Source organism: Amphiura filiformis, chromosome 4, assembly GCF_039555335.1.
Source record: "Amphiura filiformis chromosome 4, Afil_fr2py, whole genome shotgun sequence".
NCBI classification, from domain to species: domain Eukaryota; kingdom Metazoa; phylum Echinodermata; class Ophiuroidea; order Amphilepidida; family Amphiuridae; genus Amphiura; species Amphiura filiformis.
The window spans coordinates 28,091,458-28,163,546 of record NC_092631.1 but is presented as its reverse complement, the minus strand read 5'-3'; the positions used below and the strand labels follow the sequence as shown (position 1 = coordinate 28,163,546).

General features: G+C 37.2%; 1 protein-coding gene across 2 annotated transcripts; it reads left to right on the top strand.

Annotated features, from left to right (window-relative positions):
* The first annotated feature begins 28,950 nt into the window (after positions 1–28,950).
* LOC140150771 (CMP-N-acetylneuraminate-beta-galactosamide-alpha-2,3-sialyltransferase 1-like) lies at positions 28,951–69,557 on the top strand. 2 transcript variants are annotated; one of them, XM_072172873.1, is made up of 8 exons: positions 28,951–29,066; positions 32,885–33,585; positions 35,111–35,282; positions 43,270–43,423; positions 44,764–44,872; positions 53,136–53,242; positions 66,991–67,103; positions 68,174–69,557. In XM_072172873.1, exons 2-8 carry the CDS (start codon positions 33,100–33,102, stop codon positions 68,386–68,388), a joined length of 1,356 nt encoding a protein of 451 aa, XP_072028974.1. In that variant the 5' UTR covers positions 28,951–29,066; positions 32,885–33,099; the 3' UTR covers positions 68,389–69,557. The 2 variants fall into 2 exon arrangements, with proteins under 2 accessions (XP_072028974.1, XP_072028976.1); XM_072172875.1 differs by having other exon boundaries at positions 28,964–29,057.
* The last annotated feature ends 2,532 nt before the right edge of the window (positions 69,558–72,089 follow it).

The following is a 72,089-nucleotide window of genomic DNA, read 5'->3' as shown; positions in this document are numbered from 1 at the left end:
GCTTAGTTAAAACTGAGACTATCGGTGTACTAGTCTCAGGTTAAAATGATCAGAAGACCCCTTGACAGATAAAGTGTTACTAGTAGTAGATATTATGTAATCATAGTAATTTTTGACAAAAAAGAAGAACAAAATTAAAATTTTACCAAAATCATACATTATTCTTTTATCATCAATCTCCAAAATAGGAAAGATAAGTGGTCTATCGTAAAACCAAATTTATCGAACATAATCAAAACAATAAAATAATTATTTGGCCAAAACAACAACAACAAACAAACACTTGATTGTCCCTTCCCCTTTGAGGGATTCTGATTTTCGCCAGCTAAGAGCTGGCTATCTATTCAGAGATCGTCTTTGTTTGCTAAAGAGATTACGGGGTACTAGCATTGGTTTGAATTACTTAGCGGAACTGTTTATGGTGAAAATATAATGTAAGACCTGTTATTCGATTTGTAAGAAAAAGAAAGTATGTTTTGCCGTTTCAACGAATGAAAACGAGTGAGAATTTCAAAAGTTATGGTTTGAAGGAAATATAACATTAAAAGTTATATGCCAGGCCTATAATAGTTTCCACAGCATATCAACGAAAGAAAATGATAGTATCCTTGTTATCAGGCGTTCTTAGATTTACATTTGCAGACCTCCTGGAGATCAGCACAGCATGAGATGTGAGTGTATATTGATAACATGATTAAAACCTTTATGGACGTAAAAGTCAAAGTAAAACTATCCTATATCCTGTTGAGGTAAGTTTAAACTGGTCACACAACTTAAGAAAAAATTTGACTTACTCAAATTTATATCCTATATCCTGTATCGTTTTATGGATAAAAATGACTTAAAATGTCATTTTGAAATAATTGATATCTTAAACATCAGTTTTGTCTTTTCAACAGGAAAAATTCGATGTAATTTCAGGGCCTATTTTTGATATGGGTACAATTCATATACATGTAGGCCTATTGAACAATATCAGTCTTTGTACATTTTATAATGTGCTATGTATAAATTGCGAATTAATATATAAATTGATATAAAACTAATGTGCATGTATAAGGCAAGTAAGATGGCAGTTTTAGCCAATTTACTAAAAACTGCAGTGTATTTCTTTATATTAATAATGAGCTAAGGGTAGCCTAAAAGACAGAAAAGACAAGGCAGAAAAGACAGAAAGACAGAACAATTTGGAGTAATTAATTAAAGAGTTGACAGGAAGTTATAGGAGTTAATGTTTGGTTTTTCTGTGTGCATGTTCTTATCATTGATGCCGGACATTTATGGTTTGGTGCAGGCGGCGAATGGCATGATAGAGCCGGCAGCTTGTGAAACCGCCCGGTCGTATGGCATTTTCCAAATAGTCGGTCATTATTGAATTCCCATGGTTTTATCTTGTATTTATATTATTTATTAACATATAGGCCTATTTGTTTGTGAAATTTCAAGCGTTTTAAATTTTCAAAATAATCCCATTATTGGTGGGCTGTCATGGAACATGATGGATCATAAAAAGAGTGATCCTAAAATGCCTTCCACCCAAACTAATTACAAGACCTCTTCTGCATTGAAGCTGGCTTCCCCTTTTAGGGAATTTTTATCTTCTTCTTTTATTTCTTGCATAAAAGTGGAAAATTAAAGTTAACATATTGGCAATATAATTTGCTTCCTCCTCTTAATGATCAATTTTGCATTGTAGAAAAAAATAAAAATAAAAAAGTTCTCCTCTTTTTAAAGTTTTTTTCTGTCAGTGTAGTTTTTAGCTGTGGGCCTACTATGGAGTGCAGCCTGTATAGTGTAGAGGTGTATTTTACTGACTTGCTTTTAATACTGACTTTCTAACCTTTTATAATTTTATAATATATAGTTACCCCTTTGGCTCTAAAATCATAATTGCAAGACTCTGAATTTGTAAATAGACCCTACCGAATACTGGCCACTCGTCCTTTATATTTAAATAAAAGTCTCCCCTCCATAAAGTACCAAGGGGAAATTCACAAAATAATACCATAACACATGTGATATGCTGAGGAAGCCTGATTACCTTTTTAAAATAGCTGAGTGGGAGGGTTTTCAATGAAATATTTTTTCACGTCAGTGAAATGATGCCATTTGCCCCCACATCTCATATGCACAGTTTATCCCTTACATATCATGTGTCTTGAATAGCTATATAGCCCAACCCTGTGGTTAAGAGGCTAGGAAATAATTCCTAATATCTCATACCCTAGTTTGTATGCCTTTATCTAATCTTGCCCAACATGACAACTTACTATTTAGCCCTTAAACCCAGCAAAGAGTCTGCTCAGTGTAGGAATTTTTATCCTTTTTTTTATAAATATGTTTGCAATTGGCTTATAGCCATCACATGCTGACAATACACATAACTGATTGGTTAATCAAACTAGCAGGTCATGGTCAGGCCTAATCACAAAGTAAACATATCATCTGTATAGAAAATTATGCAGCAGGCGACTTACTTCAGAAAAAGTTCAATATAACTACATTGCATAAAACTAAGTCCATTATCTATAGTTAATTGGTCAAATGTTCATTGACTCTTGTAATAACCCATGTGTAGGCCTATAAACCTGTATAATATTGGTGTTCATAAAAGCAGGACTATGAGACAAATATCCCTGACCCTGACAAAAGCTATAGCAAGAGCAAATGGCTGGGTAAATTGTTTACTTCAGTGATAAGGCATCTTGCATACATGTACAATTTTCATTTTATTTTATTTATTTTATTTATTTATTAGACTCTTCGTAGTTTATAGCCAAATTTGTTTCCTGTAGGTGGCTTAATAAAAATTCCTTTAAAAAGGAATGGGCGCCCAATGTGAGCTTGGTCGTGATGTATTGAATTTCATGGTGTTTAAATTTGGTATTATTATCTCATGAAACCCGGTGACACCTCATTATAGAAATCAGACCTGTTGATAGGTTGTAAGAGGGGATAGCCTTTTCCAGGCACGAATTGGCCATATATAAAGAAAGTTTTGCTACTTTGCAACGCAATAAAAACCCTAAATGCAAAATGAGATCCTGTAGGTGGCTTCCGAGGTGGCTTAAAAACTATAAAAAAAACTTAAACAATTTAAAAAATATTGTTTTTCAGAGTCAAGACACATGTATATCATTATTAAGCCTCATATCACTTATTTATTGTCGAATAAGTGCAAATTCTTGTTTGTGTAAAAACTGAAGCATCATATGTGTAAAAGAATATTTGAATATTAACTGTACATCATATATAACGATTCGTGATACCCAATCATGCTTCAGTGGTTTAGGAAGCAGATAATTTTATTTCAATTTTATATATGCCAAAATATTTTCTGAATAATAAAAATTAACACGGAATTGATGGCGGAAATTTCATGTAAAATTTACGTAGGTCCCCACTAAAGATTACTGTTTCGTCTTTATGGGAATTTAATATTTTAATATCTGAAAGAACTTTGGGGACCTATGTGGACTACGAATCCAGGCTGACTAGGCTCCACGTTTTCTGTCTTTGCTTGTCACGTGGTATGTTGAAGTAATGAAGTAATTGAAGTTGTGATTATATGTTCAAATTTTCAAGATGGCTCCAACAAGTCAGTTCAGTTGGCCGAGCGGTAAACATGGTAAAGGCGCTGGTAATATGCCGATACGATACTGTATACATGATAGCGGTGCAGCGTGGGTTCGAGCCCCACCTCTGCCGAACTAAATTTCCTTTTTTTTTAAATTTCATATTATGAAATGCGCCTGGGAGAATTTATGTATGACGAAGAGTGGTGTGGGTCTATAGGTTCATCCCCTGCAATGGTGATCCCCAGCCCGACTTGGGTCTTCACTCTTCTTCATTCTAGCTTGTGCGAAGATTTTGTTTATAGGCCTATTTGTTTAAAACAGCATCACACTCACTCCCACAGCCCACACACAATAGTATAGACATATGATATCCCTATATCATTGATTAAATATTTTGAGCTCAAAATGTAGAAATATACACTTTGAGCTCATCTTATAATAATAGCTATACATGTAACAGGGCAAGGAAAGAAATAGGCAGGTAGGTGTCAATTATAAAAACCTTGAATATATTTACATAAACAAAGTCAAGTAAAACGCAAGTGTGGACAACTCAGCTTGGTCGTGTTTACTCAAGAAAACTCAAGAAACTTGCCAATTTTAGAAAAGAAGTTGCATTGCGTTCGAAACAATAGCATTTGTGAGTCAAGTGCAGTAAAAACATGCAAGTTTCCCAATCCAAAACTTGCAAGTTCTTAAACTTGCATTTTGATTTTTACTAGGGTTAGTGGGGTCAATTTGTGGTCTGAAAGTGCAGTCGTGAACTTATTTTCCTTTCAAATAATAATCCCTCACTCAGACATCAGTATGATACGAGTGGTTATTTGTTTTGTTTTATCGAAGAAATGAGCACATGACACAGACAAGGTATTATTAATTGCACCATTCGATCCATGCAACATGTTTACCTAGATTTGGAAGATGTGCACTTTATTATTACTTTATTCATGTCGTATTTTATTCATACATGTCGTATGTATACGGACGTTGAAACTTTAAAAAGTAACAGTCCCCAACGAATTTAGATATGAGCTCTTTAATGTCCACTCCCCAATCAGGGAATTCCCTTTTAACAAAGGAGCACTTACGTAGTACAAGGTACTGCAGCAATTAGGCACCATAGGCGCGACAAGCTCGCACTCGTACTACTTGCTGTGGCTTCATGTATTTATCATGTAGCCTATTATAAATATATCTATTTCATTCAAATACAGGTATGTATTTAATATAAAAACAACATTTGAGGCTTTAGGTATTTTAGTCTCAGCTCAAACCAAAGTAAGAAAGTTTGAATTCTTATGTACCGTAAACGTTCGCCTAATGGCGCACATGGGCTCCTTTGCCTTGGGGTAAATTTCATGTACACAGAGAGAGCTACCTCCTCTAAAATCACAACAAGAATTATGGGTATGCGCATGCCCTTATTTGCTGGTGGGATTTTTTGTAGGAGGGCACTTTAAGTTTGTGTCTAAAATACCAGTTATATCATAGGGGCCCATAGCGCCATTAGGCGAACGTTCTACGGTATATCCATTGACAATACAAAAATATTCGAGTTGTAAAGTACCGGTAGGGAAAAAAGATCTAGGCCTCAAGAAAGAAAGAACAGGAATAAATAAAGAATAATTAAGGACATAAAGAAAGAATTTTGCCCTAATGAATTTTTAGAAAGAGCTGAAGCAAGAAACTGAGTTTCACAATACAATCCTTTTATAGTTCGAAATGTGTGCTGCCGACAGAGTATGCGTCCCTTTGTGTGGTTCAGTTCATGGACTTAAAGACCTGATTTAACAAGAATGATAAAATTATGTTACGCCAATCAAACATTTTTTAGAACTATTATAGAAACTAGTAGGCCTACATACCACATATTGTTATTGAAACCCGTAAGGAGAACAGCAACCCTTCACAAAAGAGATGCTTAATTTTAGTGGTTACCTAGGATACCAACACCAGTGACATGCGCAAAGGGGACAGGGGGATGTGCCCTTCCCCCCTTTTTTGTCAAAAAGTTCGGGGAAATAATGCACCCAATCGGGGGAAACTGGGGAATTAGTTATTAAATTTTAAAACAGTCAGAGAATCGAGACCCCTGAACCAGACTTTGAAAACCTGCGTACGTTACTGCCAAACACACGCCTTGGTGGTGGGCCTATATTATACATGTAAAACATCATAGATGACTTGGAATAAATGCAGATAAAGCAAATATAATGAAACCTTTAGAACAATAAACACCTATACAAGCCTAAAATAACTCTAAAAACCTTAACATGGAATTCCAGACTTTTTGGTAGTCAATTGAAAAATTCCAACTTATTTGTGTAATTTTAGATACCCTCTATAGAGGGCGATGGAATTCCAGATTTTTGTTGTTAAGTCAATTGAAAATTCCAACTTTTTTTTTGATAATTTTTAAAACCCTCTATACCCTCCATGGAATTCCAGACTTTTTGCTAGTCAATTGAAAAATTCCAACTTTTTATTTGAGTATTTTAGAAACCCTCTATAGAGGGCGATGGAATTCAGATTTTTTTGGTAAGTCAATTGAAAATTCCAACTTTTTTTTTGACAATTTTTAAAAACCCTCTATACCCTCCATGGATTTCCAGATTTTACATGCACTAAACAGGGCCGGAAATCCAGGTTTTTTGGTCAAGTATGCTTTGGAATTCCAGACATTTTAGAAAAAAACAATTTTGCCCTCTATAGGGGGGGTGCATGTTTTATCTGGAATAGCCCATTACAAAGACTAGAATAAATACTTGATGACAGAGGCCAAGTCCCAACCCAAACTCACTCCATAAGTAAGCAATGTGCTGGTGGTATGATTTGAACCCAGAATCTCCTGGTCACTAGTCTGTACAATTAACATGATTAATGGTACGGTACTGTAGAACTAATCACAGTAATGCTAGACAAAAAGCATCGATCACTTTTCAATTAGTTTTGAGTGGAATTATCAATCTGTCTTGAGTTTTGCCATAGAGTAGCCCATGTCTCTCACTGGTGAACTATCAGTTCATTTGTAATACTTTTAGCTCCCTTATTTGTGAGTCTCACTATGATTGGCTACTTGGGCAACTGGTGTGTTGCAACTGGTTCGACCACGTATTGTTCGTGTATTACACAAAAAACAGTGGCGCAATATCATAAAGGCGCTGGAACTGACAATAGCGATATTAACACAGAATAGCAACACTGACTGCTAATATGCAATTATCAATGTGAGGCTTTGAAATTAGCGCAATTATGATAAGAATTTGTTGAAATTAGCTTAATTATCAACCATCTTTTGAAATTAAGCGCAATTATGAATTAAACGTTGCAATTATGAAACTTTCAAAATGCTCCATGAAAATAGCGCAATTATGATAATAACTTTTCCAAATTAGCGCAATTATCAACCCCATTTTGAAATTAGCGCAATTTTGAACTAAACATTGCAATTATGAATCTTTCACAATGCTCAATGAAAATAGCGCAATTATGACAATAACTGTGCGCAATTTTTGCGCTAAATTGCGCAATTTTCAGATTTTCACTTTACCTCTTCATTGAAGTGATAATTGCGCTATTTCGCTATTTTCAAAAAATTGCGCAATTTTGCGCTAAATTGCGCAATTGTCAAATTTCCACATTTTCACTTTACCTCTTCATTCAAGTGATAATTGCGCTATTCCGCTATTTTCAAAAAATTGCGCAATTTTGCGCTAAAGTGAAAATCTCAGATTTTCACTTTACCTCTTCATTGAAGTGATAATTGCGCAATTCCGCTATTTTCAACAAAATTGCGCAAATTAGCGCAAAATTGCGCAATTTTGTTGAAAATAGCGGAATAGCGCAATTATCACTTGAATGAAGAGGTAAAGTGAAAATCTGAAATTTGAAAATTGCGCAATTTAGCGCAAAATTGCGCAATTTTCAAATTTCCAGATTTTCACTTTACCTCTTCATTCAAGTGATAATTGCGCTATTCCGCTATTTTAAAAAAATTGCGCCATTAAATTGCGCAATTTTCAGATTTTCACTTTACCTCTTCTTTGAAGTGATAATTGCGCTATTCCGCTATTTTCAACAAAATTGCGCAATTTTGCGCTAAATTGCGCAATTTTCAAATTTCCAGATTTTCACTTTACCTCTTCATTCAAGTGATAATTGCGCTATTCGCTATTTTCAAAAATTGCGCAATTTTGCGCTAAATTGCGCTAATTTTCAGATTTTCACTTTACCTCTTCATTGAAGTGATAATTGCGCTATTCCGCTATTTTCAACAAAATTGCGCAATTTTTGCGCTAAATTGCATAATTTTCAAATTTCCAGATTTTCACTTTACCTCTTCATTCAAGTGATAATTGCTTATTCCGCTATTTTCAAAAATGGCGCAATTTTGCCCTACATTTTGCAATTTCCAGATTCTAATTTCCTTAATAACATACACCCAGCAGCCCAAACGTTTCGGGAACATGCTCCAAGTGGGACCAGAACGGAAGGGCCCCGCAGAGCAAGAAAGAAACTGTGAACTGCTAATTTTTTAATAACATGCACGCAGCAGCCCAAACGTTTCGAGAACATGCTCCAAGTGGGACCACAACGGAAGAGCCCATGAGAGGGCAAGTAAGGAAGTGTGAACTGTTAGGTCTGATGTGTTAGGTCTTTCTTAAGAAATTGATGTTTATGCAGTTTAAGTGCGAACTGTTATTGAGAAATTTTGAGAATTTAACTTTACCTCTTCATTCTACTGTTCAACGTTTACGCATACACGCAGCAGCCCAAACGTTTCGAGAACATACTCCCAGTGGGACCAGAACGGAAGAGCCCCAGGGTAAGAAAGAAACTGAACTGCTCATTTCTTTAATAACATACACGCAGCAGCGGAAACGTTTCGAGAACGTGCTCCAAGTGGGACCAAAACCGCAGGGCAAGTAAGAAAGTGTGAACTCTTAGGTCTGACGTGTTAGGTCTGATGGTTACGCATTTCCTTCACATCTGGGGATTTACGGCCAAAATGTGTTTCTATTTGCTCCAAGTGGGACCAGAACGGAAGGGCCCCGCAGAGCAAGAAATAAACTGTGAACTGCTAATTTTTTTCATAACATACACGCAGCAGCCCAAACGTTTCGAGAACATGCTCCAAGTGGGACCAGAACGGAAGAACCCCGCAGGGCAAGAAAGAAACTGTGAACTGCTAATTTTACATGCACGCAGCAGCCCAAACGCTTCGAGAACAAGCTACCAGTGGGAGCACAACCGAAGAGCCCGCGCAGGGCAAGAAAGGAAGTGTGAACTGGTAGGTCTGATGAGTTAGGACTTTCTTAAGAAATTGATGTTTATGCAGTTTAAGTGCGAACTGTTATTGAGAAATTTTGAGAATTTCACTTTACCTCTTCATTCTACTGTTCAACGTTTACGCATACACGCAGCAGCCCAAACGTTTCGAGAACATACTCCCAGTGGGACCAGAACGGAAGAGCCCCACAGGGTAAGAAAGAAACTGAACTGCTCTGTAGTGTCTTACACCCTCTGATATTCATGTATCAGGATGTCAACCTTATGTATCTAACTTAATCTAAGATAGTATGTCAACCCTGTGTGAAACGGCACTCAAGAATAAGAACATGTCTGAGTCACAACATCATATTTGTGTGTCTGATTAACTACATTATATTGGCGCGAGGATGGGATTCAAGATAACAAATATTAGCAATGGCAACTTTCAATATTCCAGCACCTGCACAGCTGGATATGACAGCAACTAACCTTGCCGTAAGTTGGCTAAAATTCAAACAACGCTATGAAAACTTTGCACTAGCCACTGGTTGTATCAGCCAGCCAGATGAAACACAAGTGGCTACACTTCTTTCAGTAATTGGACAGGAAGCAGTAGACACTTATAATACATTTGCATGGGCCAACGTCGGTGATGACAAGAAGATTGCCCCAGTATTAGCTACATTTGAAGCGTTCTGCTCACCGAAGAAGAACGTAGTGTACGAGCGTTACATATTCAACTCGCGAATGCGCAAGGAAGGTGAGTCCATCGACTCATTTGCCACAAATCTCAAACTGTTATCTGACACTTGTGAGTTTGGTGCACTGAAGGAATCCCTGATCATGGATAGAATCATCCTTGTTGGAGTTACGCGACACGCGTATGAAGCAACGTCTAATGAACATTGACAAATAAACACATGAAAAAGCCGTCAATCAGATTAGATCAGCAGAAACCGCTGCTGCACAGGTTAAACAGATAGATACGCCCAAACTGGAGCACGCCAAAGCAGTGCGACACAAAATCAAGCCCAAGCACAAGCCACAGTCAAACCCACAAACGCAACGACCCAAGTCAAAGCCACCCGCCAGTTGTTACTTGTGTGGAGGTCAGTACCCACACACTGGTGATTGCCCGCTAAAGGAAAAAATGCAACTTTTGCGGTAAGATGAATCATTACGCTAAAGTATGTAAACAAGCAAAGAAACAGCCAAACAATCGCGCTGCAGCTATTAGCACTAACAAGTCAGACTCTGAAGAAGACTACGCGTTTAGAATTACGTCTAATGAAGATAAACAACCTAGAGTAAACATACAAACGCAAGGATCAACACTGAATGTAATGATAGACACTGGTACAGGTAAAAACATCATGAGCACAGAAACATTCAAGAACTTGAAAATCAGACCACAGCTAGAAAAAAGTCATGATGACAGACCACTTTATGGTTATGGTGGCAAGGCACCACTAGATGTTGTTGGCAGTTTTACATCACAGACAGCATACAATGATGTGGAGATTGCGACAACTTGGTATGTCGTAAAAGGTGACAGAGGAACAGACTCTCTGTTAAGCTTCAGCAGTTCAAAGGAACTTGGTCTTGTTGCAATAACCTGCAGTATTGCTAGTAATCTTAGTGAAGATGTGTTGCATAAATATGATGATAGATTCACCGGTATTGGTCAACTGAAGGATGCAAAATGCACTTTGCACATCGATACCAGTATACAGCCAGTCGGCAAGAGTCAAGATCGACGCATACCGCTTCACTTAAGACAGAAAGTAGCCGCTGAGTTGCAACGACTCCAAGACCTTGACATTATTGAACCTGCTGAGGATCAACCAACACCGTGGATCTCCCCATTAACAATCGTCACAAAGCCCAAAAAGCCTGATGAGATACGATCTGTATTGATATGAGATCCGCTAACAAAGCGATACAGCGAGAGAGACATGTGACACCAACAATTGATGACATCGTCACACAAGTCAATGGCGCTGTTATGTTCTCAAAGCTTGACTTAAACTCAGGCTATCATCAAGTGGAGTTGGCACCTGAATCAAGATACATCACAACATTCTCCAGTCATGTTGGTTTGTTCCGCTACAAACGCTTGAACTTTGGAGTTAGTTCAGCTGCTGAACAATTTCAGAACTTAATACAATCATGCGTTAGGAGGACTCAACGGAGTCCTGAACATAAGCGACGACATTCTGGTGTTCGGACACACAGAAGAGGAGCATGCTGCTAATCTTGAAGCTTGCTTTGAACGTCTCCGCGCAAAGAACTTGACACTCAACCGAGGCAAATGTGAACTGTTCCAGCGACGAATTGAATTCTTCGGTCATGTGTTTACAGACACAGGAATACAGCCAGATCCAAAGAAAGTATCTGCAATAACCAACGCTGCTGCACCTCAGAGCAAAGAGGAAGTCCACAGTCTTCTCGGTATGGTGAACTACTGCGCACGGTTCATTCCAAACCTTGCCACGCTAACTGAGCCACTGCGCCAACTCATTAAAGACAACACTATCTGGACATGGACTGAAACGCACCAGAACGCACTGCAGCAAATCAAGGACAAGCTAACTGCAGCAGAAACAATGTCATACTTCGATCCACAAAAGTCAACAGAAGTTATTGTGGATGCAAGCCCTGTTGGACTTGGAGCCATTCTAGTCCAGCATAGCATGACAGATCAGTCATCGTATGTAGTAGCGTATGCAAGCAGATCGCTAACTCCCACAGAACAACGCTATTCGCAAATTGAACGCGAGGCACTTGCGGTAACTTGGGGCATTCGACACTTTCGTCTATTTCTCTATGGAAGCACGTTTCAAGTCATCACAGATCATAAACCATTGCTCACTTTGTTTAACAATCCAGCAGCAAAGCCACCGCTACGCATAGAGCACTGGTTGATGAAAATACAGGAATACAGCTACCAGCTACTGTACAAGCCAGGCAAGAACAATCCGGCTGATTTCCTATCAAGACACCCACTTCCAGAAAGTGCACATAAGACATCAGCAGAAGACTATGTCAATATGGTATCCCTCAATGCAGTTCCCAAGTCCATATCGCTAGAAGAGATACAGAATAACACTAAAGCAGATAAGCTACTGCAACTGTGCATGACTGCAGTTACGACTGGTAATTGGCATCACGCGCATACAAGTACCACCAGATCAGATCCAAGAGTTTGAAAGCATTCACAAACCGCGCTTAATGATCTGACCGCTGACACGGAACATGGCATACTCTTACGCGATCATCGCATTGTGCTACCACGCGAACTTCGTCAACGCACAATCAACATTGCACATGAAGGCCATCAAGGCATTGTAAAAACTAAACAACTTTTGCGTGAGAAAGTGTGGTGCCCCGGCATTGACAATATGGTTGAAACCACAGTAGAAAAGTGCCTTCCTGTCAAGTTACTACACCCTGCGAAAGCTGTACATGAACCGCTCAAAATGACTGAACTCCCTGACTCCCCATGGACACATGTCAGTATCGACTTCAAAGATCTTCCATCTGGAGATTACCTTCTCGTTGTCATCGATGACTACAGTAGATATCCAGAGGTAGACATTGTAAGTTCCACCAGCGCAAGATCAGTTATTCCAAAGCTAGACAGAATCTTTGCCACCTTCGGTAGTCCGCAAGTTGTTCGCAGACAGACAACGGTCCACCGTTTAACAGCGCGAGACTTCAGAAAGCATTCGCCGACTACATCGGATTCAAGCATCGTAAAATCACTCCCCTCTGGCCCCAAGCCAACGGTGAGGTTGAAAGAATGATGAGGAATCTCAAGAAACTGTACAGAACAGCGATAGAAGAGAACCGCCTTGGAAGCAAGCACTATACGCTTACCTTCAGAACTACCGTACTACGCCTCACAGTACAACAGGTGTTTCCCCGCAACCCTTCTCTTCCAACACAACTATCGCACACGCCTACCAGAGACTATAACTGTAAAACAATCTGCACTTGACAAAAGTGTCAGACAGAAAGATAAGAAAGAGAAACAACGCATGAAACGCAATGCAGAAAAACGCAAGACATTCAGAAAGACTAAATTCCAAATTGGAGATGTTGTCCTAGTCAAAGGCACAGGCATCATTCCCAATGCAGTCAGTCCATATCACAGTGAACCAGCTCAGATCACTATGATAAATGGCTGCATGATCACAGCAAGCAGAAATGGTGCAACAGTCACACGCAATGCATCATTCTTCAAACATCTTAAGCATCATAGCAATGACTCTGTGTCCCAATCAGACTTTGACCCTGATCCCTATGATGATCTCCCTGAAGACGACCAGCAACAGCCACCAGCAAATCCTCCAGCACCAGCGCAGGTACCAGCTCGACGAAACCCAATGAGAAATCGTCAGCGCCCAGCTCATCTGCAAGATTTTGTGCTTGGATAATTTGACTGAAAAAACTACAAATGTACATGTGTTTTTGTATGTCTATTTCACATGCATGTTTATGAAACCACACAAAAGCTATGTGGAATGTTTAGTGAAATCTTGGACACTTTTCCCACAACAATCACATGTATTTCTGTGAGCCAATTGATTTCATAACAAATTTTGAAAATTGTGTCACCAAATTTTAAGTGAACATTTGTGCAAAGAAATGCACCTGCTATTTAATTACTGTGTGACAAGTTGGACACATGTAAAATCACATTGAACATGTGAAAACCATACAATTTTCTTGTATTGATCAGTCACACTTCAACTACATGTAAATTTTCAGTACCACCTGGACTACACAATGTACATGTAAACCACAATGTACTCTGTATGTTAAACTCCCTACATGTTCATGTGTGTAATCAAAGTGCACAATGGCCACAGCTTGTAATTTTAAAGACTGAAAGTTAAAAAGACTTTAACTTGTTAAATTGTTAAACTATGTAACAACATTGTAAATGTGTTAAAGTGTTTGACTTTATGAAACTGTTGAACAGTTTTCCCAGTTTAAGAAAGAAAAGACTTTCATGTTGTTGTATGAACACTCAAAATACTCAGTGTTTTTTGAACAAAAAACAAAACAAAGGTGAACAGTAAAGATGCAGTGAGTTTACACAACACTTAAAAAAAGGTTGAAAGAGAGACTATTGACAAAGAACAATGGCAAACTGAACATTTATCTTATTGAGTTAATTGAAACTGGAAAACCACCAGCATTTAATTTCTTCTGATCAAGGTTGAAATATGCCAACCTGTATTTGAGTTGAACCTAATTTGCAAACTTTGAAAGCCACAAGTTTGGATATCACATTTTGCATCAGATCATATTAAAGGGTAAATGATCTCTCTAAAAAGATGGGAGAGATGTAGTGTCTTACACCCTCTGATATTCATGTATCAGGATGTCAACCTTATGTATCTAACTTAATCTAAGATAGTATGTCAACCCTGTGTGAAACGGCACTCAAGAATAAGAACATGTCTGAGTCACAACATCATATTTGTGTGTCTGATTAACTACATTATATGCTCATTTCTTTAATAACATACACGCAGCAGCGGAAACGTTTCGAGAACGTGCTCCAAGTGGGACCAAACGGAAGAGCCCGCAGAGGGCAAGTAAGAAAGTGTGAACTCTTAGGTCTGACGTGTTAGGTCTGATGGTTACGCATTTCCTTCACATCTGGGGATTTACGGCCAAAATGTGTTTCTATTTTTCTTAATAACATACATGCAGCAGCCGAACGGGTTTTTCCATCTATTGCATTTACCCACTTGTCACGGTTCTGAAAGGGGACATTGCAAAATCCCTAATGCTTTGTACAGGGCCTTTCAGTTGAAAGTCAATTTTTCAAAACAAAAAATACCACTCATTTGCCTTGTCTTTGGTAATTATTCCGTTTAATCCATGACTTGGAGCATGTTCCGTTTCGGTCCCACTTGCAGCATGTTCTCGAAACTTTTGGGCTGCTGCGTGTATGTTATTGCAAAATTAGTTCACTGGGAAATCAAGTCAATTTCCCTGGTCATAAATACAACTTTTGCATGTTTTGTATCCAAATACCTTTCTTTTATGTCATGTTTTGTGATTTCTCCCATTGAGTGCAATAACAATGGTAAGTGTCCTCTTCGTGTGCGAGGTCGCAAGATGGAACAGCCGAATATCGGCAGCATTAGTGCATTTGCCATTTTCATGAATGATGATGTACGTCTATAAGTATCATAATAATCATCATCATGGACAGGTAACAAGCGGCACTGTGCAGTACCGCTCTGCTATTCAAATGCGTGGTGCATCGGTTACGTGTATTTTAAATGTCAACCTGCCGAAAAGAATCATCGTATAGATCGATCCCTGTACTAAAGTCTAAGACAGAGTAGCACCCACCTTAATATTAACATTTGCGACACTCGATATTCCACTCTCTTTATCCTAATTATATTGAAATAACACACACTTGCGATATCGTTTAACAGTCATGACAGTCTACCTTCAGACAGATCATCACACTTTTCATGCAAATGGATGCGACTATACAAATCGCGACATGTTTGTCTTCTATGGAAGGGGCCATTAATTCTTATTCCTTTTTAATTAGGAGCACCATCTGATTAACGCCAATGCAGCAGTGGTCGGACGCGATAATCTACTATAAACATAGCGCCCCCACTCTACAAAATGGTGACAGTCCCGTTTAATCACATGATTCATCACATGATCGTAAACAAACAATCATGATAATCGGAACCTTTCACATTACGGCTTATCCGAAAAAAAGACTACAACATAAACTATAAAACACGACAAAACACACATGTCATGTCCAGCATCGTCTGTTATTATTAAATAAACATAGCGCCCCACTCTACAAAATGGTGACAGTCCCGTTTAATCACATGATTCATCACATGATCGTAAACAAACAATCATGATAATCGGAACCTTTCACATGCAGCTCCACGATGAGTAAACAAACAAAAACATACAAGAATGTAACGGAAGCCTAATGTATTCAAAGCAGGTAACTTCGTTTGTTTTCATTGACATTGCAGTTAATAACACACATTCCTTACTGTTACCCTTACAAGTGTCTATCACGCGAATCAAAAGATAGCCTGTCTTAATATAGCGAAATAGCGCTATTATCACTTGAGTGGTGATGTAAAGTGAAAATTGCAAAATTGCGCAATTTTGTTTAATGGCCATTTTTGAAAATAGCGAAATAGCGCTATTATCACTTGAGTGGTGGGGTAAAGTGAAAATTGCATAATTGCGCAATTTTGTCTAAAGGCCATTTTGAAAATAGCGAAATAGCGCTATTATCACTTGAGTGGTGGGGTAAAGTGAAAATTGCATAATTGCGCAATTTTGTCTAAAGGCCATTTTGAAAATAGCGAAATAGCGCTATTATCACTTGAGTGGTGGGGTAAAGTGAAAATTGCAAAATTGCAATTTTGTCTAAAGGCCATTTTTGAAAATAGCGAAATAGCGCTATTATCACTTGAGTGGTGGGGTAAAGTGAAAATTGCAAAATTGCGCAACTTTGTCTAAAGGCCATTTTTGAAAATAGCGAAATAGCGCTATTATCACTTGAGTGGTGGGATAAAGTGAAAATTGCATAATTGCTAATTTTGTCTAAAGGCCATTTTGAAAATAGCTTAAATAGCGCTATTATCACTTGAGTGGTGGGGTAAAGTGAAAATTGCAAAATTGCAATTTTGTCTAAAGGCCATTTTTGAAAATAGCTAAATAGCGCTATTATCACTTGAGTGGTGGGGTAAAGTGAAAATTGCAAAATTGCATAACTTTGTCTAAAGGCCATTTTGAAAATAGCGAAATAGCGCTATTATCACTTGAGTGGTGGGGTAAAGTGAAAATTGCAAAATTGCGCAATTTTGTCTAAAGGCCATTTTGAAAATAGCAAAATAGCGCTATTATCACTTGAGTGGTGGGGTAAAGTGAAAATTGCAAAATTGCGCAACTTTGTCTAAAGGCCATTTTTGAAAATAGCGAAATAGCGCTATTATCACTTGAGTGGTGGGGTAAAGTGAAAATTGCAAAATTGCGCTAATTTTGTCTAAAGGCCATTTTGAAAATAGCGAAATAGCGCTATTATCACTTGAGTGGTGGGGTAAAGTGAAAATTGCATAATTGCTAATTTTGCCTAAAGGCCATTTTTGAAAATAGCTTAAATAGCGCTATTATCACTTGAGTGGTGGGTAAAGTGAAAATTGCATAATTGCTAATTTTGTCTAAAGGCCATTTTGAAAATAGCGAAATAGCGCTATTATCACTTGAGTGGTGGGTAAAGTGAAAATTGCATAATTGCGCAATTTTGTCTAAGAGCCATTTTCACCAAACTGATTTTCTTCTAAGTCTAAAAAATACACTGATAATAGCGAAATTAGCACTTTTTGATAATAGCAGTGCTATTATCGCAATTATGTGTAGAAACGAATGACAAAATAGCGCAATTGCGTCTAGTATAAAAAAGAGCGCTAATATCGCTATTATCAGTTATAGCGCCTTTCTCCGCAATATTGAACCAGCACTTTTGTTTCACGATTGCCGAAGTTTGAACCCAATCATAGCTCTAGTAACCAGTCACATTTCTCAATTGTTGATATAGATATATGCAACAACCTACTCTGAACAGAATACATAATTCAGAACAGTAAACATCAATTCGACATCTGATGATTTAGATGATAAGATATAGCTTCCTTTATCCGTTCAATTTCAAAGTCTATAGCCAATCACTTTCAAAGTCTTTCAGTTTGTTACATAGTTGGAGGACTTGTGGATGAACGGCTGTCTTCTTGCCTTTCTTTTTACTTCTCTTGGACCCTTGACTAGGGTTGATGCCAAGGAAGCACCTGAAATCAAATTCATACATTCATATCAGTTCATTCAATATCAGTGACAATACATTGTAATTTGTAGTTTTTATTATTGAATAATATTCTATGTAAAAGATTTTCATAGACATTGAATGCTGTTAACATAAGTCACAAACATCTAGTCATTGTGTTCTCGTGCAATGTGGGACGTTAGCCCTTTGTAAGTATAACATGTCCTTATACATGTGGGAACACAACAAGGAAATCTTGAATTTCTGTCATGGATGTGACTTCTACAATGATTTACATACTTTTTAATAGTGCTTGACTGTTTACCACAAATGCTACAAGTAGGTCGAACAATTGGCATGTTTATTGTACTGCCACTAGGCCTACTAGCACTAGTAGGCCTACTGTCTGGTCCACATTCTCCTGCAAGTAAAAAAAAAAAAAAAACTGACCCGAAATTGAAGTTTGAGAAACTGACCCAAATGACCCACAGAAAGATAAGCATTGATCTATGGTACCGGTACATGGGCATTTAGATCGTACCATGCACTTAAACCATGTGAACTAAAACAACTAGCGTTTACTTGCCTGTCTCTGTTAAAGTTGACCAGCAAAGAAGCGATCTAGCAAACTTATCAAAGTAAAACACTTCGACGCCACGGTCGTCTTCTTCAAGTCCTATCGGCCGATATACGTCTCATTACAGCGCGCAACGGCTACTCCCCGGGGCTGCTCCTCTGCATGCGGTATTCTGATACTAACAGCGCATCCTCAGTTCAATCAATTATGCATAATTACCCAGGAAAACGGTCTATAAAGTATTATTACAGGAGACCTGTGAACTTACGGGTTTTCAAAAAGAAAATACATTTTTTATTTGTTTGTTTCTGTAAATTTACGGATTTACCAGAACATCCATATTTTTCTGTAAAATAACATTAATTCCGTAAAAATACGGAATGATTCCGAGTTGTTTGGAATATTTACCGTTAAAACTCTACGGAATATTACGAATATTCTGTATTTTTAAGGAATATTTTCCGTAAGAAACCTCGTTTTATTCTGTATTTTTAATGAATAAGTTTTACGGAATGAATAAATTACAATTTACGGATGTTCCGTAACCCTGCTGCCGGAATGTTCCGTAAAATAACGGAATAGTTTGCTTCTATAAAACTATGAAAATATATCTCAAAACACTTAAAAAGTGAAGTATAATGTTGAAAAACAATTAGGGTCCTATGTGTTTTTACCTGCGGTAGGATCAATTCACATTTATATTATGATTTAATTTGATATTTTTAACAGTGATGGTGTTAATTAAAAAAAAAATGGTGAAAGTCATATTTTACCTGTAAATTAACTTCATACTAATATTTTAACGGTTTAAACGTATGTTTTATTTGTAAATAAACAATAAATTACATTAAAATTAAATTATAAAAAATTTGCAGATTGTATCGTTAAAAAACAAACTAAACTTTAGATTGACAGGAAAACGTTAAATTGATGACTTTAGCGTCTTGAAAATGGTAAAAACTGTTAATTTTTCATGTAAATTAACGTTGAACTTCAATTGTGGTACGGGAAATTGTAAATTTACGGTTGTTTACCATAATGTTGTGTAAAATTTGTTCAAATATAGTATAAGCCGTATTTTTACCTGTAAATTAACATTCTAACAATTTTTAACAGTGTTAGTAATGCACTTTTAAAAGAAACTGTAAGAAAACGTTCAAACGCATGTTTTTATATTTAAATAAACAGTAAATTACATTAAATATACAGTCATTTGTTTAATTTTGCACATTACATCGTAAATAACCCGAAACATTACATTGACAGGAAAACGTATAATTATACTGATTTTTTAGCGTCTTTTTGTATATAAATTGTTTTGAAAACGGGAAAAACTTTTAATTTTTCATGTAAATTAACGTTGAACTTCAATTGTGGTACGGGAAATTGTAAATTTACGGTTGTTGACCATGATGTTGTGTAAAATTGGTTAAAATATGGTATAAGCCGTATTTTTACCTGTAAATTAACATTCTAACGATTTTAACAGTGTCTGTAATGTAATTTTAAAAGAAACTGTAAGAAAACATTCAAACGCATGTTTTTATTTGTAAATAAACAGTAAATTACATTAAATATACAGTCATTTGTTTAATTTTGTATATTGTATCGTTAAAAATAAACTAAGCATTACATTTACAGGAAAACGTAAAATTGCTGATTTTAGCGTCTTTTTGTGTAAATTGTTTTAAAACAGGAAAAACTGTTTAATTTTCATGTAAATTAACTTTCACTTATTTGTGATACGGGAAATTGTAAATATACGGTTATTGACCATAATATGTTGTGTAAACTTTGTTTAAATATGGTAAAAACCCGTTTTTTTTTACCTGTGAATTAACATTCTAACGATTTTAACAGTGTCGTAATGTACTTTTATAAGAAACTGTAAGAAAATGTTCAAACGTATGTTTTTATTTGTAAATAAACAGAAAATTATATTAAAATTACAGTAATTTGTTTAGTTTTGTATATTGTTATCGTTAAAAATAAACTAAACATTACATTTACAGGAAAACGTAAAATTGCTGATTTTTTAACGTCTTTTTTGTATATATTGTTTTAAAAACGGGACAAACTGTTAATTTGCATGTAAATTAACTGTCACTTCAATTGTGGTACGGGAAATTGTAAATGTACGGTTATTGACCATAATGTTGTGTAAACTTTGTTTAAATAGGGTAAAAACCGTATTTTTACCTGCAAATTAACATTCTGACGATTTTTAACAGTGTCGGTAATGTACTTTTAAAAGAAACTGTAAGAAAACGTTCAAAATTATGTTTTTATTTGTAAATAAACAGTAAATTGCATTAAAATTACAGTTATTTTTTACTTTTGTATATTGTATCGTAAAAAAATGGGATATTTGATAAAAAACATTACATATACAGGAAAATGTAAAATTCCTAATTTTTCACCGTATTTTTGTATATAAATTGTTTTAAAACGGTAAAAATTGTATTTTTTCCCTGTAAATTAACGTTCATTTTTAACAGTGTGGACCTACTTAAACGTGCAATTTAACCTTTTCTCTGCTCCTTTTCTCCCTTTTCTCTTCTTTTTTCTCCTTTTTTCCTCTTTCTAGCTTCTCTTCTCTCCTTCCCTCCTTTTTTGGGAGGAACTTGGCTGGGCCCGCCGCCCCCACCTGAATCCGCGCCTGAACGGTATTAGTAGTACATGTAGTAACTGCTCAAAATACTCAAAACATCATGATTTGCCCGCCCCCCCCCCCCGGTCCAGCAATTTATATGTCATAGGCCTACAAGTGTGCGGATTGCCAGCGTGCTCGGAAAGTGCGGCCCCCTATCACAGAATATAGGCTAGCATAGGGCTATCTATACAATACAATACAATAAACGGAATTTATATAGCGCCTTAGCATAAGTATGAACAAAGCGCTTTACAATGATCTTATAAGTACAACTTACACTACATCTTAGGCTACATTAAAATGTACAACTTAATTAAAAATTAAAAACTTAGTTTGGAAACAAATAGGTTTTCAGATTAGATTTAAAAGTGGCCAGACTATGTGAAGTACGAAGTTTTACTGGTAATTTGTTCCAGAGAGCTGGCACAGAATTGCAGAAGGCATTATTCCCATATGATGTGTGAGTTCTTTTACATTCAAGCAGACTGCCATCAGCATGTGATCGTAGGAACATACCATCAGAAAATCAGTGGCGGATTTAGAGGGGGGCGCACGCGGCGCGCGCCCCCTCTATTTTGTGCAGATCGGCGCCTGACTCTGTGTATTTTTGCAGAGTGGCGCCTGACTTTGTGTGGGCGCCGAGCCGCGGCGGCGGTGGCGGTGGCTCGGCGCCCCCTCTATTGAAAATTCCTGGATCCGCCCCTGAAAATGTGTGAGATTTTAGGAGATTTTGTATGTACAGTGGTGTTGTTTCATGTCTACTTTTATAAGCGAATGTGAGTAGGCCTAGTTTGTAGGTAATACGCTCGCATAAGGCCTAAATTGAAGCCTGCAAATTAATGTCCCGTTCCCTAGTTCGATCTCCGATCTCTCTCTTTCTCTTTCTCCCCTCTCTCTCTCTCTCTCTCTCTCTCTCTCTCTCTCTCTCTCTCTCTCTTCTCTCTCTCTCTTTTGTACCCGGGGGCGCGCGCACGTTCAAAAAGGGCTAAATACGCTACTGGGTTATATAAAGGTCATGAAAACGTTTTTAAAACGTTATTGCAAATATTTCGGGCAAACATTTTTCGCAAAATATTTTTTCAACCCCAAAATAACATTCTGTTTAGAATGTTTTGTATCAAGTTTTCAAAAATGTTTTTGGAATGTTATTAAACCGTTTTTATACCCTTTATATAACCTGACATTTAAACGTTTTCTGTAAAACATTTAGTGTTTGCTGGGCAGTAGATTATCAAAAAATTTTTTTTTAATGTTATGAAAACGTTTTATACCCTTAATATATCCTTTATATAACCCGACATTTAAACGTTTTCTGACAACCTTTTTATAACCTTTTGCGAATTATGTCGAAAACGTTTTGTGTTTGCTGGGTACTCCATTTCATACTGCACACCTTAATTTACATGCAGCAGCAGATAGCTACACTCATCATGGCGTTAATCCTAGGGGACAGGGGATAAGCCTCCACCCTACTGTTTGACCAGGAAAGTTGAAAAAGAAGGAGGAAGAACGGAATTATATCCTTGAGATAATCCCGTAGGTTATCCTGTCGCACCTATTCATAGTCCTTTATTCTCAAGTAGTTACACATCTACTTGAAAGTAGCCTTTGATGTGATGTGCCTTGCCGACTACGGTTGATTAATTTTCACTCCAGAATTGAAACCATATCCAATGTTTCTATAGATAATTCCTTGAAAGTATGACACGTGTGTGTTAAGTACCTGATGTTGCTCTGCAGGGATACCGCACGTGGATACTATTAGAAAGAAATGTAGTTTTGTAAAGATTCCAAAAAAATCCGCCCATTTTGGAATATATATTAATTATTTAGGAGAGTGTTTTAGGATTTTGTTAGAAACAGGATGATTTTGATCATCTATATTTTATTGTTTTAATGTATTTTCCTGTCATTTCCTGCAAACCGAATAAAGATATTTTGATAATTGAAAATAGTCTGTATCATAAATCGTAGAGGTTGAAAGCGTAACCAAGCGTGCAAAATTATTATTTGCCATGGAACTTCGGTCATATGTTATTTGAAATAAACGGGATGTTAGGATCTGCATGCATGGTATGCATGGTATTGATGGTATACAGACACTGACCTTTCCCTAAAACCAATAAGCAGCAACTTGTGTATCACACCCGTCATGGGTTCGAACCCTTTTGTTGTATTTTATTGTTAAACCTAAATAGCGTGATTGCTTTTGAATGAGCGGCAACACACATATTTTGTTTGAGGATAGCTGGATCTATCTCCTTCTTTTACATCTTCTCTGGTTTGACAAAATGAGCCATGTTTTGTTCTTATCAGCCACATTTTGGTGGTAATAAAGGCAAAAACCCACCCCCCCCCCACACACACCCCACCCACCCCACATACCCCCACACACTTACAAAGATGGATTAACGCTACACTACTTAATCAACCCCAATATCAGCACTTTGTAACACTTTTATTGATTTATAAACTCGTGCAGTAATAAGCTTGTGTAATTAAGCCATTTGTGTGATATGATTAAACATACCTGAAATGAAATCATCAGATTTTACAAATTTTATTATTTTACAAAATATTATTTATAATACAAATAATAGTACACTTTGAAATCAAATGTTTTATTTTGTTTTTATTTCAGTGCCATTTTATTTTAATTTACCGTAATATAACTGTCGTTACATGCATCTGAAAATAGGTTACTGGTGCAAAGAGAAAGTTGTATTCCCTTAGAGGATTCCATATTAAAAACTCTGTAAAATAAAATCCAGGTTGCTTCCAAGACCACCAACCTCAAAAATAAGTTTACTGGACCTCTGTCAGCATTGAGCATTTTGAGATATGGCGGGTCAACGTTCACACAGAGCAAACCATACACTGTATTATTAGTGTTTAGGGTTTCTGTAACACTTTTAAAACACTGCAAGGTGTTTAATTTTGCATGTTTACAAAGTAAACACATGTGCATTTACTTTCTAAACAATATGAAAGTAGGGGCCTAAACATGTTGAAATGTTTAGAATCTAAATACTAGTACTTGAGAAGCAACATCTTTCAACTATGTATAGGCACAGTGTCATCGCCCCGATATCTTCATGGCAGAAATCGCCATGGTAGGTTGAATCCACAGCCACGCATGGCCATTTTGTTCCGACTGGTTTAATAGTTTTGAGACGCATAATGAGCCGAGGGGCATCCGACTAAGGCTACTGACAATAGCCTGGTAATTGACCTCTCTGTGTGTGAGTGAGCATGTATACGTCATGAGGTCGTCTGCTTTTAGACTGCCTCAACGAGTGAGTGCAGCTAACCTACGCTGCGTTATAGTTCGGCACATAGGCCTATAAAATCAGAATTTTGGTCAGTTTTTGTGTTCAAGACGCACGGTTCTTTCTCAAGACGCAAGCTAACGACTATCATGATCCGTTCAACACATACCGGTATATTCAAGTGCAAGGAACAAAATCTGGTTTCTTTAGAATAAATAAATTACGGGAGATAGGCCTATTCATCATTTTCTATCCCGGTATCCAAAGATTTATCGTCTGAATATCAAATCGTGCATAGCACATTCACATGTATCGATCCCGGGTATTGATTTTAGTATCTCTGCTGTACCAAGTAATCATTAGCCAGGCGATGTCGGTGTGGGGGGGGGCTAGGCCTACACCAAAACACGCGCCATACCCACTGGCAGCCGAACTAAAATTTAGTAGGGTTTCTTTTACTTTACCTTGCTATTTCAGCTCAAAATGGACAGAAACCATTCCTGACAATTATTAGCCTATAGTATTATTTCAGCATTTTGAATTTTGAGTAGGGTAACTTGGGGCAAATTGGGACACAGGGTAATTTGGGACAGTGATTTCGGAAATACTTTTATACCTTAAAATAGTCATATTTTGCCAAAAGAACTTTGATATAAATAATGTCTATTTATTCTTCATTAAACAGGAACTTCTGAGGGCCGTAACACATCAAAATAAATATTCCATGTTTTTGTTTTTTTCATGTCTAAGCAGAGGTCACGACTTGAGGCTAAATATCTGAAACAATGGCCCGGATTAGTGTTTCTCAAATTAAAAAATAACTTCTAAGCCAAATTTTCACAAGTCTACTGAACTCTTGGTGATATAAATATCACTTGTCGGGTATTAGTAGGCCTATGTATAGGATAATGGCCAAGGATTAGAACGTGAGTGGGTAAGAATGGCTGAGCCGCGGAGCGGCGAAGCCATTCTTACCCACTCACGTTCTAATCCGCGGCCATTAACCGACTTAATACACACCTATGACGTCGCGCTATTGTTTTACCGCTCCATTATTTTTCACGAATGGAGTGTTATTGAAATAGGTTGCTCTTTACAAATTGATCAATTACTCATTGATGCCGGACAATACACTAATATAATGATCGTACTAAATTTTAGGTGCGAGTGCAAAAATAGTCCGACTCAGCTTCACACTCAGCTTTATGTAAAATTTCTATAGAAATACCCATCATATCACGATCCAGGTGTTTAGTTCAAATCATCCGTAACCACCTTCTTGAATTATAAAGATTTAAAATGTTTGTTACACAAATTGAATAAACGTGGATTCGTAAAATCATTAAAGTGATTAGACCATCAATAGTTCTTTATGCCCACTTCTAATGTATTAACTGTTGAAGTAGTTGCGTCATGTTGCGTTTAGGTCTCTATTTTGCATAATAAGGAAAATTGGCAAAAAGGTCATATAGCATGTATAGGCTCATATGAAATGGTCATTACAGTTGTCAACCTCAAGAAAACTACACCTATCGCTATACCTGAGCAATGATACTCTTCTCTGTGAATCGAGTTTACGATTTTGGAACAACCATGCAATTATGGACACTATTGTTTATCTTGGATAATTTTGTGATGGAATCATTCCGAGGATATATATCGTTGATTCGCAGCAGAAGGACCAAAATCAGGTACGAAAAGGTACGAAAATTTTAAATGTACTACAACACATTTTACCTAGGCCTATTATTGTCCTTGAACTTTGTCGGCAAAAAACAAAACAAACTTCGCCGCCTTCGACGCGAAATAAAAGCCACCTCAACTTCCAGTCCCCCTTCCGAAATCAAATGGAGCGTCTCTAACATTGTAATATTTAATTACCGTAAAATTGGGGTAACTTCGGTAAGCGGGGTAACTTTGGTCGTTCAAATATATTTTTTAAATGGTCATATTTCCGTACAGCAATATTGTTTTTAGTCATATTTGGTCTCAATTTGTTAAGAAATATATTTGGAAGAAGTCGCTCATGTCCAATTTCTTTGAAAGTTACGAAAATATTGGCATTTTTGACCAAAAATGAGCATTTTTTACATTTTTTCAGACAAAATAAAATCGATATTTGTGAGCAAGGATGCGTGCTTGCTTAATTTTGCATGGGGATAAATGTCACAAAAACAAAACCTTGCCCATATACAGCGAAGATCAATTTTTTCATTTTCTTTTCTTCATGGAATGTAATACTCTGACCAAAGTTGCCCCAAATGCGGGGTAACTTTGGTCAGGCTATTTTCAACCCCTAGGGCACCCTTTCAAAATTATTCAAAATCTTTTTCAACTTCAAGGTGTAGAAGGAACCCTAACGTCATAAAAAAGAGATAATTAGAAATATATTTGGTTTTGTTTGGAAGCAGTGGTTTAAAAACTCTGAAAAGTGCCCAAAGTTACCCGTTTTACGGTATCGGATAGGCCTACTGATCGATGTAAGTAAATATTCAAGCATGCCAAAATACCATCAGATGAAACATCAGATATACTAATGACAAATAAAAATTATACAGAAAATAGACCTACTGTGGCTTTTATCATTATTAAACATGCCCGAAGAGAACGATTTGACTGAATAAACAGATTCATAGGCCTAAATACATTGATACAGAATGTGTATTATGTATATGTAGCAATGTTGCCCAAAATATGACAAATTATATGTAGGGCCTAAGCCACTAAAAACGTATAAAAATATAAAGAAGGAAAAAAAATGTTATAAAAAACAGTAAGCGTAGAAAGAAAGGTCCAAATAAATAAAAGTAAAGGCCTACGAAGTAAAGCCTAAGTGAGGGTAAAACACATCTTGCATAATAAGTACAACGTACTTAGCCAACAATTTAACCTGCCCGTTTTGATCTTGACTTGCTTTTCACAGATTGCATTGTAAGGGCTCGGATAGCGACGTTTTTACGTATTTTGTTTGTGGCACCTAAGAGCAAATCAGACACATCCTTCTGATATCAAATAATTTAGATTTTTATTAAATTCGCGATACAATACACATTTTAAGGCAAATTATTAAAAATTGATATTTTTGAAATTTAACAGTCCTCAAAGTAAATTGTATAAATCTAACGATATGCAGTAAATAGTAGGAAGTTGGGTTGAACAGCCGTCAATCATATGAAAATTGTGACCTTCATTATTAAAGATATAGATTTTTTCCTCAAAACACTAAAAAATGTAGGTCTTTTTGGAAACAAATGTTTAAGTTCTATATGAAAGGTCAAATTTTCAATTGAGTCGGCTTTTCATCCCAGCTACATAGGCCTATAGTTTAATTACATATCATTAGATTTGTACAGTTTACTTCGAGGACTGTTACATTTGGAAAAATATAAAAATATGAAATTTTAATAATTTGTATTATATCGCGAATTTCACAAAATCAAAATTATTATTATTATTAGATATAGGGACAATCCTCGTATTCAGCATGCAATTCGATATGTCTGATGTGCTCTCAGGTCCCATGACAATACTGTGCAAATGTTGCTATCCGCTTCCTCAATTTATTGTATTAATGAAAATCATTTTCTTCTTGTTTTTCGTATCATTGTTTTGCATTAAATTAGTGATGATAACAATACCGCACTTTTCGCAAATACTTGCTTTTCAAAAGTGCAATTGGTATTAACACTACATTCGTAAATGCCAGTACTTTTTCCCTGAAAAGTATTTGCTTTTCAGAGAAAAGAGAAAGGCATTTACGAATGGCGTGTTATTGTGATCATCGCTCCATTCGTGGAAAATAATGGAGCGGTAAAACAATAGCGCGACGTCATAGGTGTGTATTAAAGCCGGGTAAACAGTGGTAAAATCTGGTGTACCATTCCCCACCCCCCTTAGGTGGACCAAATTGCCCCGTTTCCCCCTATAAAATAACAAATTTAAAATTTTAAGGAAATCGTAGGCTCTACATTTGGGGGCTGACATTTTCTTCAGAAGGGGGAGGGTGTGCAAATTTACAAAAAAAGTTGGCGTCAATTTTATTTGCAACTCCACCCCACCATGCTATTTCGGCGGCAACAAAATTATCTACCTCCCCCCTAAACAGGCTAAAATTGTATTGAAATCGGCCTTTTTGAATAAAATAAACACACTATCTGTGGTCATCTTGTGATAGGCCTACATTTTGGTCATCAAAAATTTTATGACCCGCCATATTTTTCTTTCCAAAAATTTATGCCCCCCCCGTATATTTGCCCCCCCTTCCGAAGGAGGAAATGTCATCCCCCTGAAGGCTAATAGCCTAATGTGAGATCCTGAGTTCTCTTATAAACATAATAAAATTAAATCTGACAAATCGCAGAAATTGAGGAGGGAGGAGACGAGAACCAAAACCAAGGCCTGGAACGACTTGCCTCATGACATATTGGATTCAACTAAACTCACAAGCTTCAAGACAGAACTTGAAACTCCTGGACTCAAATTTCATAGCCCTCGACAAACCCAGTCACTCCAACAATTAGGTCATTTATAGGTCAACCCCTCTGATGTGATGTAGGCTTGTCCTGCTTAATCGGAGTACAGCATCCAGATCCAGATCCAGATTAATTTTATACGGCCTAAACCAGATTGACCCCTGAAATGTTGACCTGTTGTCAAAATACTAAAACATCAACCACATGTACGCAGTTCACAGTGTAAGGAACCTGGGAATGTACTATAGGAACTGTGAACTTGTGGTTGAGACTATACAATCAATTAACTGGAAATGGCGTTTCGGTGCACGGCCGAGTGAGAGCTGAGATTTTAGGGCAGGACTTTGCAGCTTATTTCGAGGTTTACATACGAATATTTGGGCATTGATTGATTTGTGAGTGTGGTATGTATTGAAGTGTGTGTTAGAATCAATGTCAGCTGATGTACGTTTATGTTTTGTCAATTAAAGACCGTGATTTTTGAAAGCCGTATCGACGACGATTGAACTCTACACTACAGTATCTCTGATCTAAATTAGTACAACACCCATCCATGCACCACGGCATTGTAATGTCATGTGTCCATTTATAGAAAAATTATTAAATTCGTGTGCATCGTGGAACATACTCTCTGTGTGGCTGTTGTACGCAGATAACCTCGCTAATATGGACGCATAGAGTAGCGTTGTACGCTCGTGTATAGCATGATTAGGCCCTTCGCACTTGATTATTAGTTTCCTGTTAAAGATTTTGAAAAAGGGACGAGGTGACTTTTAAAAGGGCATTTCGTGATCCACAGCCTCATCCCCCCACTTTTCTCAAAAAAAGTTGAGATTTTTATATCACTGGAATACTCTGGCTAGTGGCTACATAATGTTTATGTACAAAATATTTCTTGCAGATTAATTTGTTTAGCAAAGATATCGTGAAATTTGAATTTCGTTCTGGTATACCAGAACGAAATTACAACGTATTGTCTATGGAGCAGTGTAATACACATAATCATGCATAACTCGCAAACGCATAAAATCGGAATCAACTGAAATTTTGGGAATATGCTTTTTCATGGATATGTACCGGTACTGAAAAATGTCATAAAAAGAGGATGCTAGGATCACTTAAATACTCCTTTAATTATTAATTATTAATTATCTTTTATTTTCTTTATTTTGTTTGAACTATTACAAGCAACTATTGACTCGTTTTGACTAGAGTGGGCATTTAATTATTTCACAACAATATTTGATTTTAAGTAAAGGTGGAGTTGTACTCTTTGTTCATGCATCATTATATGTTGATATTATTTAAGTCAGAAAATGGCAAGTAGAAGTAGTTGAAAGTTATTTTAAAGGAGAAAATTAGAAATAAAAATAAAATAATTAATTATTTCGAGATTTTCAATTTTTGACGCGGGCGGTAAACAGGAAACTAATAATCAAGTGCGAAGGGCCTTAGTCGCGGAGTAAGTCAGTACCGTAACAGTACACATGAACAAGCGGTTGAAGCGTAATTGAATGTTCCACGAATACGATGGCGATGTACACAAATTTAATAATTTTTCTTATAGTAGGGAGTCGGTGGATTTTTGAATTTTTTTATAAACCCCCAAAAAATGTGGTATCACTGTAAAGAGCATCAAAAAGAAATGCAACATTCGTTGGTGCAAAAATGAGCTCAATAGGCCAAGAAATGGGGGAAGTTATGATTTAAAAAAAAAAATTTCAAAGTCGATTTTTTTTTTTTTGTCTGTCATCCATTCCACAACTTGGGACCACAACAACACCAGTTGGTGACAAGTAAGATATGGTATGTATATTATAGGGGCAAGGACTACAACTACTGCACTGGAAATTTTATTTCAGCACATGTTATTGATTGAATGCTGCATGTTTCCAACATTTCATATCAACCAGAAGTTGACAGACAGAAATGTGTCATCGTCAAAGGGAAAATGGGCTTAACTCACTATAATTTGGTCTATTGAGCTGGGGTTTTCACCATTCTCGTTCTTTTTTGATGCTCTTTCCAGGGATACCAAATTTGTTGGGGTTAGTTGAAGAAATCCAAAATCCACCTGACTCGCCAATAAAAGTAATATAAAGCTAAGGAAGCCACCATTACCCTGCCATCGCGTAGACCTGGAACACTACCGGGATTTATACCGGCTGTATCGCATCTGTGCCCCACGTTCAAGCAAGAAAATTTCCCTTAAAATAGTCTCTTGCTGCATCCACGGTTAAAGGAATTTTTACAATTGTTGATTAGCTATTTTAATAATATTTTTAGCCCATCCATGAATTTAATTTATCAAATACCTGAAATGGACCATGAACCCCGCGATCCCAGCCAAGAATACAAGAAAATACTCTTTCAAAACCTAAATTTACACGCCCTACACGTAACTTGGTCTTGGCGACAGTCTATTCAGATATCGTTGTCAAGCTCGAGGTGATTGACCCCTGGTGATTGACAATTGGGAACGTGTTGCTGATCGCATAGTCGTGGTGCTGGGCGCGTTCAGGGGGTGCTGGCGGCCAGCCCCCCTGAAACCCATGCATGTACCGGGGTGCTGGCGTGGAACCAAAACAACAGCAAGGGCTAAATCGAACGGGGAAGAAAAGTCGGCACGCATTAAGCGAAAATTACTGTCAGGGGCCTGTTGGAATATGGTACCGTAAAGGGGACACCCTCGCAAAATACTATTGGTTTGTACAGGGGCTTTCAGTTCAAGTCAATTTTCTCAGCACAGAATATATACCAATTTCCCTGTAATTATATTTACATTGATTTACCTGATCAAGAAATCAAACTTCTGGAATTGTTTCATCAAGAGGTATTTATTTTATGGCATGTTTTGTGACATGCTCTTTCAGAGAGACAGGTCCCCTAATTTTGGACTGCACAGCTTCAAAAGACCCCTGAATTTTACCAAAAGTGTGTGCTGAAAGACCCTTTGGGACCTCCAATTGCGCATTCCTCTCACTTCATCACTTTTTTTTCCAAGGTGATTTTCAACCAGAAAGCCAAGAAAGACCCTTGATTTTGACAGTTTGCAGCTCTAAAAGACCCCTTTTTATCGATAAGCCGTCAGCTCCCAAAGAACTCTAAATAATTATTTAGAGTTCCACAGAGTACATATGACAGCATTCAAGCTTTGACTTACATTTGGTGGCCAGAATGGTGGGAACTTAAAGTGAAAGATATCCTACTTTTAAAAGGAACATTTTCTAGGGTGAAATTTTGTGTAGAAACTGAATCTGACATAAAAAATGCATAATTGTCAACTTAAAAATTTTCCCCATAGCACTGTACAGGCATATTTCTGCCCGAAGTCCTCAAATTTGAGCGAAAATTGTCGCAAAAAAAATAAGTCCTTCAAAACTGGGTCTCTCAGGGCTAAACAAATATAAACTTGCTCTAGAGGGAGGTCTTGGCTATAGCAAGTTTATATTTGTTTAGCCTTAAACCTCACAGTTTTGAAGGACTTTATTTTTTATGAAGGGTTTTATTTTTTCACACCCGCCAAAATGTTAGGGGTAGGGGTAACATATTACTACTTTAATTTTTGTCAGTACATTTAACTGAGTCAAGTTTTATACCACTATTTAGCTATTGAAATACTGAACAAAAAGACACAAAAAGCATCTCAATAGCTCATACCATTGAGGAGTTATGGCTTTTTCAAGTTTCGAACTTAGGCGTAAAATTGCATTTTTTCCCAAACCAATTGTCACCCTGACCCCCAACTTTCTAACCCTGTTACAAAAATAAAGAAATAGATTTATCCGATTTAATGATTTGAATAGCACAAATGTACCCTTGTCACATAATTAGCATAAAAAATTAGGCACTACTCAGTAGTTTTCATGTTCATACACTCACAGGAAATTAGCAAGTCAAAATTTTTGTCACCCCAAAACGGCCATTTTCGCCCAAAATTGGACCAAAAAATGAATTTTTCTCAAAATCGGTGAAAAATAAGGGGTTTTAAGTGCCAAAATCTGAAAATATGTGACATTTTACCCCTAGAAACATTTAAGTAATCAAGAATTTTGACTGTTTTCACCCCTAAATATTTTTTTCACACGTGTGTCCGCCAAACGTAAGTCAAAGCTTGAATGCTGTCATATATACCCACCATAACATATTATGATGAACCCCCTGGCATTCATTCAAAGTTTAATTTATTTGTTTCTAATTCTATTTGCATTGTATTTTCTAGCATCAAGACTAGTGCTGCATGATCGACTGACAGTAGTCTTCATCAAGTTGCAGAATAATGGTGGACTAAGATGATATCGATCTACATGTAGGCCTATGATCACAACAACAGCTGTTTATATCAGATGTTGTATGATTATTGTGGACACAGATCTTGGGTGTATGCCGTGCAGTCGTGACCTCCCTGGGTCGTGACCTCCACCACCACCACCGAACATGCTGGGTAGAATCCTACGCCACAGGCCAGTCCAGCTGGCCCTCATCGTAGGCTTAGGAGTCTACGCCTTTCTAACAGTGGCTGGTTTGCTACTCAGACACAGGAACCAGTTGGTTCCGGCAGAGCCTCTGAAATCAGAACAGAGAGCGAGAGACCTCAATCAGTGGTACCATAAACAAGATCAGTTAGGACAAGGAGAGAAACTAGACGAGATCTTGCAAATGTTGAAAAGGATAAAACCGGACGGTCAGGACAACTCCCTACAAGTCGGTGCAGCAAATGCCGACGCTGATCAGTTTTCAATGAGCTTCTTACAGCAGGGAAGTAACAATAGAACGTTTGTAAACGTATTGGCAGATACCGCCAAGAGAAATCGTGTCGATTTGAAAACGGTTTTGGAGGAACCAAAGACTAAACCAATTCCACCGAAAAAGGTTCCACTAGAGCAAATGGAGTATATGCATGAACCTCATTTCAGTCAGTCGGTATGTACTAAGTTAATATACTTTTTTTTTTTTCTTGTTGTGTGTGCACAGTGCAGGTCCCCCAGAGGGTGTCTTTACACTGTGGAAAATAAATTCTTAAACACTTGAGAACGTTCCTGCAATCTTATTGGTTCTTACCCAGCTTTACCTGTGTGATATGACACGATATCACACGGGTCAGCGCGTGTGCATCAACGCGATACGCTTCACCTCGTTGTTTTACTTAAAATAATGATGTCGCCCGTGTTATATGAGACGATAGATGCACTCCAGAGGCTAAAAACAATACCTTTATTCTCTAATTGTTTGAAAGGGTTCCCTAACCGAACAAAACTCAGACTCGCTGACCAAAAATATTTTGAAGCCTCTGGGAGAAGAAAAAAATCAGTAGAGATTCTACATGTATTTATCAAGTGTAGATATTCCAAAAATCTACCCATTTTCACATCTACATGCATATAAAACTGCAATTTCTGAGCGAAATTGACATCCGTAACGATCATATGTCGACTGATGGTAGCAGCCATGTAACAGGTACCAGGGGTAGCGCTAGAACTAAACACTCCAGTGAGTGTCCGCAGGGACCCCCGAACTTGCAGAAAATTAAAAAGTAGGGGGTCCGGAGTAGACTTTGGCAAGTCCGAGTTGCACAAATGCAGCATACATGTAAATAGTATGTCTGCAATAGCGCTAGATTGAAAAACTGGGGGTCTGCAGGGACCCCTGAACTTGCAGAAAATTTAAAAACAGGGGGTCCAAACTCTATTTTGGTGGGTCCGGGACCCCCAAAAGCAACCTAGCGCTACCCCTGACAGGTACCAACATACAGACTGCAATTAGGTACCAGTTTTGTTCACTCCTGTAGATCCTAAACAAAGACGAATATGTCAAAATTAAAACCAGCAGCCAATGCCTGTACCCTTAAGCTCTGCTTCAAGACCTCATTTGTTGAAATAAATCTGTTGAGAATTAAAAGAAACAGAAACCCCAAGGAAGGAGGAACGGAATCAAAAATTGCATTTTAATGTTCTAATGAACGGAAAGCACAGATAGTTCTCTTGTCCGAAAATGCATTGTGTACAAATTCAATGGAGCACACTGCAACTTATGATTTTGTATCTTCCTGATTTTGGATCATTGTGTCTTTGTTTTTTGACCGATTTCAAGAAATGAGGTCTTAAATCCGAGCTAAAAAATGCAGCTATTGGCTGCTGTATGTAACTATTAATATATAATCTGTATTTGCTTGGATATGAGTCAGGAGTGAAATTAATTGGTACCTTGATTCTTTTGCGGTCTGACTAACACCCTTTGGCACACTCAAATCAAATTAAGACCACCTTCCAGTGTGTATACATAATGTAACAGCTAGATTATATTAAAAACCTCATTCTGTTTGTCTACGTGTATACACATTTATAAAGTTGAAACTTTTCATGTGTGTATAATGTACTTTTCAGAAAACAAAGAAACAAGAAACATGAGAGATTTAACCTCAACTCTATGTTAACCTTTTTTTCCACAGCAATGTCCAAAGACTTTATCCTCCATCTCCAAGTATTCCAAGTGGTTCCGTGAACACTATCGTTCCGGAGTGAAGGTCTTCACAGACGACAGCGACATCAACAATTTTGATAATTACTACAAATTAGCACATTACACCTTGCCTTTTGGGTTCATGCGGGAAAATAGAACATGTAAGTATTCGTATGTCAATCACGCGTTTTGGTCATTCGTGAAATTGTTCGCAAAGAAAACGACATTGTCAAAGAGTTACTGCGCACGCCCAACCAGTCAAATGTAGGCATTTATGATCAGCGCGACAGTGAAGAAGTACTTCAGTGAGTTCAGTCTCGGTTTCTTAGCAAAGAATTTTGGGAATTTGTACCCAAATGGCCAGTCACGTAGGAGACTGGTGGACCATAGAAAAAGGAATCAATGAGAATGGCTGCAATCAATCATACCAACCAAATGCGACTTTACTGCGTTGGACATACAACGCAGGTTAGTGCTGCGTCACATGTCGCATCACGCAATGACACAATATTTTGCATTTGCGCATTCTTGACTGATTATTACGCTATTATCAATCATGTGGCTGGGCAACTTGGTATTAAAGCTTATAATTACCACACAAGATAGCGTGGAAATATCGGCATTTTTGAAACATCTTGGTTGAAAAAAGTGGTGGGGGTGTTTATTTGAGGGGGCGACTATTTTACGAATACGGTAGGTATTTGAAATTTCAACTTCAGTACTGTTGTTTTCCTCAATTTGCCAAATTTTTCATTTCAAAAACACCTGACAATTTGAATGACTTATCCTTCACTTAGGAAATTTATACACAATTTTAATTTGTATACACTTTTGCTGGATCACTGCAATGATATTGAAACTCAATGTTACATGTATACAGGAAGCAATTTTGAAACCATTATGTGTACATTACATGTAGTGTGTATATATACAGTGATAAGTAGTTATTATTAGATCCAATATTTAGGCCTGCTTATCATACCAGAATTAAGTACAAATTGGTGTGTGTACCAGATGGGTGGGGTGTGTAGGTGGGTTTTGTAAACACCTGTAAATGAGAAATCAATATCTAACAGTAGACTCACAGTAACCGCTGCTGCGCTGCGGATATCCACGGTTCCTAGACAGGAATGCATTATAAATTCAACCAGAGTTTAGTGTATGGGGGGGGGGGAGGGGATTGTGCCTGTACATGTAATAGTGATTCTTTGTAAACCTTTACTGGACAGTATTGAGCATGAAAATGCATTCATAACCTCATTAATATACGCAGCAAGTGCGATCCAATCACAGATAATAACTTTTAAATACGCGGACGCAAATGCAGGTCATTGAAAAAGTATAATGACCGCGTCTCGTGACGTAGCTAAAAGTACGCTCTACAATGACCGCGTTACGTGACGTGTAACGCGTTTGAACAATTTACGCCGACGCTGGCCGCCGTATTTGGACATCGCGTGATTGCGTGCTAGTGTGATTGGTTGCTAGCGGTATTTCCAATAATTGGCTATTCGATTTTGTACAGGGAAAACGACAGATAAAGTTAAAATTGTGTTCTGTTTTCAAATTAAAAGAACACAATGTGACATTAATTGAATTAAAAAAAGTGAAAAGTGACGGTTATGAATGAGGTTAATAACTTTGCATCAGTTATTTTTCGGGTATTGTGAAAAATCTAAACATTGTGCTTTGGACCTCGGAATATCCCTCGGGGTTGCGCCAGGATATTCTTCAGTTCCAAAGCACAATGTTTAGATATTTTACAATACCCTCAAAACAACTGATGCGCAGTCATTAACCTCTATTTATAAACCAAAACCGCAGTCTGGCTATATGGTAGGAGGTAGGGATGGGTAGCAGTCAAGTTAGCTCAATCGATAAGGCGTTCGACTATGGTGCGAGAGGTTGCGGGTTCGAACCCTGGTGGTGCCTATTATGCTCTCGTGGAAAAATTGAGTTAGCTTGAAATTCCCTGGACAAGGAACTCACTGCTAATTTGTCTCGTTGTAACCTGTACGAAACTCGGGGAGCTGATCCTGGTTGCGATGGTTATTTGTGGTACATGTATGTCTAGGGTGTGCGCTCTTGAAGCAGCAAAGTCCCTGATTTGTTGTTTAATGGTTTATGGAATGATGTGGGGCCATAGTGGTCAGCGACAACTTGTAAAGTGTGCTGAGGCTCGTGGATCAACGTCTAGGCGTTGTGCCTGTGCGTAGCGCACTATAAATCACTGCGCTTTTTAAAATTTTTTTATTCCGTTTACTTTCCTACACATTTAACGCATCAGTGATGCGTGCGTTTAATGTATTAACACGTATTGATCCAGCCCCGTCTGGCGGCCAGATTTCATGAATATACGATAGGTGCGGTGCACCTCACAAAACCGGAATTTCTAACAGATTGTGTTAGTCCCAATGGCGCCTTACATAAGGTAAAATTCACGAAGTCAACGGCCCAAACATGTCAGAAACTATGCATTATTTCGACGTATTAGTGTTAAATAATGAATGTTTTGAGCAAGTTTCATGTAAATTATTAAGGGATCTAAAATGAGCGTTTATTGCGTTTCGACAGTATTTTTGTGGGACATGAGAGCACCTCAGACCTATCGAATTGCATTCTGAATACTGAAGCATGTCTTTCTGATATCAAATAATTTTCATTTTTGAAAATCACAATATAATACAAATTTTATGACAAATTATAAAAATTTGATATTTTTCAAATTTTGATATATAACAGTCCTCAAGTAAATTATATAAATCTAATGATATATTCTTAAAGTATATGTAGCAGGGAGGAAAAGCCGACGGTCAATTGAAAATTTTGACCTTTCATATTGAAGATATGGTCGCATGTCACAAATAGGTCACCCAAAAATGGGGGAGCCGTAACATGAAAATGCTTTCTTCACACTTCAAGTTTGGTTTATTCTAAAAGTAAAGTACCTTTTGTGGAAAGTTTGGTGTCATTTTGTAGATAATTATGTTCTTTATCAAATACAAAAAACCCCAAGTCAATTGGACAACTACTTTGAGATTTATACTTCAATATGTAAGATGTGTCAATGGGGAGCAGGCGGGGAGCTGGGGGCGGGGAGCCCCATAGGGTTGTACACAAAATTGTGAAAATATGGCAAACTTCAAACCTTTGTATCTTAAAAAGTACAACTAGCATGGACCACAAATTGCACATATATCATCATGGATTGTAGATCTACCTCATAGTAGATCAACTGTAACAAAAGATGTAACTAATTAATTGCCTAATTAAATGCTAATTAAGACACTTTTTTCCTATATGTTACTGTACAAAGTGTACACGTAATGCTCTGCCATTTCTAAATGGCCTATCTTTGGCCTGAATCATCCTGCTTATTCAAAAGTACACATATTTTTAAGGAAATTTGATGAGGAATTCAATTATGCTATTAGTTTTAGTGCCAGAAATGGAGGAAAAAAGTTTTGATTGATAAATGTCAAAAACTGTAAACTTATTTTACAATTTTTGACCACCCTGTATGTTTAACACAAGGGATACCAAACTCTTTCTTCCTAATTTGTTTGATGGGCCCATGAAATGTCTTTCTGAATCCATATTTATTTTGAGCTACATAGCTTTCAAAAAAAAAAAAATATGGGGTTCACTGTGACAAGAAAGATGCTAATTTTGTTGATGTTCCACCCTGTATATTTCTTACCCACCCTGTATTATGATGTTATATTTTGTTGATTTGGCATCCTTGTATTATAAGCTTTCCAGAAATATATACTTATAATGGTCTAAAATGTATTTATAAAAAGTTGTGTTGAAGTGAATCAAAATTGGTGATATTTTCTTCATTTTACAGTATGTTACACAAAAGATGACCAATTCATGACATGCGACCATATGGATTTTTTTCCCAAAAAGAGCTAATTTTTTTGGGTGTTTTGGAAAAAAAATCCATATCTTCAATACGAAAGGTCAAAATTTTCAATTGATCGTCGGCTTTTCATCCCACCTACATACACTTCATCAGATTTATAAAGTTTACTTCCAATACTGCTAAATATCAAAAATATCAATTTTTAATGATTTGCCATAAAATGTGTATTAAATTGCGAATTTCAAAAAATCAAAATTATTTGATATCAGAATGACATTCTTCATATTCAGAATGCAATTCGATATTTCTGATGTGCTCTTATGTCCCAAAATAAATACTGTCCAAACGTTCATACCCCACCCCTTAAGGCCGTCTTCAGATTTTGTTACTTTCAACTGTTGATTAGCATTGAAGAATGGAAAATTGAAGGTTGAAAATGACTTGCGTGTTACACGTTTACCACAATTTGCTAAACATTTAACGGATCATGCGTGCGTTTAACGGTACATGCGTTTAATGTTCCCAAGCCTAGTGGGAGGGGGTAATTCTTTATAGGAATTTCCCACTATTTTTCGTTAATTTGTTAATATTATTTATCTAATTTGAGTCACATGTGTGCTTATGTCAACTATTAACAAACTTAGGCCAAAAAAAAAAGTTTGTTTCCTGTAGCGCGTGCATTTCGTTTTTGACGGCTTATAGTGCGCATTTGAAAAAAAAAATAATAATAATAATATAAGACACTACTGGAGTAAACATTTACACAACAAATAAGCATAGTGAAAAACTACTGCAGGTTGAAAGGGGGTCATAAATATTCTTGAATGATTTTTTTTTTTTGTGTCAGAGAAACCCACTGCAAATTCCAATTCCAATTTGAAACAAAAAGGGTATTTTTTTCCATTTCAAGACATGGATTAAAAAAACAAAAAAACAAAAATTCATTTCACATTTGACTTTTTGGACCTGCTACAGGAAACAAACATGTTTTTTTTGTTTTTTTGCCTTATTCCAACTAGTTAATTGAATCAAAGGAGTTATTTATAAGGTATAATTTGTGTGAAAAACAAATTCACATCAGGAATCAGGATTTGTATAGCAAATATTGAAGCAATATTTGTAATATCAAATGAAAATAACACTTTCTATGCGACATCATCAGCTATGTTAATTCATGTTTTATAATATTTCTAAATTATTAAATTAAAGACCGTTCAATGATTTGCTCAAGACTTAAGTGGACAATCGTAAAAGTAATCAAACTTCAGATTTTGATACCTTTGTCATTGTATAGATGTAAACATAGCCTGCTAGTGGTTCAGCTGAAAGCCCTGTATTTGAGACAAAATAAGGCATTTACTTGGCCTGTACAATGTAATACTGTCAGTATATAAATTAGCTACATGTATTTGAATGGGGCTTCAACTTCATCAATTCGGCTGTTTTCTTTGTTGTTTTGCCAAATATTTCATTTCACAAATATCAAATGACAATGTGAATGACTTACAATTCACTTTTAAGCAATTCATAAATAATTTTAATTTTTTATGCCTCCACTACGCGAGGCATACTGTTTTTGCACTGTCCGTCCTTCCGTGCTTCCGTGCTTCCGTCCTTCCGTCCGTCCGGATGCTGTATCTCGGGCATGGATGGGCGGATTGACTTCACATTTACAGGATAGGAGGGTCATGGTCAAAAACCCTGGATACTTTTTTTTGGGTGGGGTTGAATGTCATATACTGAGGTCAAAGGTCATTTGAGGTCAACTTGTAAATTTGGTCTCATATGAACAGTTCAAATCCTATGGGCATGACACTTGGTGGGTATAGTCAACATTTGGAGCCAATTTTTTGGAAGGTTATTTTGGGGTCATCTGGGGTCACCCAGGGGTCATCTGAGGTCAAATTAGTAAAAACTGTCGTATGGGCATGACACTTGGTGGGTATTGTCAACATTTGGAGCCAAATTTTTGGAAGGTTATTTTGGGGTCATCTGGGGTCACCCAGGGTCATCTGAGGTCAAATTAGTAAAACTGTCGTATGGGCATGAAACTTGGTGGGTACCATCAACATTGAGGGCTGAATTTTTGGAAGGTCATTTTGGGTCAGCTGGGGTCACCTAGGGGTCATCTGAAGTCAAATTAGTAAAGACTGTTGTATAATTCCCTATACACTATTTCAACCTCATTTATGTGACTCTTATTTTTGCCCATATTTTTTATGTTTGTTTGTTTACCACTTTTAGCGTTGTAAGATTTGTACACATTTAAATCGCCCCATGGTGGAGGCATCCCATTCGGACGCCTATGCGCCGAAAAAACACCCACCGAGAACCATGAAAGCCGAGAACCGCTGAAAGCCGAGAACCGCTCTAGTTTTTTACACTTGTGCTGGGATCACTGAATGGGTGTTTAAAAAATCCTATCAATATTTCATAACAGAATAACAAATTTATGATGATTGATATAAACTTTGTATAGCGTAGAGACAATGTTGTATTCAGAATATATAATACAAAAACATTGCTTAGCCTGAAATATGAAGCATTTTGCTATGCGATATGCTAGGTTTACTAAGTTTATGCTCTTTATTTCAAAGACCAACTTAAATAAACCCTATCAATCTTTCATATGACCATAGAAACTTTAGAAACTTCATTTCCTGATTCTCATTTTCACCTGCCTTGAGATCCTGGAAACTGAATATGATACTGAAGCACACATCGTAAACACTAGTACCACAATGTAATCAATATTTCAATGAGATCAAGATTTCTGTAGGAATGCTTGGCTCAATTTTTAGAATACATTATTACATGTATTTGATATGATCTAGTAGCTCATGCACAATGTACTATTCCTTAATTTAAAAGAGTATTTTGTGATTCTAGCTTCCTCTTTTTAATGTAAAGGAGTATTTTGTGATTCTAGCATCAAAATAAATTTTAAACCGCTTCTCACAATATCAACTGTATCTTATTATGGATGCTGTGCTTTCATGTTCTCTACAACTGAACTTTGAAACAAATCTACCAGAATGTGTCAGAGAATTTAAAACCATGTTGAACAATTCATCTATTTTAACTGTGTTATTGATCATTTTTCATGCATATTATATGATCTTCTTTGTACCGTAGTAGTTTCAGTTTCTTGTTTCCATTGTTCTATTCTGCTTTTTCATTGTATTTTGTAAGTTGGTTATTCTTTTTTAACACATTGGGAGTTGGGACTTGTACAATGTATTTTGCGGTTTAAGCATTTAAAAATTTTTTTTTTATTATACTCATTGGTTTTTGGAACCTGTATAGGGAAAAAAATTATTTACATTTTAGGCTAGTCTAGTTGAAATTCTTACACTCTCTATGGAAGACATGACCTTGTTTTTCTACACAGGGGGTGTAGATTTCAAATGGAGTCACCCATTCAGGTAACCCCACTTGAAATCGACACTCCATTCTTGTGGAAGATTAAGGTCATGTCTTTCATAGGGGTATGGATTTCAACTGGAATAGCCCATTGGCAGGTCCTTAAGTGTGATTTTACCACAACAAAACCAGGATTTCCATTTTCCTTGGCTCTATTGGTTGCCAAAATGGAAATTTTGCACCAGTTACATTTATTTTTGCACTTTGGTATTCCGTGCTGCTACTGCAAAAATAACAACATGAGAATATAAGTATAATCGTGTATAATAGGTCAGTGTAAGGAAGCATAGAATTTCTTTTGGTCCCAGCCGGTTTATGTTCCTCCGTCACTAAACAAACCGTCTGGCGACAACCCCGTAATGACGATCGCTGATTGGTTAATGGATTTCCAAATAAAACTGTTTTCAATTGGCTATAGGAGGTGACTTATGTAAGTGACACTAAACATCATAGGCCTTCCACTATTTGTAGATACCGCAAACGTAAAATGTACACTAGCTTTAGCTGCCACTGAGGCGCCAATCATCTGATATCGCCTTTCATGTACGCAACTTGCAGCGCGCGTACTCACGTACATTGTGTGGATTTATGTAACCGCATAGCTGTCCATCAAACGCTGCATGCGCTGAAGCCCAGCGCTGAGTGACAGCCAAAATTTAACTCAATTTTTTAGTGAGTTAATTTCAGCCAAAAGATGTACTATGAGGTTGTCGCCAGACGGTTTGTTTAGTAACGAAGGAGCACAAATCGGCTGGGACCGAGACTAGCATGGAATATAAAAAACAAATGAAACAGTACACAAGTGACAAAGCATGCACAATTAATCACACAGAAATAACCATGGTTCTTTTCAACAGTATTAGGGGAAATCATCAACCATGTCAACTTCACCAATGGGCCTGTCAACCGACCCAGTGGCAAGTGTGTGCGCTGTGCTGTGGTGGGCTGCGGAGGGATCCTAAATGGATCCAATGCAGGAGAAGAAATTGATAGTCATGATTATGTATTTAGGTATGTATTCTCTTTTAGTCTATAGGCTTTTCCATTTGAAAACAACCTTAAACCCCATCCTTACCCCTCTCCACTGGTGTCGACTGCAGACGACAATTTGTTTTCAAATTTCAGAATTGTAAATGTGTCATTGGCCCCTGAACATGTTTAAAGCAAAACCTCCTATGTAACTGGTTGGCAGTTTTGTTTTAAATATGTTCAGGGGCCACAAACACATAAAGAAGTTTTTTCCTGCCCAACAACTATATGCACAAAATTATTAGCCAGGCAATGTTCTCAAATGTGGCTTGCTATCCCCAGTCTTGTCCCCCTCACCCGAGGGGTTGGTAGTTCAAATCTGGGGCAGAGAAAACAAACTTTTCTCTTCATTTTTCATTCTTCTTCCCTTTCCCTTCACCAAAATGCATCGGGGATGCTAGGGTTAAGGATGATTTTGGAATTCCAAGCAAATTCAACAGTAAAATCTATTCCAGATCCAAATGTTTTCATCCAAATCAGAGAATGTGTGCAAGATTTTTGAATTTCAAGCAAATTGGGCAAAATCCAGAGAAAATATCTTGCACTTCCCACAATGCATTTCTTCCATTTCAATTTTCTGTACTGATTTAGTATCTAGTACAACATGGGTCAAGAGCGACAAAAAGTACCTCAGTGAACAGAGCACATCCAGAAATAAGTTTATATCTTGACTATATTGACCCATGTTTAGCCAGTCTATTTGGGGGCACAGTGGCAAAGCGGTACAGGCTCTACATTGTACCTCACAATTGGAGGGTTGCGAGTTTGAGTCCCGTCGGTGCCATCATGTTGTGCCCTTGGGCAAGGTGCTTTTCCTCACTTGCCTCTCTCTACCCAGGGGTTAAACGGGGAGCTGTTAGGAATATTGTCCTTTGATCACCGCCCAAAGGTATGAGCATATCTTAATTGGGCATTGTATCGCAACTGACATATTCTAATGACAGTGGAATAAATATTAAGCGCTTTGATACATGTGAAAGGCGCTGTATAAATGTCAACATTTATTTATCTCAACATTTGCTAGGGATTCTCACAAATCCAAGTGGATTCCCATGCACTGTCATAAAATTGTAGGCCTGAACATAATTTTACTTATTTGAAAACGTAATGCAATTTCATTAGTTTCTGACACTTGCAGTTGCAAAATATGCACTATGCTGCGCTTCTGCAATTCAGATTTTGTGTGAAATAAAAGTTTACAATTGTTACAGCATTTGCCAATAATTAGTTAAAACGAGGTCAAGAATATAACGTAATAAATTAAAAGTTTTCAGTTGATAGCCATTTTCACTTTCTGCTTTGCACTGCTTTTATGTCAACAGATTAAACAGAGCTATATCCAAAGGACGACACGCACAAGATGTCGGCACAAAGACTTCTTTTTACACTTTCTTCCCGGAGTCCATGCACATCAGAGATGTGGTAGACCCTGTAAGTGATGAGTCAAATGGGATGCAATGGGCTATTCCAGTTAAGATCAATACACCCCCTGTGGAAGACATGACATTAATCTCCCATACAGGGGGTGTGAATATCAAATGGGTTTATCGGAATGAACAATTCTATTTGAAATTCACACTCCCCCTGTGGAAGATTAATGTCTTCTAAATTGATTTCAGCTGCAATTGCCCAACTGCCCAACACCAGCAAACATACATGTAAAGAGCAAAAACAATAAAATTGCAAACAAATTTACAAAACAAATTGTCTACATGTATATAAGCTTACCATATACATGGGCGACATACAAAAATTACTTATGGGTTCGCCATTTTGAAAATTGGTTGATTATGTATATTCCCAGTGATTTATCTGTAGAATTTGAAACATCACTACAAAATTGCATTTTTAAGTACATTTTCATACAAAAATAGTTCTTAAAATTCTGCAATGAACTGTCAAGTGTATCCTGTGGGGCATTGTTAATGTATATGTTTTTGCTTCTCATATCAAAATGAGCAATATAACTCAAAATTTGGAATCAGTGTTTTAATGGTAGTACGCCCCTTTAAAACAACAGTAATAATGTAAGAATTATTTCAAAGCCCACATCTGTATATAAACAGAAACATTTCCATTTTGCTTTTGAAGTACATGTACTGATTCTGTTGCTCATGAATATTTATGATCAACACTTGTTTATTTTTTTCTTTATCAGCACCTGATTATTAAATCCAGGCTGCGGAATGTTTTGAGAAGCAAATATTGATTTCATCCTCCATGGATCAATACTTGCAATCTGAATATAATTACCACCATTGTTTGGTTGGTTTCAGATTTCTGTTTTTTCAAAATCTGTATATACAACTACCACTAATTAGATTCAGTGTTTGTTTAGTTTTAAATTGATGTTATATAATTAGTTAAACTTCTTCATTCTGATGTTTCAGATGTAATTATACTTCTGTTTGGTAAATTAACTGTGATGTTTCACATTTATTTGTAATTCTGTTAATTTACATGCAATTTGAAGCCCTACTGTCTGTTCAATTAGCTTAGATTCTTGTATTTTTAAGATATTTGAAAAAATAAAACATTGTTGTCAAAATCATCAAAGAAAAGTCTTAGCACAGCCTTAGACCCAACATGATTTATACTTTTCAAATTCCAAAGTTCAATTTGAAACCCCATTTCTTTTCAATTTTGGTCTTTTCCGCGATATTTTTATAAAAAAGCCGCATACAACGTCGAAAGTACCATGAACTTTTTTGAATCAATCCATTTATTGCAATAGGGACGAATGTCATAATAATTAGATGCGCTGAGATAGTATTTATCGACCATCCGCATCTGGAAGTATTTTCCAGCTAAATAGGTATATTCGTCAGTAGGCCTATAATTTGTGTTGAAACCCCACTATTGAAACAATACGTTATTATAAAAATGTGAAGATAAACTAAGGTTTTCCAGTAGGCCCAGCTTATATAAATACATTCCTTGCGTATTTATATATTCATTTATTTATGCAGAGCATAATGTCATGCATGAAACGTAATCGCGCATATAATTTCGTGCAACAAAAACCGGTGGACCATCATCACCTATAGACCCTATCCAATAACCGAAACGATATAACAATTGAAATGGCAGGACAGATTGTTTTGCTAAATTGGATAGGGTCTATGCCCTAAGTTGAGAATGGACCGTCCCACTCGATTTGTGAAAAGGTGGCGAACCCTTTTGGTGGACCCAAGTAACTGCCTAAAATGAGGCAAAATTGAAAAGAAATGGGGTTTTAAATTGAACTTTGGAATTTGAAAAGTTAAAATCACATTGGGTCTAAGGCTGTGCTAACACTTTTCTTTGATTACTTTGACCAAAATTGTTTATTTTTTCAAATATCTAAAAAATACAAGAATCTAAGCTAATTGAACAGACAGTAATTAAATTTGCATAATAAGTGTACTGTGTGTTACTGGATGCATTTTATTTCATTACAACTCCAAAAGCACACGCTGTAATCACAAAATTAAAAATGGTTCATGCAACACAATCTTTTACATATTAGTGCAAAGTGATTTGTTTCAGTGGCTACAAAGAAACAGAAGGTCATAGCCAAACTTAACTTACTAAATAAAGACTAAATTATCATCTTTTATTTTTGCATGACTTCATTCATGTTTTCAAACAGTTTGTGAAAGGAAAATTATTTCTTTCCAAAATTAGGATCGGTATTCTTTTGCACAATGAATTCTTTTTCAAGATTACAATCGGTTAGTTGACGACAGCCAAACAACCTTTTTTGGCTTAAGGGGGATGCACCATTTGTCTTCCAGGTGTGGGAAGGGGGGGGGGGGCTGGAAGATTTTGAAAAAAAACTTCCTCCACTATCCTACATGAGCAAAAAAAAAATAAATTACTATCATAAAAAATACCACTAATATAAAAACTTTCCACCTAACTATGTGTACATGGAACTTTCACTTGTTTTTGTCTCGCCTGAACTTTGTTCAGGATGGGACTTAGTAATCACTATTTCTGTCTGTCCGTGTGTGTGGATGGATGTGTGTGTGGATGTATGTATGTGTGTCCGTCCGAGCTGTATCTGGGGAACCAGAAGACGACGGCGACGCTACTTGGTGGGAGGAAGGGTATCCAAGTTTGCTCGTAATCAGTATGTTTTCGGTGAAAAATATGCAAATTAACATAGCTAATTTGCATAATTTATGCAAAAATCAGCGCAAATTGATAGCGGTGTTTGTGGACAGCCTATCTCAAGATCCGTCGGGCGCATGGTAACGAAACCTGGTGACAGGAATGATACACACCTGCTGATCACCTGATTAGTTTTTCGCTAAAAGTATGCGCATTTAGTTGTTAATTTGCATAATTTATGCGGAACGATTCTACAAATATGGTTGGAAATCTGAAGAAATCCGCCTTACGGAGCTGTATCTGGGGATCCGTAAGATCCATAAGCCCTATGATGATGAAACGTGGTAGGGGGTAGTATGACCAGAGGATCTCAACCCGATTTGATTTTCAGCGCAAAATATGGTAATTAAGTACCTAATTTGCATAATTTATGCATAAAATGCAAAAACCTATTTTCTCGGAGACTAGGGGTCGCACGTTCTTCAAACTTGGTGGGTGGGTGCATCTTCACCCCAGACAGAAGAAGTTTGTATTGGTTAGTGCGTCAAGGTCACCCGACGTCATCCAGGGGTCATCTGAGGTCAAATGACTAAAAACTGTCGTATGGGCACGAAACTTGGTGGGTACGGTCAACATAACGTGGTAGGGGGTAGTATGACCAGAGGATCTCAACCCGATTTGATTTTCAGCGCAAAATATGGTAATTAAGTACCTCAGTTGCATAATTTATGCGTATTTGATGCGTATCAAGCAAAAAACCCTTGTGAACAGCTTATCTGGAGATCCGTATGGGGTACAGTGATGTAACTTGGTGAGGAGTAGTGGGGCCAGAGGTTCTTGACCTGATTAGATTTTGAGCGTAAAATATGGTAATTAAGTACCTAATTTGCATAATATATGCGTAATAAGCAAAATACCTTATGAACAGATTATCTGGAGATCCGTATGGGGTACAGTGACGTTACTTGGTGGGGAGTTGCGTGGCCAGTGGAACTCGACCTGAACATACTTTATCCAATTTCGTGAGGTCAAAGGTCACATACAAGGTCAAAGGTCAACTGAGGTCACCAAATCTTTTAATAATTAATTTTCAACTGTGCATCACATATCCAAATAACAGCTTGATCGGTCATGTAATTAAGGAAATATGACGACTTAAGGGTAGACGAGGAGTTGTTGGTCGAAGCAACCAAAAAAATCGATTTTCATTCATCAATAAATTATTGACAAATAACACCTTGATGTTTTGCAAAGGTTCATTCTACAAATTATATAATTTGAAAACTTGCTTAATTTATTGTTGTTAATGAGTTATGTACATTTTACAAAAGTGTTGTTGTTTCAGCCCTCTTTACAACATAACTCAAGAACCACATGACCTACAAAATTATTTCTGTGATATTTGAATTCTTCTACACGCTTCGCAAGGAAATGAGCAATGCAATTTTGCCAAAGCTCATTACCATTCGCAAGATGTTGTGAACTACCAAATCGCAACACTTTAAAATAGTGTATTACCTTAAAGATAGTCGCTTTCCATGTAAAGTATAGCAAAGTAGCACTTTCAATGAGTGATAACTCGTAAAGGAAGCATCTTTCTGTTTTGATTTATTTGATGAAATAGTTCTTTGGTATTGCCAAATTTGATTTTTCAGCGCAACATACTTTATCCAATTTCGTGAGGTCAAAGGTCACATACAAGGTCAAAGGTCAACTGAGGTCACCAAATCTTTTAATAATTAATTTTCAACTGTGTATCACATATCCAAATAACAGCTTGATCGGTCATGTAATTAAGGAAATATGACGACTTTAAGATAGTCGCTTTCCATGTAAACTATAGCAAAGTAGCACTTTCAATGAGTGATAACTCGTAAAGGAAGCATCTTTCTGTTTTGATTTATTACTTTGATGAAAGTTCTTTGGTTTTGCCAAATTTTTGGAAGGTCATTACGGGGTCATCCGGGGTCATCTGAGGTCAAGTTATTAAAAACTGTCGTATGGGCATGAAACTTGATGGGTACAGTCAACATTTCAAACCAAATTTTTGGAAGTTCATTTTGGGGTCACCAGGGGTCATCTGAGGTCAAATTATTAAAAACTGTCATTTGGGCATGAAACTTGGTGGGTACAGTCAACATTTAAAGCCAAATTTTGGAAGGTCATTTTGGGGTCACCAGGGGTCATCTGAGGCCAAATTAGTGAAAACTGTCGTATGGGCATGAAACTTGGTGGGTACAGTCAACATTTAAAGACAAATTTTTGGAAGGTCATTTTGAGGTTACCAGGGGTCATCTGAGGTCAAATTAGTAAAAACTGTCGGATGGGCATTAAACTTAGTGGGTACACAGTCAACATTTGAAGTCAAATTTTTGGAAGGTCATTTTGGGGTCACCAGGGGTCATCTGAGGTCAAATTAGTAAAACTGTCGTATGGGCATGAAACTTGGTGGGTACAGTCAATATTTAAAACCAAATATTTGGAAGGTAATTTTGGAGTCACCAGGGGTCAACTGAGGTCAAATTAGTAAAAACTGTCGTATGGGTATGAAACTTGATGGGTACAGTCAACATTTATAGAAGGTCATTTTGGGGTCACCAGGGTCATCTGAGGTCAAATTAGTGAAAACTGTCGTATGGGCATGAAACTTGGTGGGTACAGTCAACATTTAAAGCCAAATTTTTGGAAGGTCATTTTGGGGTCACCAGGGGTCATCTGAGGTCAAATTAGTAAAAACTGTCTTATGGGCATGAAACTTGGTGGGTACAGTCAATATTTAAAACCAAATATTTGGAAGGTAATTTCGAGTCACCAGGGTCAACTGAGGTCAAATTAGTAAAAAGTGTCGTATGGGCATGAAACTTGATGGGTACAGTCAACATTTATAGCCAAATTTTTGGAAGGTCATTTCGAGGCCACCAGTGGTCATCTGAGGTCAAATTAGTAAAAACTTGTATGGGCATGAAACTTAGCACGAGGGGTACAGTCAACATTTAGAGCCAAAATTTTAGAAGGTCATTTCAGGGCCACCTGGGGTCATATGAGGTCATATTAGTAAAAACTGTTGCATGGGCATGAAACTTCGGTACAGTACAGTTACCATCAGCCAGATAATCGTGCCCAGCCGATAACCGCCAAATTCATTTACCTCTCTACCAACAGTTATCGCAAAAGCAGGCGGTCACAAAAGCAGGCGGTCACAAAAGCAGGCGAGACTCGTGGTTCGAGAACCGCCTTGTTTAAATTACACCTTCGCTATACCTGGTGTAAACAGAAAATCTTGCCACCAAAAAAATCCCCCTGACACCCCCCCCCCCCACCCCACCCGAAGTCAAATGGTGCGTCCCTAATCATTTGTTCCTCTCTAAACACAGACCCGCATCGCATGAAATGTACACTGTTAGGAATATATTGTGCTACATGTTCCTTTTTCAATTTTGTGATTCCAGTGTGTGCTTATTGGATTTATACCAAAATAAACGCATCCAATATTTTTTGTTTATAGGCACACACTGTATTCAATTTATGTGGTAGCAATTGGTTGCTATATACATATAAACCAATTTGCAGGTGCATGTACATTGTACAATATAAATACACACTTGCCTTGCCCCATAGAAGATATCATACACTCCCCACAATGCATTTCTTCCATTTCAATTTTCTGTACTGATTTGTTATCAAGTGCAACATGGGATGATCATGATAGTGACAAAAAGTACCTCAGTGAACAGAGCACATCACATCTTGTAAAATATATTTACTTCTTGACTATAACCAGTTTAGCCAGTCTATATACTCAAAGGAAATCTGTACCATAAACTAATCAATGGCTATATAGTTGCAGTAATAATAAAAACGACAAACAGTAAAAGTCCCAAGCTTATATACGTACAAATAAAGGAGAAATTCTTAATTCCTTACGATGAACGGTCATTTTGCAATTCATGGCGGCAGCCATATTGATACCGATGGATTTTTATTACGCTGTAACGGTACCTCGATATTGAAACCAGCGAAATCCCTGCCACCAGCACTCAAGGCTCGTGAACTTTGGTGACACGAAGTGAATACTACCAAAGTTCAGATTCAACATTCGCTCAAAAAAAAAAAAAAAACGCGACAATTTTTACCCATAAAACTACAGAAGAACATAAAAAATGTATTTTAAGTAATATTTGTGATCAACAATGTCTTTTGAGAACGAAAAGTAAAAATAGCACTAAAACCAAATTTCGCTGTGGGTCGCATAATGCCATAGCAACATACGCCGCCATGGGTCTGTGTGAAAGGTTACGCTACTGCTTGTGGCAGAAGCAGCTATCATGGCGGCTTCCATGAATCGCAGTAACGAAGGATTAAAAGTGCTTTTTTTTTTGTTAGGAATATTCCGAAATTCATATAGACCATCTGGTATGTTTAATTTAGGGGTATATAACTATATTAGCCATTGATTAGTTTATGGTACAGATTTCCTTCAACATGAAAACAGAGGGAACATGTACATGTACAAAGTAATAGGAGTGTCATGTTATGTAATGAGATGATGTCTCATGTTGCAAAGGATTCTGGGAAGGGTAAGATATCTTATCTGCACTTGCCCCACAGAGTAATAGTGTCTGTAATATTATACAGTGCACACATTAAATTTCAAAAATATCAATTTTTAAGCATTTGCCATAAAAAGTGTATTACATTGCGAATTTCAAAAAATCAAAATGATTTGATATAGAAGGACATTCTTGTATTCAGAATGCAATTCGATGTCTGATGTGCTCTCATGTCCCACAAAAAATATGGTCCAAATGCTCATACCTCATCCCTTAATCTTGATATCAAAATATTAAGAAGTACTCAGCAGTTTTTGCGTTAAATTACTAAAACTGGAAACATATGGCTCTTGCCACAGCAGCTGAAGGGAGTATCCCATTATGCTTTGCGGTACCATTATAGAACTGATTGTGCTATAGAAAATGTACACAAAGTCCCACACTTCAACTTTCAAGTAATTATTACTCTCTCAAATCAGGGAAGCTTAGACTTTTGTTTGAAAAAATATCACCCCTAGAGTATTGTGAATCTATCAATAGCTCTCAATATCTAAGCGGCTCTTGTTTATATTTTGTATACATTTGCTATGGAGCAAGCAGATATACTGCAATGCATGGTGGGATACTCCTTTCAGCTGCTGTGGGCTCCCGGGGGGTCACTCCCATTGTGGCCTGTACACCATCCGCGATAATCAACTTTGAAAAGCACCCTAAACAAGGATTTAACCCTTGGCTAAATCGATACCCTAAACAGGGATTTTATTCCTTGCATCAAATTTCATACCCTACATTTCATTTCCGCGTATTAGCAATTGCAATTTTGGTACCCTTTTTTCCAAATTTGCATGTTTTTGACACCCTAAACACGATACGCGCGATCGTGCATACCCACGAAAAACTACTCTTTTTACGCATTTTCATTATCACGGATGGTGTACAGGCCACAATGGGAGTGACCCCGGGTGTGGGCTCTTGCCATCCCACTCTCCCACGGCAGCTTTCAAACAATCTTTCCTAACAATCTTCTTATCTTTTTTCTTCTTTACTAGAATGCCGTTTACCTATACACTGCCTTCAAGAAGTACGACCTGGATTATGCATTACACATGCTGAAGGGTCGACCTCCACCTGTATATATTAGTAAAGGCAAAAAATAGTAAGTACACTGTGAAATTAGAAGTGTAGTTTACTTGGTACTTGGGTTGAGGGACTAAATTGACTATGGTCATACATTGTAGTCGCTGCTATAGTTATATGTGATGCAATCAAGCAAAATCAGTCGAAACTCAGAAATATTGATTTTGAGATATAGCCATACAAAGGAAATATTTCCTTTTGTTTCCTGTTGTTTTGGAAACTCTCTAATTGCTCATATCTTTGTAACTGGTTGTTCAATTTCATTGGGGTTTTCTGCAAAATGCAGCTTTGTAATTGCTTTTTACTATGCTATAAGAAACTGAAAATTTAATATTTCCGAGTTCGGACTGATTTTGCTTGATCGCATCACATATGAGTTTGGACACTAACCCGGTGTTAGCTCGCCAACTATTTAAATATCTTCAAAACGCATCATAAATGAGAGAAATAATTGACATTAACTTTGACCTGTAAATAGTCATCATAGGCGCAACTATTTGGTGCTAGTCAACTACAAAAAAAAATAATGTCATGCAACCTTTTAGTTTATGCTGGTATCGATTGCACACAAAATGGGGCATTCCAGTTGAAATCCATATACCCCCTGTAGAAGACATGACTTTAATCCCCCAAACAGGGGGTGCAGATTTCAAATGGAGTCACCCACTCGGGTAACCACATTTGATATTCACACTCCCTGTGTGGAAGATTAAGGTCATGTCTTCCATAGGGGTGTATGGATTTCAACTGGAATAGCCAGCACTCAGTATAAAGAAGTGGTGCACAGTGCTCTAGCTGTTGGAACCTCGGATAATAATAAGAAGATTGCAAAACTGTAGCCGGTTATTTTAGTGCTTAGTTTTTGTGAATTTTGCAGTTGCGAGCAGTTATGCGGTTTAGAGCACAACAGGAAGATAAAGACTAAGTAGGAGGATTATGATGATGATGCCCACAGCACCTTGCACTAGTAATACCCGTAGATACCCTACCAATCCATCCCATTCCTTAAATATTTCCTGTTTTATTAGAATAACATACTAGCAAAATGGTCATGATTTACTGTTAAAGTGCATATTTTCATAATTTACACAATCAAAATATGCAGAAAATTTGAAGTAGCAATTGAAAATAAAAAAGCAGAAATGTGACATGACACTACAAAATGGGTAGAAAGTATAGTGCTTCAATGAAAAGATGATATCATCTTCTTCCTGGAAATCAGAGCTTTAAGGGCGTACTACACCCATATATTGGTTTGATTGGTCTAAAAAAAATATTTTTTCATTTATAGCGAGGCGATATATGCACGGATCATGTGAAATAAAAAAAAATTAAAAAAAAATAAATAAAAAAGGTGTTTTTAAACCATTGTATAGTAAGTCATTTTAGCCCTATATATTTTTTGTTTACCGTATCCTGGTAACTCAGATGCGTGTTTCATAACAAACCATAATTTATTCTTTTCAACATGTTCAAGTAGGGTACATGAATAGAATACATTAAATCCTTTGTTATACTCTCTATAGAAAATCTAGTGGTGCTTGCAAAATATATAACACTGAATAAATTAAATAAACACTTACACAATAGATGCATAGTCATTAGTCAATTTGATATTGATGTTGTTATTGATGTGTTGTTAGGAGAAGAAAAGGCTATTAGGTCACCGTATGTCAGGTTATAGGTCAATTGGTTCAGGTCAAATTTAAGCATCAATTTTGAATACACATGTGAGAGTCTGTGATACAAAATGTATCATAATGAGGAATAATTTTGATATTCTGTCTTTAACTGGATATATATCGAGAAGTGCAAGGTGGATATACTAATATACCTTGGGATGTAAATGGTGAGTACAATTTAGAATGCCTAGTTGAGATGGATTTCACAAATAAATATAAAATAGTTACCAAAATCACACAAAAGCTAAGCTTACGGAAAACTACCCAATATGGTGGTATAGGTGACAAGAAATACAATTTTTTCAACATTGCTGTAGTATGGTTGTGGTAACCTGTTACCTATGGCTTAATTAAGTTTCAGTGAAATAATGTCGCAAGTTAAAAATACAAAATATAGCTCAACATTGAAAATAGAAGCATTTTAACCAGTTCCTTTTTTGATAGTTGTGGAGCACCAAGTTCATGAAGTCATAAAAGAAATCAGGAACCACTTATTCCCATTTTACATATCAACTTTATTTCCCTAACGTGTTAGCAACACATATCCAAAATTTTAACGAAATCCGTTGATATTAAGCTTTCCAAAATGAAGTGAATTTAAATCATCAGTAATGTACCACCTTTTGGCTTCTACTTTTAAAAGCATGTAAGCTACGTTGATACCGATGCCACCAATAAAACGAGAAGATTTGCCCTTCATTTTGCATACCACTTTGTCCAATTTTTTGTGTAATTTCTTCACAAAATGCAAAAAAATGCAAAAAAAATCAATGGGTGTAGTACCCCCTTAAAATAGGGGGGTGATCTCGAACCAAAGTTTTAAGATACTTGTGAAAATCATTGTAGTGACTTTGTGTGAGTGGGAAAATGGCCTTTATTTCGTTCAATTCGGGTATTTTACCCCCTGGACATGGCTTCTGAAGTTTTCCCGTTTTTGCCAATTTTAGTGCATTGTAATGTACAGTATTGTTAATGTTAGGTTTACATGTTAGCTAATTAAATTTTATGGGTGGCTTCAAAACTCAACCGGCTGGTTGACCAGCAGATTGTGGCGGTTGAACCGCATTCCATATTGTTTAGAACAATACAAACCGGATCTAACCGGGTAGAACCGGGCGGAACTGGCGAGCAACCGGCGGGTGTGTTTTGAAGCTCTTCCCTAAAGCATGTGATTTAACTTATGATAATTGTTTTCAGTGCTCTCAGACTAAATGAATAACACGAATCACTGATGTTACTGATGGAATATTCAGAAATATTTTCATGGTAGTGGTTGGTTGGATTCTGAATTGTAATCTCTTGATTATATAAGCTTAGCTGATATGTGACGGGAAAACATTTTGACTCCCTAATCCAACCCCTTCTACAAGAGTACAATTAAACATTTCCTATTTGAAGAAAATCCGTGTAGGGAATCATTGGTAGTGGGGAAATATGTCATGATTTTGCAACAAAAAAATGTAAAATAAATGTCCTGCAGGGAGGGGGTGGATGCAACTTGTACATCACTTTACTCCAGTCGCGGAGGTGGCCCTATATGAGGTCGAAACGAATGAAATATCCATGACAAAAGGCCATGAAAATCTTTAAAATTGTTCATCAGTGACCTAGGATGGGCAATTTTACCTTGAATATATAAATGGAAATTGTTCAGTTATTTTCAGCCATTTTATTGAATATTATCTTTGACTTTCCTCATGTTCCATATGAAGGTTCTAATTCTGTACACAGACCTTCAGCATTGGATCCCTTGAAATGTACTCGCAACCAGTTATCACCCATGATGTGCCACTCTTCAGCACCGGTATTCTCTACCTGTAGGCCCATGTACATCTTTCACTTTTGAACATCTGATAACATAGATGGATGTATAATACTACTGACCACTAAAATCAATGGAACTTTGACCTCTTGTGTCATTTCATTTCTATTTTGTTGATTGGAAGAAATTTTGGCCACATGTGTGAAGTCAAACATTTTTCCTATTTTCGTCAAAATGTAGTCAATTTGATTTTGCCAGGTGTCAATCTAGACTGAAATGGAGTCATTTGCATGATTTCCTTGATTACAGCAAATGTCATCCATAAACAAATCATACATCCGCCACTTATTCATATTTCCCTAAATTCTTCAAACAGAATAAACAACCCCGTCTCTTTTTCTGAAAATAGCAACATCTCTTGAAAGCCATCACAAGGAAGTCATAAATATACAATTAACGCGCCTGTGTACTCTAGACATTGTTTCTTTCGCAAAATTGAGTTTTTTTGATATGTTTGTACTTTGTTATGTTTTTTATAAATACAAGGAATGAAAATCCAGATTTGTAAACTCCAACTGCAATATTTTAAGGATTTTATTTCACTATTCCAATCGTGTTTGAACTTGAAAAGGAAAGAAAATCTTTGTTGTACCAGCAGGATACACGCACAACAACTCATCGTGTTGCGTATCGCGCAATTTGTTAACGCACAAATACGCTACCCATATGCTAACGCTTATCTGCATGCTTGGCGCATCTTATGGAAACACCACGGAAGCACTGATTTCACAAAAACCTAGTGGTCAAATGGCTCCGCTTTTAGCTGATAAAATGTGGGTTTTTAAGTTCTTTCCCGATTTAAATATCAAGTTATGAATGGATTTTGCTCAAACTTCTCAAGGGGCTGTGGATTTACCCGATGTTTACGTAATATAAGGTACAAAACGAAAACTGCCGCATTCTCCTGTGAGATTCGATGAAAGTGCAAAATGTGACCACTTTCAACGGCCATTATTTCAATGTTCATTTTCTCGGTAAAATGACGATTTAGGTACACGATAACTCAATAAATACAGCATCTATAGGTAAGCAAATATGATCATCGTAAAAAGCACGATCGACTCAAGAAACGGTTTTCTCATTTTTTTATATTTTGGTATATTTCCGATTTTAGGCATCATTTTGTGCATATAGGCGTTTGTGAATTTTAAAAAGTTCAATTTGATGCCTTATATGGTCAATATAGAGCCTCAAGATTGAGCGTAAAACAAAATAAAATATTTTGGAAAGAGTGTTTTCTTGTTATGATGTACCTAACAAATATTGCCAAAAACTCTCTTTTTTGTGATTTTCATCATAATTGTTGTTTTTACCCCAAATCTGTATTTATATTAAGATTTATTGATGTCTTGCCTTCATAAAAATGCATACTTTTATATGTCTTGTGCGAATAATTTGGAACTTGTATATTTGTAAGCTTTTGTAGCCCAATGTTGTCACAGTATAGCACCCAGTTTTGGTTTATGGGCTCGAAATATTGCAATCTATACATTTTACATCTACACAAATTTGGGCACATTATTTATGGTAGAGAGTAGAGACTTGATCCAAGACGCCGAAATTAAGAGTATATTCCTTGTAAGGGGTGGTGCCATAATCATGTGTACACCGGTGGGCAATTCCAATAATGGTCTACCAAAAATCGCTTCCCCCACCACCTAAACTTTGCCAGGCTTTCGACGTGCCAAAAAACCTTTGCCTACCCTCTTTGACATGCCCAAAACAAAAGATTCTCCCCCCTTACACATAGGCCTACATGATTTGGGGAACCCAAGTTTAAAACCTTAAGATTGTCTTATCATATGTACCTTTAGCATAATATAGAAACGGTGCCCAAAAGATCTGTGCCAAAATCGCTTGCCTCTCCCCTCTTTCTTCGACCTGCCAAAAATTGATTGTCCCCCATTCAACCTGCCAAAAATGCTCCCAAAAATCATTGCCACCCCCCGTAACACAACCCCACACACAATTGACCCTGGGGTACACATAAATATTGCACCACCCTTTATTCTGTGTGGTGAGAAAAAAGCATTGCGTACCACCTTGTATGCATATTGGTGCATCCCACAAATATGTCATCTATATTATGACGTCATTGTCATGTCAAGTGGGGTGTTGGATCTTTCTGTTTTTGATATCAAACGAATGAAAATATTTTCCTATATACATTGATACCATTTTGTAAAAGATTTAATGACAAGTGATGTTACAAAAATAACATTGAAATAATATGGTAAACCTTATTGTAATTGGCATTATATGGCCTATGTTGAAACATGGGAAAAAGCTCGATATCTTCAGACCCCATGTCCAAGGGGTAAAATAACCGAATCGGATGAAACAGAATGCATTTTCCTACTAACACAATGTCACTACAACTATTTCCACAAGTTTTGAAAAAATACCTCACAAAGTGGTTTAGAGATCACCCCCCTACTTAAAATGATACCAAACAAGATAGGTTTCAAACTACCAAAGGCAGAAAAAATGTAATTAAGTCAGTCAAAATCTTTTTATTTTCTTTATTTTCTGCTGTCTAAAACACTGTATCTCAGAAGTAATAAAAGCGACTTTCCGCTCATTATGTGGTGCCAAGTCACAAATGTTTGATGTTGATAAAGCACAAACATTTTGTCCTGTGAAAATTGCCACTTTGACAGTTTTTCAGTCCCAGTATAATTATTACAATTTGATTGATAAGCTTGTAATTGATAAAAAAGTTTTATCCAGGCTCAATCGAAAAGAAAAAAAAATGATTTAATCGAGAGAATCAAATTATTTTACCGACTTCAAATGTGTTGATTGATTCTATTTGCATATAAATATTCCAAATATCTACAAAAAACTTTGTGTCCACAAAGCATATAAAACTGCAAGTTTGCAGTGACATGCACCGCCACAACATGCATGCAATCGTTCATGGCGGTCGTAGTTGTTATTCCAGATAGTAAAAGTTAATACAGTTTTGTCAATAGGTGGTGCACTAACACATGTCCCAGATCATCCAGATGAGTATTTCTGGACAACTGCAGCAAAATTTGATGGTTTAAAAAAAATCGAAGAATATAGAGATACCGTATTTCCTGGAATAAACGCCCGGGAGCGTTGTATTTTCCAAATGGCGGACGTTTATTAGAGGTCATGTTTAGAACAGTAATTCCTGTTAAAATCATTAGGTAAGCTTAAAACTCACGCTGAAATTACAAACTATGAACTAGAAACACTGATTTCTGGTTCACTTGCGGGTTTCCGACCGATTATTGATGCTATTATCGACCATTTGAGCAACTTGGTAAGCTTACTGCACAAGATAGCATGAAAATATCGGCATTTTTCAGGTGGTATGAGCCGTGCATTCTCAAAATTCAGTAAATTTCCATCATCAACCGTGTAATTGAATGGGATTATTTTGAAATTTTATAACGCTTGAAATATCACAAACAAATAGGCCTATGTTAATAAATAATATAAATACAAGCTAAAACCGTTGGGGTTCAATAATGAACCCCACAAAACCAACCGAGTGTATGGAAAATGCCATACGGCTGAGCGGTTTTGCCAGATCTCTCTGACCATCATGCCACCTGCCGCCTGGCATTTTTTAAACATCTTGGTTGAAAAAGTGATGGGGGGGCGTGTATTTGAGGGGGGAAACTATTCGAGGAAATACGGTACTTGTATTACAGTGTTTTCAAACCATCAGGTACTCAATCAAAAAATATGTGATTATTATTTATATATTTGCATATTACTGTTTTTTATTCTAATCATATTATTGTGTGCATTCACTCATTTGTTAACATTGCATTATTGTTATGTTTTTTTATATTATATTGTAATCCACAGTAAACCCATAGTATACCCATCTGCTGTATAACCTAATACTACATGTAGTTCCATTCAAAGGTATAGCATGGCATGCACTGGTATGATTTGCTTTGCATTTGCACTTGCACAGGGGGACAGATACACATACACACACACCCCTACCCACATTAGGTACATTGCAGGGTTTTTACATACAAACGTTGTGGGGTTATGTGTATGTACGTAACAACCGACATTATGGGTTGATCTGTACGTAGGAACCGACATTATGGGGTTTTGACATATGTATGTATGTATGTAAACGTTTTGCGATGATATCTATAACCATGCCTACAGGTATACCTACCCCCTCTAGAGGCCGTATACGGCCATTTGACTTGTGGGGTTCACCCCACAAGTCCAAAAACCCTGTTATGTTGGTTTGTATGTATAAATCACCCCACAATGTACCTTGGGTAAGAACCCCCATACACACCCCACACCATACGAGTAACCACTGGCAAACATGGACAGTTTTCACTACCAACTTTGTCTCTACCACCGCCAGTTCCGCTCACTCCACACAATCCACCTGCCATTTAATGATAACATTTCTTTTTTGCTATAGACTTAGACTAAAACCTTTCCCATAGCTTGTAATTATAACAAGGCTGTCAATAGGTTTTATGACTGTTAACCGGCTACTTAAAGGAGTATTTTGTGATCCTAGCATCCTCTTTTTATGACATTTGTCAGTAGATATCCACGAAAAAAAGCTTATTCCCAAAATTTCAGTTGATTCCGATTTTGCGTTTGGGAGTTATGCATGATTATGTGTATTACACTGCTCCATAGGCCACTGTTGTAATTTCGTTCTGGTATACAAAAACGGAATTAATCTGCAAGAAATATTTGGTACATAAACATTATGTAGACAGAGGTAGCCAGTGGTATCAAAATCTCAACTTTTTTTGAGAAAAGTGGGGGGATAAGGCTGTGGATCACGAAATGCCCTTTTAATATTCATGAGTTGTGATCATAGTCACATGGAGTCAAACTCAGACATCAGTTCCCGGATCTATCTCTATTTCTGTAAGATGTTATAGCAATTCAAATATGGCATTATACGCTACTATTATTTTAGCAAACAGTTTGTGTGGAGAGTGAATAGAATCAAAATGGTGGCTGAGGAGACTATACCCAACTGGGGGGCACACATTTATTTCCCTTAGGAAACCAAAAAAACCTTTGTTTTATTGGCAGACAGACTTTTCAAATAGGGTCAGTTGGTTGGGTGTTTGTTGTTGTTTTTTAGGTTTTTTTCTGGAGGCTAAAATTACCCTAAAATATCACAGAAAGCTTTAAAACTTTAGCAAAAATTTGATCAAAAACCAATCAATTTTTGGCCAATTTACAGCAAAATTTAAAAAAAATTCTCCCAAAACACAAAATCTGGGTCGGTTTGGCCCGGGGGTCCCCTTACTGTGGAATTTTATAGTTTTCACTATCCAAGTGCAGACTCTACAGTGCTAGTGTACACTGCTAACTGCAATTATTGTTTATGCTGTTCAATTAAAGAAGTTGAAACTGATTCAAAAAATTTGCTCACCTAAGATCTTTTGCTCTGAAGTTGTTTATGCCGTTTTTTATCAAGAAACATGTCCGCAATTCCTTCATGTCCACACAGTTCTAATGTGTGTGTCCTCACTTGCCAAGTTATGTCATTCCTTCATGTAATTATTTTGTGTTTTAAAGCTAACCCTAAATCTAACCCTAACTTTGTGTAAAATTACATGTACAGCATAGGTTCACCTGGACACAACCCATCCCCCACCCCACACACACACCCCCACACAACTGTCACAGAGGGTGGATTTGTTTTCTTCCTGTGAATTTTTCAATTACAAAACCAGGGTTTGGTAACATTTTATCTTCTAATTCACTTTTAAAATATTGTGCACCAAAAATCTTGTAGCTAACACTTTGGCATTGTACTTATACCATTTTTTGCCTGGATGTGGCAGTGACGTCAACACCTTAGGGCAGAGCTGTTTTGTGTGCACAGGTATATGCAGCATCTTTATGCATGTGCGAGTGTATGTCAGCATTTTGAGAGAATGTTATCGATTTAATGCTGTGCCGAATGCAGTGCCTACTGATGTCACTGCCACATCAAGGTGAAAAATGGTATGTAGTTGATATAGAAAAATGCATCCAATCAGATGCCAGAAGTGTGAAGTTATCTTAGCGGTTAGAAACTGATACCTCAAAGCTATTGAAACATCTATCGAGTGTGGGTTTATTTTCCAAGAAATACTAAAAGTGACATTGATAGGGACGTAATTTCATTATAATGCACGGGGGCATGCAATCTTTATTACTAGAATCGCGGCTTTCTTGCTAGTACATGTATGCGCTGTATGTAGAATATGTCAAGCTTGAACAGTACTGTTACAAGAGCATGTATAAGATTTGGTATAGTTATTTCCGAGTTTGATTGAACCATTGCATGTGAAGAATGAAATTTGGTATGATAATTAACTCCAATTTCAGAATAATTTATAAACTAATAAAGTGATCAAAGCTAATTAGCTTTTGCTGTAAAGATAGAAATAGAGACACCTAATGCACAAGCTGATTCCACATTGGTTATCATGTGTCTTAAAAAAGCGCACCCTACATGTAGATTACCCCCTCCTCTCCAGCAGTCAAGTTGGTGTGGACTAACTGATCAACCTAAAGTTCAAAGGGACACCCTTCACACCCAGAGGACAATACCCATGGGTCAGAAACTTACCCGCAAGACAAGAAACTGCTTACATGCAATGCAACTAAATTCTGAAACCATGTTTCTGCATGGTAACATGCATTCTGGCAGGAAGGGTCGGCCAGCAGTCGGCCAAATATTTTTTCTTCTATGGTGAATTCTTGTACACAGTGGCGTGCAGCACATTGAAAGTGGGGGCCAGGTTGTTCAGTTCCCCGAATGGAGTCTGATTTAGGTGTGTAAGGTGCGGTTTTAGCGTTTTCCCGAATGACCAACAAGAGTGGGGGAACGTGCCCCTGCCCCCCCCCTTTGCGCACACCACTGCTTGCAGTTGCACAGACTATTTTGTGCAGAATATCTCTCTGCATATCTGTACTAGGAGGTTGCACTGCTCTTGTAAGAGTGTTTAACATGTTTTCATTGTTTGCATGCATTGGGCTATACCATATAAAATCCACACTACCCCTGTGGAAGATTTTGGAAATACCTGCCACAGAGAGAGTATAAATTTCAAATGGAATGAGCACATAAGGCAGTTCCACTTGAATTTCATACACCCTCTGAGAAAGATTCAACCTGAATCTCCCCCTGAGGGAGAGTGAGTTTCAAACGGAGCTGCTAATGTGCTAATTCCATATGAAATTCATACTCCCTCTGTGGCAGATATTTCCAAAATCTTCCACAGGGGTAGTGTGGATTTTATATGGTATAGCCCATTGTACGTTATTGTACTCTGAGTTTTGAATGCATATGTCTTGCAATATTCACTGCTTATTAGCATGGTAATCAGTAGTGGTGCAGTTGTAACATTTACTTCTCTATTAAAAATATCTCTAGTATTAAACTATGATGTCAACGAGGTGTGGATAATTTGGAGTAGCACAGGGTAATATTGATGCATGCGATAGTTTCAACAGGAGAAGGAACCTATATCTGTGACCCACTATGAACTTGTGCATGTAATATCTTCAACAGGAGAGGGCACAAACTCAGTTGGTCAGATAAAAATCAAAGCTGAACTTGGTTCAACTTAACAGAATGTGCTCTTCCAGTTGAAATGGATACAACCCCTATGAACCCCTATGGAAGACATGAATTTAATCTCCCGCACAGGGATTTCAAGTGGAGTCATCCATTCAGGTAGCCTCATTTGAAATTCACACCCCTTCTGTGGAAAATTAAGATCATGTCTTTCATAGGGGGTACGTCTATTTCAACTGAAATTGCTTCACTACAGCAGAAGAGAACTAGGACCTAATGAACTCGAGCCTACTTTTATATTTGACCATCGACCACGAATAGACAGTAATGTCGGCAGAGCTTGTTTTGAGATATGTGCCATTGAACTTCTCAAAAAACAATAGAAAACAAAGAATTTCCCAACTCTTTCTAATTTTTACTATAAGCAACAGGAACATGTACTATATCAATGTAAAGCTTATTTTGAAGAATGGTTGCCTGTCTATTATTTCCAAAAATTGAAAATGCACACATTACAGTCCGTTTGTGGTGGACGATCACACATTTGCATCTGGACACTCTGCTTTTTAGGTATTATTGTGATTTACTAAGCATACTGATGAATGCCCAATTTCTGTAAACCAACACTATATTGTTATGATTACAGGGTGATAATCCTAAGGGTCATTAGTCCGAAAACCTAATATGAGTTGTTATAAACCCTAATCCTACCCTAACCCTAAACTTAGCCCTAACCCTAATCCTAAACCTAAACAAAATCGGAACCTAATTCCTAAACATAACCCCGACTCTTATTCTAACTCGGACCTTAACCCTAACACTATTCCTATAAATGCTAACTCAAATGAACATAATTTTCCACCAGGTTCGCTGTCGCAAGTAATAAAGGAGACAAGTAGAAAAAGTGATCCTGCCTGGGAATCGAACCCAGGACCTCAGTTTTCCATGTTAAAAACCTTATCCCTAATCCGAACCTAAAATGTCCTAAACCCTAAGTTTTTGGACTAATGATCCTTGGACCAACAGCCTGTTCCCCTAGTTATAGCTTGTCAAATGGGCGGGTTAGTGTAGTGGTCTTCTCACTCGCTTCTCACCACTGTGGCCGGGGTTCAATTACCGCGGCGCCACATGTGAGTTTGGTTGCCGATCCATGCTCGTCCTCGCAGGTTTTTCTCCGGGTGCTCCGGTTTTCCTCCTGCATCTAAAATCGGACCTCTTCCCATATCCCTGTCCCGTCATATCCGGATGGCGTCCCTTAAATTTAGTAGCCTCTGAGCACTATTGGGATTAGCCTGGCTTCGGCCGAATGTTATAAATAATAAAAAAATACATGATTTGCCTAGCGCTGTAAGCAACTATGACAAAAACGGCTTTGCACTGAAAAACTTTTGCGAATATCGCCCTCTACAGTTGGTGCTCTGCAGTGAATAGTTAGCTGAGATTCAGCAGTTTGAGATAATTGCAGTGATATTTGCATATGTCTTGAGTTTATTTCTTCAATGTAGATACACATTTCTTGTAGTCATTGTTCAGCTTTGATGGACTTGATCGTGTGATTATAATAGTACAGTCAAGGTGGTTATATGTGACCGTACAACGAATGAGCCGTAAATGTCCTCAATTGTATTCTGAGTTACAGTGTAAAATGGGCATGAAGGTCATATTCATAGGTATTTCAATTTGGTGCTACGTGTATCTCATTAAATGAGGTACACGTAGCACCAAATTGAGGTACCTATGAATACGACCTTCATGCCCATTTTACACTGTAACTCAGAATACAATTGAGGACATTTACGGCTCATTCGTGCTATACGGTCACATATGGTAGTAAATAAAGCTGAGGTTACTTTGATATATCAAACAAAGATAAATCACCATGTGAGTACAAGGACATCTTATGTGGGTAGACATGTGTGATAGCTACCATTTGCATATGTGACCAGCTCCAACAAAACCGAACAAGTCGCCAGACATGTTTTTGAGTTATAGGCCTTTAAAGATGACATTCCCATAAAAAATATCAAATTTTGGAATTATTAATTTCATGGTATTTGATTGTGGGACTAAGTGGACTTTCAAATCCTTAAAAAGTACTAGTTATTTAATCAATAAATAACAGTTGAACTATGATAATCCCTATTCAATCCTGAGTAAGACAGGAAACTAAATGGCCCATTACTCAGAATAGCAATTTGGCAAAAATATCAACTGTATCATTTACAAAATTATACATATCTTGAGAAGTATTGATTTTATTTATAATTTTGGTATCATTTTAAAGCTTATTGTCTGTGCTTACATTTGTATTCAAATCATGAAATTTCAAAAATGCGACTTGCTTCTGGTTTTGTCAGAGCGGGTAACATATTAGGTCTAAATGTTTAAGAATAACATGGCAGTGACGTAGTGTCATAGGGGCACATGGACACCAAATCAAAGTACAAATTTTGAAATAGGAGGTGCCCCCTCAATTGGGCTCTGCCCTCTTCCCATCAAATGACTCACACTACACTACTCCCAAACTTGGAATGGGTTATTGGTCAATAGGAATGTAATGGAGAAAATCAATGTCTTACAATGGGCTGGTTACATATGGCAGCTATTCAATTCTATGTCATATACATGTAAAGATGTTCTTCACTCACAAAACAAGTAAACATTTATGTGATTTAACACTTCTTTCTCTGTCGTTCTCTCGTTTGCAGCAAACTAGCAACTCCAGGTATAGATCCAGGCAGGTTAAAGATGGTCCATCCAGATTTCTTCCGCTATGTTTTCACTCATTATTTGGAAGGCAAAGGCGCTCGGCCTACAACAGGTAAGTTGAATCTTTTCCCCATCCTATGGCAAGAATAGCGCCTTGGGCACGTGCCTCGCTTGCTCCACTTAGGTTAGGCAAAAAAAAAACTTGTGGAAGCCAAAGGCTCTCGGCCTACAACAGGTAACAAGAATATTTTCCCCATCCTATGGCAAGAATAGCGCCTTGGGCACATGCCTCGCTTGCTCCACTTAGGTTAGGCAAAAAAAAACTTGTGGAAGCCTAAGGCTCTCGGCCTACAACCAGTAAGGAGGTTTTTCCCATCCTATGGCAAGAATGGCGCCTTGGGCACATGCCTCGCTTGCTCCACTTAGGTTAGGCAAAAAAAACTTGTGGAAGCCTAAGGCTCTCGGCCTACAACCAGTAAGGAGGTTTTCCCATCCTATGGCAAGAATGGAGCCTTGGGCACGTGCCTCGCTTGCTCCACTTAGGTTAGGCAAAAAAAAAACTTGTGGAAGCCAAAGGCTCTCGGCCTACAACAGGTAACAAGAATATTTTCCCCATCCTATGGCAAGAATAGCGCCTTGGGCACATGCCTCGCTTGCTCCACTTGGGTTAGGCAAAAAAAAATGTGTGGAAGGCAAAGGGTCTCGGCCTACAACAGGTAACAAGAATCTTTTCCCCATCCTATGGCAAGAATGGCGCCTTGGGCACATGCCTCGCTTGATCCACTTAGGTTAGGCAAAAAAAAATGTGTGGAAGGCAAAGGGTCTCGGCCTACAACAGGTAAAGAGCATCTTTTCCCCATCCTATGGCAAGAATGGCGCCTTGGGCACATGCAATGGAGTAATCTACAACTATTGAATTTACATGCTCCTTGACATTTTGGATCACTGTGTCTTTATTTCTTGATCGATTTCAACGAATGAGGTCTTAAATCTGAGCTAAAAGATGCAGCTATTGGCTGCTGGTATCAAATATGACATATCTGTCTTCGTTTAGGATATACTGGTGAAAATAACTGGTACCTTCATTCTTTTGCGATCTGTACGTGCACCTTACTGCCTTGTGTTCTCCTTTTGTGTAAAAACAATACAATACAATATTTCTTTGTGTTTCCTTCCTTGCAGGTGCTTTAGTAGTCTTTCTTGCTGTTCATCTCTGCGATGAAGTCACCATCTATGGGTTTGGCTACGACACCCGCTTTACACTCCATTACTATGACACAAAATTTGTGTCGCATACGAATAAATCAACTGCACTCCACGATGTAGACAACGAAAGAGAACTTTGGATGAAGCTGCACGAAGAAGGTGTGATCAGGTTATTTAAGCGTGATTTATGAGAGTACGAAGGTGTGATAAGGTTATTTTTAACCCCCTGGACACTACCTGCCGATCTAACATTGCCTCTGATTGGTCAATTACATGATATCTTAATTTTATTCACCAATCAGAATGGAGCTTTGCAAATAATTCACCCCTATTTTTTTGAGTGGTGAAATTATTCTAACAATGTTGCTGATTGGTCCAATTGATAATTAAAACTTCTTTTGGCCAATCGGCAGGTAGTTCTCATGGGGTTAAGTGTGATTTATGAGAATGCTGGTTGTGCTTCTGTAAAACTATTTTTAGATGTCGCTGATCAATCAATATTTGAACCCGCTTATGAGATCCGATTTCCACCTTTGCAATTCCCTGTATAAAAGTAATGATATAACAGGATTAATTACCATAGCGATAGGTGAAAACAATTTTTAAATGTATCGCTATGGTAATTTATCCAGTTACATGACTAATTCTGCAGCAAATTGTGTTGAGCATTCTTAGTATACAGAGAATGTCAGCATGCCATGCCATAATTCAAAATTGCGAGACCTTGTCAACATGTTATGCTCGGGGAGCTTTACAGAATCAGTGCCACTAATTATAGCACCACTTGGAGGTTAGCAAACAAGTTGTGCTCTAGGATCGCTACATGTTGACGACATCTTTGATGCATATTATCTCTTATCTGATGGTACAAAATATTGATTCATCTGAAAATGGTAACGTCATGGAAACGCAAACATGTTGAATTTTATCAGGGCTAGAGTTTTAGCAGGAATCCGCAAATCATTTCTTGCAAAGAATCTCGTAAACACATTTACATGAGTCAAAAGTGATTCTCGTAAAAACCTATTTGCTAACATGTGCAGTAAATGTTGGGTGAGAATTATGTGATTCTCGCAAGCAACTATTCACGTTTTACTCTTGCTCTGTGCGACAAAATTCTAACCTATTTTATGTGTCTGTATGTTAGGATCATAATTGATCAAAACATACCTTTCTTTGATTTGAATGAATGTGTATAAAAATCCTTCTTGGACATGACTATATCGGGGTGAGACTGTTTGTGCAAGAAGGCCCTTTCTGCGGATAGGGCTTTCTTGCTACACCTCAATATCAAGGGTCTTGTGCAACATTGTCCTATCTGTAATAGTTGCCAGGTGTCATATGTGTACAATACAGAATACAGAAATGGTCAAATGTTATAACGCAGCTATTGCAGGTAGGGCCTTCTTGCTACACCTCAATATCAAGGGTCTTGTGCAACATTGCGCTATTTGTAATAGCTGCCAGGTGTCATATGTGTACAATATAGAATGCAAAAATGGTCAAATGTCTACATGGCAGCTATTGCAGGTAGGGTCTTCTTGCTCTAAACCCTTGTTAATATTGCACTGTTGTTGAATGACATGTTGAGAGTATTAATGGTGCTGATGTTGATATATATATGCCAAATATGCCTAAACTGGATATGTCAGTTTGAAAATAGTGAACGTCTACACATGTGGCAAAGAGTGCCAAATCGCTGGTCAAATCATGCAAAAATCGCCAGGTGTAGAAAATATCTGTGAATTTTAATTTGCTAGGTATAGTTGAAGGTATGAAGCCTTAGCTACATTGGGGTATTCTATTTGAAATCCACACTCCATCTGTGGAAGATTTAACTAAAGTCTTCCACAGAGGGAGTATGGGTTTCAAGTAGAATAGACTATTGGGTAACCTGGGATTTTATAGCTTAATCTGTTAACTGCTTAATTGCTCAATGGAGCCGTTACATTATACTAGAAATTTTAATTGAATGAACACAGCCCGACAGCGTGACAATTTTTCACAGACACTGGACGGTGTACATGAGCGTATGCGCCTGTGCATGCATAACACGGAAGTGAAACCAACCATTGTGATTGGTTAGTATTTTAATTATTGTATCCAAGGTGCGTTCCCGTTGTAGTTCGAAATATGTGATATATGATCGCACTTCGGATCATGTACAAGTGTTGAAAGCTGTGTTTATTCAATTGCAATTTCTAGGGTAGTCTAGCTCATGAATATAGCAAGGATACACCAAAAGTTTGAATTCTTTGCTGTTAGGCTTTAAATTGATCTGTTATGTTTTACTGTATATACAAAGCCTTGGGGAAATAGTAAACCCATATTTTGTATGAATTGATATACCAAATCATAATGAAATGCTGTAAATTTAATGTGCACAATTCCAAAATACTGAATTTGTATATAGCTAGAAAACAATTATACAAAAATGATTCCTTTATTTTGAGAAAATATATTTGTATTGACATTTTTGAAGCTGTAGTATAAAGAAGCAATTTATACAATCATGAAAATACACGGAGAAATATGCTATTTACATGTTTATGAAATACGTAGATTGTAGTCTGTATGCCTTCCTGGAGGTAGTAATTTAGATATTGCGAATGAAGATATTTATATGTGTTGGGAATAGACATCAACACTCACTTTTTGAGCCAAGTCAGCCATCAGCAGTGTCATTATCTGCTCCAAGTCCAGTGACACCTCATGCATATTGTTCTAGGTAGGATTAGGCCTATGTTCACTGGAGGGGCATGAAAACTAACACTACGGCTCTGTTATAATGATTTTTCAAAGTAATATGCTAATACCTATTTCAATGAATCCAAAGGTCCAGGGAAATTAATGAGGTGTCACTGGGGCTGGAGTAAATAATAATAGACTGACTGATGCTTATCTAGTGTTTCTAAATTTTGACAATGTCCTTTTTGACCTTTGTGATGGTGCTTCTTGTAGAGAATCATATATTCTAGAAAGTTATAGAATCAGCAGTCAGTCTACCAACAGCATTACACCGCTGATGACGGAGAATGGTTTTAGTGAAATATTTGGTTCAAAAAGTGAGTTTTGACCAGTTTGAACATCTACCTTTGAAATTCAGATGTTGTATACATTTTCAGAACAGAAATGATGCAAGGAATCCAGCTAGTATAGCAAATTCCTGCCAAAATGAGTAATTTTTGAGAAAATCACAAAATTTGGTTTTACTAAATACCGACTCAAGAAAGGCGTACAGACTGTAGTAGAATTTTTACTCATGGAAGTACAATAATACATTTTTAATGGTTGTATTTTGTGTCGTGAATGCAAGAAGCCATATGTGACGTTGTTTTATGTATTGTAAATGCAATGCAAAATGTTTTTTAATGTGGTTTGTCATGTGATATAAGTGCAAGGCGTCACATGGTTAAAGTCATGTGATGTGAGTAGGAGACTCTGACATCATGTGACTTAGTAATAGTATTAATGGTATTTGAAGTGACAACCCATTTTAACTTTTTTAAGGTTCAGACTCCATATGGCTCCATGGGTAACTCCAATTCACTATTGGATTATAAATTGGATTGGATATAAATAGTATAGCAGCGCACGCACATAATAAGGAAAGTAATCTGCAAGTACGCTATTTTGCCCTACATAAGACTAGTTCAGTCTCCCTAAGTTTTTCTTCCTTGGTAAAGAAGTCCATCGAGAAGTGGAGTATCAATTACATGCATCTGTTGCTAACGGGGGATTCAGCAGGTCAGCTGTGCAATTCCCATGCATTATTATCATAACACAGCATGAATACGCGATCATCAGACATGTACTGTGTCAATTACAAGCCTGTAGGAAAGTCAAATCTAATTGCCTGAATACCATATGTTAGTGTATTAACATTTGTGTC

Bases quoted from the DNA above. Each gene is read 5' to 3' on its own strand.
- LOC140150771 (XM_072172873.1), top strand. From the start codon at position 33,100: ATGCTGGGTAGAATCCTACGCCACAGGCCAGTCCAGCTGGCCCTCATC. The intron at 35,283-43,269 runs GTAAGTATTCGT...TCTTTTCAACAG, and splicing joins CATGCGGGAAAATAGAACAT to TATTAGGGGAAATCATCAAC. The intron at 67,104-68,173 runs GTAAGTTGAATC...CCTTCCTTGCAG, and splicing joins AGGCGCTCGGCCTACAACAG to GTGCTTTAGTAGTCTTTCTT.